A 70630-nucleotide genomic window follows, 5' to 3' on the forward strand; every position below is an offset into this window, starting at 1 on the left:
GTTTATTTTTAGGCTTTCCTATTATTATATAAAAAATTATATATTATATAATCAAAAACCTGATCAAGTAATAGTTGCACAAAAAAATATATTATTGTGAACATATTCTATCGGTTCGAGATGAAGAAAGGTACGTGTGCGTGTATTACCTGTACTATGGAGGGATTGCAAGAAACGGATTTTTTAAATCCGGATATTAATGTTTTCGTTGCACAAAAACCCGAATATGTTATTTAACTATGTGTGCGATCTTATTGAATAAAAAATCTTTGTAATAAAAGTTTAATCAACATTTATAGAACTTATAGGCAACAATTTTCAAATATAATTAGTCAAACTTAAAGCAGTAAGTCTTAAACTATATAGTCTTCATCTTAAAAGGAACATAGCCATAGATAAAAAATAATAACATAGCATTATTTTTTTATTTAAAATTCACAATTCACTAACAATTTACGATAAAATTGAATAGAACAAAAAACAAGGTAAAATATGTTGTTATCTAGTTACTTAATTATCACATGAATAATAAGTCAAATTATATATACTTAAAATGTGTATTTGTTTTTCAATACAGTTTTGAAATTCACATTTTACACAGTTTGCACATTTTACACAATTATTACATATAATTGAAATGAAATCACTTTTATAAGTCAAATTTGTAATGCAATATTTGCAATATGATAAGTGCAATAAAATTTTAAAGTATCGTCAAAATTTTTTTTGCGCATTAGTGTGATGGAGTAATGTTAAAACAATCGAAAACTATCAATAACTAATCAAGAATTGTTATCATCAAAAAAATCAAAGAATTGCCATAATCAAAGAATAATTATTGATAGCAATAATGATGATTGTTGTCTCCAACTTACAAGAAAAGAAAAAAAATCGAAAAAGCCGGATTCCGATACTGAGATCCGGATTATATAAAATTTCGAAAATACGGATTGTCTTCTTCGGATTTCGAGGTATCCGGACTGCAATCCCTAAAACTACAAAGGTAATATAATCTAGTACTCAATTCGTACTTTTGAAATGCACCCTATTGAATGTATGAGACATTGCCGAGAGGCCTTAATTTGTGTTACTTTTGACTAAATACAAATATAAATAAATACAAAACACACATAAACAGGTAGGTAGTAATATTTCCAGTAAATGTTCGAAATATATAATTACTACTTGGAACAAAAAAATATTATATAAAAAATTGCCCTAATAAGTTGTTCCTTTTATTTAATGTAAAGCTCGGAGATACTATTGTTTCTTTTCTATGAATGAGTTACCATTGTGTGAACCTATTTCCAATAAGCCGGCGGGATAAAGGAGATTATGATATTGCCCTGACCTTTTTACCTGATTTAACCACTTTCTGAAACAATAGGCCTCGTGTTATTTTCCTCTATTGGATCAGGATACAATAGAGAACGTCAACACGCCATAATAATTCAACATTTTATTTATGTACACAACAATCTTAATATAATAACTTCTTTTTTACATTAAACCGTAACTAAAAGAAAAAATAAAAAAAACTTATTAAAAATTACAAACTATTCAACAAAAGGATAAGAATTAAAATCAGATAATTGTATATCTACATATATTCACAAAAATGCCAGTCCCTGTAGTACGTTAATACCTTCTAGAATATAAACTCATACATTTCCAAATTGAAACCAGTGCTTTTCCGAATTCTGTATTCGCTTGGTTTTCTGAATATCCCGAGTGAAGTTGTAGATGCTTTTCATATTATTTATTAATATTTTTTTACATCTCTCAAGTAAGTAGGTCCTTATTACCCCCAAATGAGGCTTGTAAGTGACCAATTAGCGCTCTAGGGTAATAATGTAGCTAGAAAACCCTAGGGCAGTAAGTAATTAAAAAAAAAACACTTCAATCTTTCAAAAAGTATATCTTACCATCATACTGGCATTGACATCATGCATTCAGCCCAATGACCAAAGAGATCGCTTCGCTATTCAGCCTTGTCTTCGTATAAATATAATAGTTATCAATTTTATATAGGTACCTATCGAACGGCGAAGCTCAATTTCGTTCTTGAAAAAAAAAAAGTTTTTTACTTGGTTCTTTTTAATGAAATAAGGCGGGAATAGAAAACTTTTACTTTAAACATTGTTTAGTTTTGTGTTTTTTTTATAATTACGTTTTTTTCTACTTACTTACTTGCAATCGAGATGTACCTGAAGCAGAGTAGTTAGCACGGGTGTAAGCCTCAATTGCACCCTCGAACTATATATATATTTAAATATCTCGGTTGCAATGGATGCATTTTACAGCCCTTGGCTACTAATCTACTATTAGTTTAATACAGTGACAAAACATATTATGTGTTAATAGGGCGTATTACTACACATTTATCCCGCCAGAGTACAGCTCTGTATGTTAGGTATACACAAAAGCTTTGCCGTCTTTTGCTATGTCGATTAAAACGTTAATTTTAGAGAACTTTATTAATTAAAGGATTAATAAAGTACTCTAAAATTAACGTAAATGAAAGCATTATATAAGCATTCGTTTGTGAAAATATACAACAATGTAACAAATTCGGGTGCCGAAATATTGGGAAAAATCGTTTTCCATAAGATCAAAAACTTGAACACAGTTGACCAAATAATGCAGAACAACCTAAAATAGTGTTATTATTTTCAGGACAGGAACTAACCGCCCTTCAGTTTTCTCATGGTCTACTGCACTCTTAAAAGTGTACTCAAAGGCGACAAAGAGCTCCTAAACATGAAGCTAAAAATCAAATATGTCGTCGTTATAGGTATATGAAGTTAAACCTATAGACGGTATTTTGTGTTTATATATTTTTGATTTGAAGAGTTTTTGGGTGGAAGTGGTTAATTGATTATGTTGAAGAAGTGGTGGTCGAAAATAATATACATATCCCAATCCCACAAATAGTGCAATGTGATATCAATAGTGTTCAAAGATTATAATATAGGTATTGTGTTTATTATCCTTCCTTTTTCCTTTAAACTCGCATCACGAATGCGTAGAAGGTATTTTTGGTCGTATATTTGCAACAATATTGAAAATTGGCGGTTTTTGCCTCCATTGGCAATGTTTGTGTAGGTACCTTAGTTGTACTAGGAGCGCCATCTGCGCTGAGCTTTGCGTATATGCCCTATTAACCTGGACGTTGGCAAAATCATCGTTATGGCGAACGATAACGTGGCATTAACAAAGAAAAAGATTTGTAATTGTAATGAATAAACTTAAAAACTATTGCGCAGATTTTGATGAAATTTGACAAAGAAATATACGAATCTTTTGAATTTTTTACTACACTTTTTACACCCGAGCGAAACCGGTGCGGGCCGCTAGTTAGAAATACTTTGCAACATTGAACCATATAAAATATTAATAAAATATAAAATCGACTTAAGACACCGGGCCTCAGGTGCTTTTGTCTATTGTCATTTTATTTATTAAAATAATTGAAAGTTTATTATATAAAATAATTAAGTTGGGGCTAGATTAATATGGTATTGATACCGATTTTCTATACTTTCATTATGATATGGTAATTTTGAGTTTCATTACCTAACGATCACAAAAATTGTGATTGTAAGTGTTTCCTATTTGAACGCTTGAGCAATTATTATTTAATCAATGTTTTGGGCCTATATAAATATGGTTTATTTTTAGGCTTTCCTTTTTTATATAAAAATATATAAAATAATAAAATCAATGATCAAGTTATAGTTGCACAAAAAATATATTATTGTGAACATACTCGTATGTAGGTACATATTCTATACCTAAAACTACAAAGGTAATAATCTAGTGCTCAGTCTGTAGTTTGGTTTTTTTATTAAACTACACAACAATCTTAATAAATGAGGACCGCAGTGGTCAAGTGCATGCCTCTGAATCAAGAGGTCCCGTGTTCGATCCCCAGTCGGGTCATGATGGATAATGATCTTTTTCTGATTGACCCGGGTATTGGACGTTTATCTATATATGTATTGTATGTTATAAAATATAGTATCGTTGAGTTAGTACCCCGTAACACAAGTCTAGAACTTACTTTGGGGCTAGATTAATCTTTGTGATTTGTCCTAATATATTTATTTATTTTATTACTTATCTGTACCCATTGAATATATGAGACATTACTGCCTTATTTTGTGTCACTTTTGGCTAAATACGAAACTAAATATATATACATGTTCCAAACATATAATAACAACTTGGTACAAAAAATTGCCCTAATAAGTATATTGTTCCTTTTATTTCATGCTCGGAGATACTATTGTTTCTTTTCTATGAATGAATTACCATTATGTGAACCTATTTCCAATAAGCCGGTGGGATAAAGGAGATTATGATATTGCCCTGAACTTTTTACCTGATTTTACCACTTTCTGAAACAATAGGCCTCGTGGTATTTTCTTCTATTGTATCAGGACAGAATATAAAGTCGTGCATTTCAAATTTGAAATCAGTGCTTTTCCGAATTCCGTTGCGGGTAGTCGCTTGGTTTTCTGAATATCACGAATTAATTATTACTTGTGCGTGTGTTTAAGTGTTACTTAAATATTCTCTTATTTTTATCATTTTGGACTCGTTTTAATAATTTTTATTTCGAATTTACGTTTTTTTTTCTAAATCTATTTGTGCTGTGTGTGAATTATAATTCCACACATTTCGACTAAAAGTGCTTGAAGAGATCAATCTATATCTTACCGGTGAGTACTAAGTAACCTTATAGCATTTATTTCAACTATAGCTCTTTCACCAATAATTTTAACGAAAAGCTAACTTTAACAGGTTATCCTTGTAATTTTAATGCTATCTTTTTTAGACAGGTGTATGTGTATTATAAGGATAGGGTGATTTAGTGAACAGAAGGCCTAAGAAACATGCAAACACGTAGCAAGTTACTAACGTCCACATATCGTGTATGCATCGTATAAAAAAACAAACTACGTTAACGCAATGGCGTTTGGCGTGCTACGTGTGTATGTGTATGTTTCATAGTAGCCCCCCAGATTTATATCTGATTTGAACAATTTATTTATATAAATTATTCAACATTTCACAAAAATATAAAGAATTGATTCTGTGCAGAAATTCTGCTTTAAGTAATTTCATTTGACCGGTTTTATCCACGAGACTGTCAATTCTTAGTTTGTCTTATTTGTCAGAAAATATGATCTCCACTTGTAAACTGGCTGGGCGCGCCACCACCGCTCGGGAGATGGACGCTGCGTTGGCACTTCTCCAGCTGCACGACCAAGCCCCACACAGGGCTCAAGGTAGGTCCATTTTATTAATCTACCCTATAATATCAGGTAATTTTATACGATATGAATGTAATAGATAGCGTGATAATGCTGGTTAGGTGTGGTTTCTGCCCGAGAAAAGGATCACTTATATACTCGTACATATATGGTATGTCACAGCCAAATCTGTATTCGAATACTTTTCGTGTTTTCGTAGCATGTACTTTTTAATAGTATTTTTTTTAGAGAGACAGGGTTTTACACAGAAATGAGGTAGCAAGAATGCTCAAAATATCAAACATTTTTTTAGAATTGCCGCTAATTGAGAACGGTATGGACATGGATGACACAGCCACGGTAGCATTGTATTTGATACGAATGTTCGAGCCAGCCAACGTCGAAAGCACCGCTGCCGTGAGCCAGCCCGGTCCTGTCGCGAGTTCCGTAAGTAATTTTTAAATTTAATCAGAAAATATCTAAGATAACGTATATTTGTAATTATTAGGTATTCTGTTTTTCTCTATTAGGTAGATTCCTGAAATGAACTTTTTAATTAATTTAAATTATTTTATTTTTGCAGACACCGAAAGTTAAGAAGACAATTTTAAAAAACAGAAACGCGAACTCTGTGGCTAATGATAATCTGGTAAGATGTTATATGCTTGTTATATATTCTTATATATTATTTGGAAAGCTAAGACTCACAAGCTAAAACAGTATAACAATAAGAAACATTAAACCACTTATATCAAAAAATTAATATGATTCACAGAAGCAAGAATCCAAGTCGAATGATATTGTTTTGACAAATGCTTTTGTATATTTTAGGTACCAATAGGATTGGGACATGCCAAAGTCCCATCCCAATTACTGAACAGCATTCGTTGGACTCCAAAAACATATACGAGCGCCACACGAAAGCTATTGATGGCAGTGTTTCCACGAAGGTAAATGATAGAGTAATAATTACAGCTGTAATAAAAAATGAAAATAGGCTTTGTAAAGTTCTGAAAATAATTTGAACCGTTGTGCTTTAAATGCGTTTTTTTTTCATAGCGTGCTGGCAACCCATTCTTTGACGGGTAAGGCTTCTCCAGCCTTCCAGTACAAGCCAGCTAAGGAGAAACTAAATGCACAGCTTGTGGATGACATTGTGCATACCGTGGTGTCGAAATGTGGCGTTGCGGCAAATCTTGTGCGGTTAGTTTGTATTGTAGAAACGAAAAAATATATTTTTTATTGATCTTTATTTCTTATGGTTTTTATTTTACTTTGTTTTATATTTTTCCAGCACTAGCATCACAACAAAATGTGCAGATGAGAGCAAAATGCTTCGCTCTCGTCTAAAGAAGCAGACTAACAGTCGAAAAAATCTCGAGAATAGGGCACCGCGATCTACGTCAGAATCTAATTAAACTGGAGTCCACAACTGAAGAACGTCGTCGCGCCGCGGAAATGTGGTAAGAAACAGTAAAATAATTATTTAAGTATGTTAAGTGGAGATATTGAATAACGAATATTTTCATTGTCAATTATTATTATTCCCAAAACACTCAATAATAGTAGAACTAAAAAAATACTGCATTTGCATTTTTTTAGTATGGAGGTCCTAGGTTAAAAAGTTATTTATTCGGAACCGGCAAATGAATGTCCTATGAGAGAGAGACTGACACAACTCAAGTACCAAACATTAAAATATACAGCAATAGAGTCTAATTATTAAGAATGCTCTTAATCTTTTTTTTAGAACCGCGAAGTGATAAGTTAGATATGGAAATCGATGAAACAGCCACGATAGGATTATATTTGCTACGAATAATTGAGCTAGGCACCGCTACCGTGAGCCAACCCGTTAGAAACAAGACACTTCGATACGAAATTTGAAATTTAATCAGAACTAAAATAACGTATATTTGTAATTTTAGGTATTATATTAATCTCTATTAGATTCCTAAAATGAGTAATATTTTAATTAATTTATATTATTATATTTTTACAGAAACCGAAAGTCAGAAAGACAATGTTAAAAAGTAGAAACGTGAACATTATGGATAATGATAATCTGGTAAGATTATTATGCTTGTTATATGTTCTTTTATATTATTTGGAAAGCTAAGACTAACAAGCTAAACAGTATAACAATAAGAAACATTAAACCACTTATATCAGATGAATATGATTCATAAGTATTCAAGTCGAATAATATTGTTTTGACAAATACGATTGCATATTTTAGGTACCAATAGGATTGGGACATGCAAAGGTTCCATTTCGCTTCCTGAAGAGTATTCGTTGGACTTCAGAAAGACACAAGAAGCCACAAGAAAGCTGTTGATGACAGTGTTTTCATGAAGTTAAATAATAACACCTTTAAGTTTTGTTACAAGAAGAAACTAATAATGCCCAGTTCGTTGAAGACGTTGTGCACGCCGTGGTGTCGAAATGTGGCGTTGCGGCAAATCTTGCCCGGTAAGTTTATTATTTTTAAATATTTATATTTTATTAGGTATGAACAATAGGCATTTATTTGTTATATTTATACTTTTATTTTTACAGTACTATTTTCACAAACAAAACGTGCAGATGAGAGCAAAATGCATCGCACACGACAAAATAAAAAGATCAAACGAAAAATTCGCGAGAATAGAGGCCTCTTCCGACGACAGAAACTGACACAACTATAGTGTACCTTACATCCTGAAGAACCAAAATTCGCGTCGCGGAAATTTGGTGAGAAACAGTAGTAGACAGTAAAATATTTAAGTATTAATTTATGCATAGATATCAAATAACACAATTTTCATTGTTAATTATTATTGTGTGATAGGTATTCCGAAACACTTTGGAATAATGAAATTTAAAAAATGCTTACTACCTTTTTATTTTATTTATATTTAAATTATATAAGTCCTAGGTTAAAAGTGGCGGCAGTGAAGATCGGTTGAGGACTTGAGGTTGAGCCAGTAGGCAGATTTCCCACACGAGCTAATGCATTGGTAAGTAGCTAAATTTTCTTTAAATTTTGTACTATGTATATAGTAATAATTACAATACAAAACAAAAATTTTAATGTAATTAGACAAACCTAAATTTTGGAAAATACAAATCTAGTTGAGACAATCACTCATTCTATTCGTCAACCTAATAATGCCGGAGGCGTACCCGAGGCGTTGACTTATTCGATCGGAACCAATTGTATCTGAAGATGAATCTGATTCACAATAATCTAAGTCGAATAATATTGTTTTGACAAATGCGATTGTATATTCTAGGTACCAACGAGATGGGGATATGCCAAGGTCTCGGTTACTCAAGAGCATCCGTTGGACTAATGTTGGACACCAGAAACATACACTAGCGCCACAAGAAAGCTGATGGCAGTGTTTTCATAAAGGTAAATAATGGTACATTTAAGTTTGAAAAAGGTTCAGAGAAAAATATAAAAAAAGCAGTTTTTATTACAGCATTGTAGGTTTAGATAAAGTTCTAAAAATAATTTGAAGCGTTGTTGCAACATATTCATTGACGGGAAAGCCTGCTCCAGCGTTCCCGTCCAGGAGAGCTAAGAAGAAGCTAAATGCCCGGTTTGTTGAAGACATTGTGCTCACAGTGGTATCGAAATGTTGCGTTGCGGCAAATCGGTTAGTTTATTTTATGGAAACTATTACTCGTTTAAAAATTAAGTATTTATTTAATGGAGATATCATATAACAATTATTTTCATTGTCAATTATTATTTTGTAATATTCCGAAACAATTAACAATAATCGAATTCAAAAAAATCCTTATATTTGCATTTTTATTTATTTTCCATAGGTTAAAATGTTATTTATTTGGAACCGGCAAATGAAGACCTATTAAAGAAAAACTGATAATTAATTAAGTTTAGTTTATTAGTGATAGGAGGCATTTTGATATTGGGTAATAAAACATTTTCATTATCAGGGCAATCTTCTAAAAATATCACATTTCTGCTCTTAGTAACCTTCTTTGTATGTGGGTCCAATAATCTATACCCTTTGGTGTTTTCACAATATCCAAGAAAAATCATTTCAGTTGATTTAGGATCCCACTTCAATCTCTTCTCTTTCGGCACATGTACCATGGCTTTACAGCCAAAAATTCTTACATGAGAAATGTTTGGTTTGTTACCTGTCAATTTCTCCAGTGGTGTCATGTAGTTAAGAGCTCTAGTTGGAGATCGGTTAATAATGTGAGCAGCTGACTCTACTGCTTCTGCCCAATACCTCTTTGATAATCCAGCGTCCAACAGCATACACCTGGCTTTTTCTACAAGGGTGCGGTTCATTCGCTCCGCTAACCCATTCTGCTCCGGAGTGTATGGAGCTGTTGTTTGATGCCTGATACCATGACCTGTCAAAAAATCATACAATTGCTTATTTATATATTCTAACCCATTATCAGTCCTTAAAATTTTTATTTTTTTATCAAATTGGTTTTCCATCTCCTTTTTATATATTTCAAACACTTGTTTAATATTTGTTTTATTTTTCAAAAAATATACATTAACTTTTCTTGAATAATCATCCACAAAAGTGATGAAATACCTGGCTCCACCCATAGATATAGTCTCCATGGGGCCACAGAGATCTGAATGAATCAATTCTAATGGAGCACAAGCCCTCATACCAGTATTATTAAATGGAAATCTTGTTTGTTTCCCTTTCAAACATGTAACACAATTGTTTCCTACATCTTCAGATTTATTAATTAATTTTACACCTTCAGTGCATAGTGGTAACTTCTTTACATCATTATAATTAAGATGGGCCATTCTCCTATGCCATGTGCTCATGCTATAACTATCTGAAGTTGAAATAAATGCATTGGCCTTAAATGTGTTCAATTTGTACATGTTATTAGTCAGTCTCGCCGTTGCTACTAATTGCTTTTTATCATTAAATATTTCACAGCCAGTTTTATTAAATGTAACTTGACAGCCATTTTTTGACAACTGACTAACTGATAACAAGTTAGCACTTAAATGTGGAACATATAAAATATCTCTCACCTGTATATGGTTCACTTTACCATCTTTAGCCAAAAAATCCAAATTTACATTACCAATTTTCTGCACAGAGACATGTGTATTGTTAGCTACCATTATTTGATCTATCGGAGGTGCCCTGACATCATACAAGCCTTCAGAACTGTTGGTCATATGTAGCGATGCTCCTGAGTCCACATACCATTCCACATTGTTTATTTTACCTTCAGAGGCCGAAAAAACTGCAGTAAAACCTTTATCACTATTATTCTTCTTTGTTTTACAGAATTTACTTAAATGGCCATACTTATTACAGCTGTAGCAACGGGGACCACGGGACTTATTATTTTTATAACTGTTTTCTGTTGTATTTTTGTTATGCTTTGTGTAAAGAACTGAGACATCACTATTTTTATCTTTCACTTCTTGTAATAATTTTGTTTTGATAGAATCTGTGCTTATCTTTACACCAGAGCTTTCTAGTCCCATGATCATTGGTCTGTATTGTTCCGGCAGACCAGCTAACATTAAAGTGCCCAACCACTCGTCGTCTACGTTAAAACCAATATTCCTCAATTTGTGGGCGGTGGTCACAATTTTATTAACGTATTCTTCGACATTGGCGCAACTTTCCAAGGTTGTGTTCACTAAGTCACGGAGTAAACCAACTCTTCTTGTCAAACCCGAGTCATCAAACGCTTTTTGTAGATTAAGCCACACCTCTCTGGAAGTTTTTGCGTCTTGGACATGTATATAGTTTATCGGGTCCACGAGCAATATTATTTTCGACTTCGCTTTCCGGTCGCGCTTCAGATCTACAGGTTTTTCTTCGGTGGGTTCTATGCACTCCCACAAGTCTTCATGCTCTAAATATGTCTGAACTGCGAATTTCCATGTGCTATAGTTATCACGTCCCATCAATTTATCAATTTGGATGTTGGACATAGCCATTTCGGTGCAATGATATGCAATTTTCTATGTCCACCTAAAAATCAAGAAAATCACTTCGCGGAACTAAACTTTTACGGAAAAAATTACCTAAATCCCTAAAATATGGGATTATGGCCCATAACCTAAAGAAAAACTGATAATTAATTAAGTTTAGTTTATTAGATTATCACTTTACAGATACCATTAGACCTACCTAGCAGTAATAATCAAGATGTTTCCAGTCCTGCTGTTACAGAGCAACAAGAGACTTCAGATGAGAGCTTCAACTCCACAAGGGATACAACTGAGGATCTGGATGATACCTATGTACCTAGTTCTGACTATACACTCACCGATTCGCCCGATTGTTATATAAATCTTAGACCTCGAGGACAAAAGTCAGGTCAAGTTAAGGAAGATACAGAAGGGATGGAATATGCGTGTATGGCGATGGTTCAGGACCCATTGACGCTTGAAGAGGCTTTGTCTGGACTGGAATCTCAGCAATGGCAGAAAGCTATGGATTTAGAATTTATGTCACTTAAGAAAAATAATACTTGGGTTTTATGTGATTTGCCACCTCAAAAAAAACCTATATCTTGTAAGTGGGTTTTTAAAAGGAAAAGGAATGAAAAAGGTGAAATAGTAAATTATAAGGCAAGGCTTGTTATCAAAGGATGTGCACAAAGGAAAGGTTTTGATTATAATGAGGTATATTCGCCAGTTATCAGATATTCATCTTTGAGATACTTACTTTCACTTGGAGTTAAGTATAATCTGGATATAGACCAGATGGATGCTGTGTCAGCGTTCCTGCAGGGTGATATAGAGGAAGAAATTTATATGTTACAACCTCCAGGTTTTGAAGAAAATAAATCCCAAGTATGTTTATTAAAGAAATCACTTTACGGTTTAAAACAAGCGAGTAGGCAGTGGAATAAGAAGTTGGACACTGCACTCAAAGAGATTGGTCTATCACAGTCACTTGTTGATCCATGTATTTACTTTAGAATAAAGAGTGAAGCTGATATAACATTTTTAGCCGTTTATGTAGACGATTTGATATTATTAACAAGTTCAAAAGATACTAAGAAATTTATAAAAGATAATTTGAAGTCAAAATTTGAAATGAAGGACTTAGGTGAATTGAAATATTGTTTGGGTTGGCATGTATCAAGAGATAGACAAAATGGAATTTTAAATATCAACCAGAAGAAATATATTCAAGAAGTGTTGGATAAATTTGGAATGTCAGATTGTAATGGTGTCAGTACACCAATAGATCCGAAAACACAGTTTAGTAAGAATGATACAGAAGAATCTATAAGCAATGTATATCCATATCAGGAGTTGGTTGGATGTTTATTATATTTATCTCAGGGTACAAGACCCGATATATGTTATGTTGTTAATGTTCTCAGTAGATTTAATTCGAAGCCACAGATGCAGCATTGGAATGCCCTCAAGAGAGTTTTAAGATATTTAAAAGTAACAATAAATTTTACATTGAATTATATGAGGGACAGTAAAGAAGAAGCTTTAAAAGGTTATTGTGATGCAGATTGGGGCAGTAACGAGAGTGACCGAAGATCATGTACTGGCTATGTATTTATTCATCAGGGTGGTGCAATTTCGTGGAACTCACGCCGACAGCAAACAGTTGCACTATCCACAACGGAAGCAGAGTATATGTCTCTCTCAAGTTGTACTCAAGAGGCAATGTGGCTTAAGCAAATGCAAGAAGAGTTTTGGCCACAGCTGGCTTCTCTACCTGTCAAGCTTTTCTGTGACAATCAAAGTGCAATCAAACTCACAGAATCTATTAGTTTCAGGCACCGCAGTAAACATATTGACATCCGTCATCACTTCGTTAGAGACAAGGTGCAGTCTGGGAGGATCGTCATTCAGTATGTGAGCACTGGTGACATGGTAGCTGATGTGTTGACAAAGGGTACACCACAGCCTAAGCTACAACACTGCAGTCTGAAGATGGGTCTCCGTGCGTCTATGGGAGGATGTTGAAATATAGAACGCACCCTATTCTGACAATAGATAAACGTCAAGTCGTGTATTTTTTTCCCGCCTTCTGCGTCTCCCTTCCCGCGCTGCTCTGTCTGTAATGTGCTGGTTATATTATCACTAATAAACTAAACTTAATTAATTATCAGTTTTTCTTTACCTATGACTGTGAGAGATAGGTACTCTGGGTTTTACACTACTCAAGTACCAAACATGCTCAGTACGATTGGAAGTGGATGACACAGCCGCACGACATGACGTATATTTTTCCAATAGGTATTACCTATATTTTTCTGTATTGTATCCTAAAATGAATAACGTTTATTAATTTAAATTTATTATACTGTTACAGAAACCGGAAGTCAGAAAGTCAGTTTTAAAAAGCAGAAACTTAAACACTATCTATAATGATAATATGCTAAGATGTTATAGGTATGCTTGTTCTATTTTCGTTTATATTATTTGGAAAACTATAGACTAACAAGCTAAAACAATATGCAATAAGAATCATTAAACCACAGAAGATAAATCTGATTCACAATAATCTAAATCGAATAATATTGTTTTGACAAATGGGATTGTATATTTTGGTACCAATAGGATTGGGACATGCCAAATTTCCGTCTCTGTTACTGAAAAGCATTCGTTGGACTCTAGAAACATATCTATATATTATATATATATTAAGCTGAGATATCAAATAACGATTATTTTCAATGTGAATTATTATTTTGTAATATTCCGAAACACCAATAATCGTACTCAAAAAATACTTAGGAATTACATACCTACATACTTACTAAATTTGCATTTTATTTATTCTTTTGAGTCAGTCTTAGGACAATAAAAGTTAATAAAAGCTAAGGCATAAGAACATTACATAATTGTCACAGGTTGGTTCCGCTGGTGGGAGTGAAGACCAGTGAGGACTTGAGGTTGAGGCAGCAGGCTGATTTCCCATACGAGCTAATTAATGCATTGTTAAGTACCTAGCTAAATATTCTTTAGATCTTGTACTAAGTATTTTTAATATCTGTATAGTAGTAATTATAATAAAAAACAAAAGTTCAAATGTAATTAGGCAGTAGGTCTGCCTAATTACATTTGAACTTTTGTTTATTTTTTTTTAAATTGATTTTAAATTCCTAGATATAAATCTAGTTAAGGCTACCACTAATTCTGCAACAGAAGATGCTAATCAGAATGAAAAAGTATATTTTCTATATAGTTTAGCTGAACTAGTATGACTCTTCTTCAGGTGTTCCAGATCTTAGATTTTTATACATCTACAGAAAATGCTCATCAGACTGACCAACTTTTGTTAAGGCGCTTTTGTCATATCTGTTATAGTGTAGCTGGTGGCTGTTGGAGTTCATCATCAGGTGTTCCATATCCTCGATTTTTATACGTCATCAGAAAATGCTCATCAGACTGACCAACTTTTGTTAAGGCGCTTTTGTCATATCTGTTATAGTATAGCTGGTGGCTGTTGGAGTTCATCATCAGGTGTACGTCATCAGAAAATGCTCATCAGGGCGAACAATTTTTGTTAAGGTGACTTTTCTATATTTCCTACAGTTTAGTTGGTCTTTATAGGTACTGCTCGAGCTGTTCCAGTTTCCAAAACAAATTATATCCTATATGTTGACCAGGCTTTATAGCTTTACAACAAAAAAGTTTCATTCAAATCCGTCCAGTAGATCCAGAGATTAGCGTGTGCAAACAAACAGACACACTTTTTTTTAATTCTTATTCTATTACTGATTCTCTATCGATCTCAATTTTTTTATTTAAATATCTTCAATGTACAGAAATACTTTTTTTACTGTTTTATTATATGTATTGATGTATTTCATTTCGAGTGTTAACGATAGAATAATTACCTACTCCTTACTTCCTCAGACTATAAATACGATAATACTAATTCAATTCGAGCATTTTTAAATCGACCATTTTTTCTTGTTTTCAGATAAGATCGAGTTTATTGTGCATTCGTTTCGAAGCGAACAACCAGAAAGAAAACTGTCCTTGAAAAATTAACTTAGGGAAAAGTGCCCGTTATTAAAATCAAATGAATAAATGCTTTTTAATGTATTTTTTTAAATTCAATGCAATATATATATTAACCCTGTTTTCTATATATTTTCCTTTCATCAGCACTTGATCACAATCATAATATGTTTCAGTATACCTTTTGACCATGTACTTTATTGTGTAGGTACTTACATGTTATATTACTGATAAAAAATTATACATAAATTTATATTTAAAAAATGGCAAGCCCTTCTGGCATAATAGGGACCAACACTGTTTGAATGAGTTTCTTTCGGCATTTCTTCTCAGCCGTGGTCGTTCCGAAATGCTAGTAGTTTGTAGCTTTGGTAAACATCATTTAATTTAGAATATGACGTGAAAAAATGCCTGTGAAGGCCTAATTTCTGAATAAATGATTTGATTTTGATTTTGATTTTGATTATTTCACAAAAAAGTTGAAGCTTACTAAGCATGTTTTATCACTATCTATCACCTATGTCTAGTTGACAGAAAGAGAAAGCTTTAACTTTTTACCCCGTCATTCACGTGCCTCGACGTAACTAAAGCACCAATACACCTAGGTGCTTGAACTCCAACACTAGGGCGGCTGCCTCATCCGTTGCGTTGTGCCAGATATTACCAAAATTGGGTACTTATTCAAACTCAAATATCTTTATTGCAGTAACTGTAGTACAAGATAAGATGGCACATACAATACAATAGTTACAGTTTAACCAATGCCCAATGGCGGGACATAGTGTACCTACATTTTCACAATATCATGTCAACTTGTGTTATCTATGTTCACAAAATAAATGAATTTAAATTGAATATAAATAAATAAAATACTTCTTCATACAAGTAATAGAAGCCAAAATTATGATTTTTGACATTTTTGTCTGTCTGTCGTTCGCTTTTCACACAAAAACAACTCGACCGATTTACTTGATATTTGGTATAACATCTTAGATATACTTTAATCCGATAAAAGGTCAGGCTCGCGTAGGATAATTACAAAACGAACTACTGAATCGATTTACTCGAAATTTTGTATGAAGGTATCACACATACGGACTTACATCTTAGATACATTTTATCCCGGTAAATGTTCAGGTTCCTGTATGATAATTACAATACAAACTACTGTATCGATTTATTTGATTTCATACCGGACTTAGGTATCTTAGATACATTTCATCCTGGTAAGTTGTCAGGTTCCCATAATCAAAAAACAAACTACTGGATCGAATTTAATAAAATTGGGTACAAATTAACACTATCCCAGAAATCTATAAAAGTCCCAAAAAGATTTAGTAAGTTTTTTAGGGTTTTAACCTTCGAATCGCACGCAAACGAAGTTGCGGGCTTATTTCTTACTTCCCTCGAGGACTGTTTTCCGCAGTTAGGCCTCTTGTCTGGGCCCTTTCTGCGTGCGGGGTCTGAGCCGCTGATCATTCCAGCCAGCCCAGCTCCTTCAGGAAGCGATGGTGTACGAAGTTGCGGGCACATCTAGTCGCACTGTAGGTAGGCCAAAATGACCACCAACATTGCTATTCAATTGCTATTCTTGGTATGTGCATATACCAAGAATAGCAATGTTTTAAACTTTTCTGTTGCTTAGTGCTGAAAAGTAACAAAGCAACTAAATAAAGAGAGAACTACTTACAAGTAATATAATTAACCTACATAACACCAGTTTCTTGCCCAGAAACATTTTTTTTAAATAATAGAAATTCACTACCTAACGATCAAAGAAATTGTGATTACAATTTCCTATTCGAACGCTTGAAAAATATTTGGGCCTATATAAATAGGGTTTATTTTTAGGCTTTCTTATTATTATATAAAAAATTATATATTATATAATCAAAAACCTGATCAAGTAATAGTTGCACAAAAAAATATATTATTGTGAACATATTCTATCGGTTCGAGATGAAGAAAGGTACGTGTGCGTGTATTACCTGTACTATGGAGGGATTGCAAGACACGGATTTTTTAAATCCGGATATTAATGTTTTCGTTGCACAAAAACCCGAATATGTTATTTAACTATGTGTGCGATCTTATTGAATAAAAAATCTTTGTTATAAAAGTTTAATCAACATTCATAGAACTTATAGGCAACAATTTTCAAATATAATTAGTCAAACTTAAAGCAGTAAGTCTTAAACTATATAGTCTTCATCTTAAAAGGAACATAGCCATAGATAAAAAAAAAATAACATAGCATTATTTTTTTATTTAAAATTCACAATTCACTAACAATTTACGATAAAATTGAATAGAACAAAAAACAAGGTAAAATATGTTGTTATCTAGTTACTTAATTATCACATGAATAATAATTCAAATTATATATACTTAAAATGTGTATTTGTTTTTCAATACAGTTTTGAAATTCACATTTTACACAGTTTGCACATTTTAGACAATTATTACATATAATTGAAATGAAATCACTTTTATAAGTCAAATTTGTAATGCAATATTTGCAATATGATAAGTGCAATAAAATTTTAAAGTATAGTCAAAATTTTTTTTGCGCATTAGTGTGATGGAGTAATGTTAAAACAATCGAAAACTATCAATAACTAATCAAGAATTGTTATCATCAAAAAAATCAAAGAATTGCCATAATCAAAGAATAATTATTGATAGCAATAATGATGATTGTTGTCTCCAACTTACAAGAAAAGAAAAAAATCGAAAAAGCCGGATTCCGATACTGAGATCCGGATTATATAAAATTTCGAAAATACGGATTGTTCAGTCTTCTTCGGATTTCGAGGTATCCGGACTGCAATCCCTAAAACTACAAAGGTAATATAATCTAGTACTCAATTCGTACTTTTGAAATGCACCCTATTGAATGTATGAGACATTGCCGAGAGGCCTTAATTTGTGTTACTTTTGACTAAATACAAATATAAATAAATACGAAACACACATAAACAGGTAGGTAGTAATATTTCCAGTAAATGTTCGAAATATATAATTACTACTTGGAACAAAAAAATATTATATAAAAAATTGCCCTAATAAGTTGTTCCTTTTATTTAATGTAAAGCTCGGAGATACTATTGTTTCTTTTCTATGAATGAGTTACCATTGTGTGAACCTATTTCCAATAAGCCGGCGGGATAAAGGAGATTATGATATTGCCCTGACCTTTTTACCTGATTTAACCACTTTCTGAAACAATAGGCCTCGTGTTATTTTCCTCTATTGGATCAGGATACAATAGAGAACGTCAACACGCCATAATAATTCAACATTTTATTTATGTACACAACAATCTTAATATAATAACTTCTTTTTTACATTAAACCGTAACTAAAAGAAAAAATAAAAAAAACTTATTAAAAATTACAAACTATTCAACAAAAGGATAAGAATTAAAATCAGATAACTGTATATCTACATATATTCACAAAAATGCCAGTCCCTGTAGTACGTTAATACCTTCTAGAATATAAACTCATACATTTTCAAATTGAAACCAGTGCTTTTCCGAATTCTGTATTCGCTTGGTTTTCTGAATATCCCGAGTGAAGTTGTAGATGCTTTTCATATTATTTATTAATATTTTTTTACATCTCTCAAGTAAGTAGGTCCTTATTACCCCCAAATGAGGCTTGTAAGTGACCAATTAGCGCTCTAGGGTAATAATGTAGCTAGAAAACCCTAGGGCAGTAAGTAATTAAAAAAAAAACACTTCAATCTTTCAAAAAGTATATCTTACCATCATACTGGCATTGACATCATGCATTCAGCCCAATGACCAAAGAGATCGCTTCGCTATTCAGCCTTGTCTTCGTATAAATATAATAGTTATCAATTTTATATAGGTACCTATCGAACGGCGAAGCTCAATTTCGTTCTTGAAAAAAAAAAAGTTTTTTACTTGGTTCTTTTTAATGAAATAAGGCGGGAATAGAAAACTTTTACTTTAAACATTGTTTAGTTTTGTGTTTTTTTTATAATTACGTTTTTTTCTACTTACTTACTTGCAATCGAGATGTACCTGAAGCAGAGTAGTTAGCACGGGTGTAAGCCTCAATTGCACCCTCGAACTATATATATATTTAAATATCTCGGTTGCAATGGATGCATTTTACAGCCCTTGGCTACTAATCTACTATTAGTTTAATACAGTGACAAAACATATTATGTGTTAATAGGGCGTATTACTACACATTTATCCCGCCAGAGTACAGCTCTGTATGTTAGGTATACACAAAAGCTTTGCCGTCTTTTGCTATGTCGATTAAAACGTTAATTTTAGAGAACTTTATTAATTAAAGGATTAATAAAGTACTCTAAAATTAACGTAAATGAAAGCATTATATAAGCATTCGTTTGTGAAAATATACAACAATGTAACAAATTCGGGTGCCGAAATATTGGGAAAAATCGTTTTCCATAAGATAAAAAACTTGAACACAGTTGACCAAATAATGCAGAACAACCTAAAATAGTGTTATTATTTTCAGGACAGGAACTAACCGCCCTTCAGTTTTCTCATGGTCTACTGCACTCTTAAAAGTGTACTCAAAGGCGACAAAGAGCTCCTAAACATGAAGCTAAAAATCAAATATGTCGTCGTTATAGGTATATGAAGTTAAACCTATAGACGGTATTTTGTGTTTATATATTTTTGATTTGAAGAGTTTTTGGGTGGAAGTGGTTAATTGATTATGTTGAAGAAGTGGTGGTCGAAAATAATATACATATCCCAATCCCACAAATAGTGCAATGTGATATCAATAGTGTTCAAAGATTATAATATAGGTATTGTGTTTATTATCCTTCCTTTTTCCTTTAAACTCGCATCACGAATGCGTAGAAGGTATTTTTGGTCGTATATTTGCAACAATATTGAAAATTGGCGGTTTTTGCCTCCATTGGCAATGTTTGTGTAGGTACCTTAGTTGTACTAGGAGCGCCATCTGCGCTGAGCTTTGCGTATATGCCCTATTAACCTGGACGTTGGCAAAATCATCGTTATGGCGAACGATAACGTGGCATTAACAAAGAAAAAGATTTGTAATTGTAATGAATAAACTTAAAAACTATTGCGCAGATTTTGATGAAATTTGACAAAGAAATATACGAATCTTTTGAATTTTTTACTACACTTTTTACACCCGAGCGAAACCGGTGCGGGCCGCTAGTTAGAAATACTTTGCAACATTGAACCATATAAAATATTAATAAAATATAAAATCGACTTAAGACACCGGGCCTCAGGTGCTTTTGTCTATTGTCATTTTATTTATTAAAATAATTGAAAGTTTATTATATAAAATAATTAAGTTGGGGCTAGATTAATATGGTATTGATACCGATTTTCTATACTTTCATTATGATATGGTAATTTTGAGTTTCATTACCTAACGATCACAAAAATTGTGATTGTAAGTGTTTCCTATTTGAACGCTTGAGCAATTATTATTTAATCAATGTTTTGGGCCTATATAAATATGGTTTATTTTTAGGCTTTCCTTTTTTATATAAAAATATATAAAATAATAAAATCAATGATCAAGTTATAGTTGCACAAAAAATATATTATTGTGAACATACTCGTATGTAGGTACATATTCTATACCTAAAACTACAAAGGTAATAATCTAGTGCTCAGTCTGTAGTTTGGTTTTTTTATTAAACTACACAACAATCTTAATAAATGAGGACCGCAGTGGTCAAGTGCATGCCTCTGAATCAAGAGGTCCCGTGTTCGATCCCCAGTCGGGTCATGATGGATAATGATCTTTTTCTGATTGACCCGGGTATTGGACGTTTATCTATATATGTATTGTATGTTATAAAATATAGTATCGTTGAGTTAGTACCCCGTAACACAAGTCTAGAACTTACTTTGGGGCTAGATTAATCTTTGTGATTTGTCCTAATATATTTATTTATTTTATTACTTATCTGTACCCATTGAATATATGAGACATTACTGCCTTATTTTGTGTCACTTTTGGCTAAATACGAAACTAAATATATATACATGTTCCAAACATATAATAACAACTTGGTACAAAAAATTGCCCTAATAAGTATATTGTTCCTTTTATTTCATGCTCGGAGATACTATTGTTTCTTTTCTATGAATGAATTACCATTATGTGAACCTATTTCCAATAAGCCGGTGGGATAAAGGAGATTATGATATTGCCCTGAACTTTTTACCTGATTTTACCACTTTCTGAAACAATAGGCCTCGTGGTATTTTCTTCTATTGTATCAGGACAGAATATAAAGTCGTGCATTTCAAATTTGAAATCAGTGCTTTTCCGAATTCCGTTGCGGGTAGTCGCTTGGTTTTCTGAATATCACGAATTAATTATTACTTGTGCGTGTGTTTAAGTGTTACTTAAATATTCTCTTATTTTTATCATTTTGGACTCGTTTTAATAATTTTTATTTCGAATTTACGTTTTTTTTTCTAAATCTATTTGTGCTGTGTGTGAATTATAATTCCACACATTTCGACTAAAAGTGCTTGAACAGATCAATCTATATCTTACCGGTGAGTACTAAGTAACCTTATACCATTTATTTCAACTATAGCTCTTTCACCAATAATTTTAACGAAAAGCTAACTTTAACAGGTTATCCTTGTAATTTTAATGCTATCTTTTTTAGACAGGTGTATGTGTATTATAAGGATAGGGTGATTTAGTGAACAGAAGGCCTAAGAAACATGCAAACACGTAGCAAGTTACTAACGTCCACATATCGTGTATGCATCGTATAAAAAAACAAACTACGTTAACGCAATGGCGTTTGGCGTGCTACGTGTGTATGTGTATGTTTCATAGTAGCCCCCCAGATTTATATCTGATTTGAACAATTTATTTATATAAATTATTCAACATTTCACAAAAATATAAAGAATTGATTCTGTGCAGAAATTCTGCTTTAAGTAATTTCATTTGACCGGTTTTATCCACGAGACTGTCAATTCTTAGTTTGTCTTATTTGTCAGAAAATATGATCTCCACTTGTAAACTGGCTGGGCGCGCCACCACCGCTCGGGAGATGGACGCTGCGTTGGCACTTCTCCAGCTGCACGACCAAGCCCCACACAGGGCTCAAGGTAGGTCCATTTTATTAATCTACCCTATAATATCAGGTAATTTTATACGATATGAATGTAATAGATAGCGTGATAATGCTGGTTAGGTGTGGTTTCTGCCCGAGAAAAGGATCACTTATATACTCGTACATATATGGTATGTCACAGCCAAATCTGTATTCGAATACTTTTCGTGTTTTCGTAGCATGTACTTTTTAATAGTATTTTTTTTAGAGAGACAGGGTTTTACACAGAAATGAGGTAGCAAGAATGCTCAAAATATCAAACATTTTTTTAGAATTGCCGCTAATTGAGAACGGTATGGACATGGATGACACAGCCACGGTAGCATTGTATTTGCTAAGAATGTTCGAGCCAGCCAACGTCGAAAGCACCGCTGCCGTGAGCCAGCCCGGTCCTGTCGCGAGTTCCGTAAGTAATTTTTAAATTTAATCAGAAAATATCTAAGATAACGTATATTTGTAATTATTAGGTATTCTGTTTTTCTCTATTAGGTAGATTCCTGAAATGAACTTTTTAATTAATTTAAATTATTTTATTTTTGCAGACACCGAAAGTTAAGAAGACAATTTTAAAAAACAGAAACGCGAACTCTGTGGCTAATGATAATCTGGTAAGATGTTATATGCTTGTTATATATTCTTATATATTATTTGGAAAGCTAAGACTCACAAGCTAAAACAGTATAACAATAAGAAACATTAAACCACTTATATCAAAAAATTAATATGATTCACAGAAGCAAGAATCCAAGTCGAATGATATTGTTTTGACAAATGCTTTTGTATATTTTAGGTACCAATAGGATTGGGACATGCCAAAGTCCCATCCCAATTACTGAACAGCATTCGTTGGACTCCAAAAACATATACGAGCGCCACACGAAAGCTATTGATGGCAGTGTTTCCACGAAGGTAAATGATAGAGTAATAATTACAGCTGTAATAAAAAATGAAAATAGGCTTTGTAAAGTTCTGAAAATAATTTGAACCGTTGTGCTTTAAATGCGTTTTTTTTTCATAGCGTGCTGGCAACCCATTCTTTGACGGGTAAGGCTTCTCCAGCCTTCCAGTACAAGCCAGCTAAGGAGAAACTAAATGCACAGCTTGTGGATGACATTGTGCATACCGTGGTGTCGAAATGTGGCGTTGCGGCAAATCTTGTGCGGTTAGTTTGTATTGTAGAAACGAAAAAATATATTTTTTATTGATCTTTATTTCTTATGGTTTTTATTTTACTTTGTTTTATATTTTTCCAGCACTAGCATCACAACAAAATGTGCAGATGAGAGCAAAATGCTTCGCTCTCGTCTAAAGAAGCAGACTAACAGTCGAAAAAATCTCGAGAATAGGGCACCGCGATCTACGTCAGAATCTAATTAAACTGGAGTCCACAACTGAAGAACGTCGTCGCGCCGCGGAAATGTGGTAAGAAACAGTAAAATAATTATTTAAGTATGTTAAGTGGAGATATTGAATAACGAATATTTTCATTGTCAATTATTATTATTCCCAAAACACTCAATAATAGTAGAACTAAAAAAATACTGCATTTGCATTTTTTTAGTATGGAGGTCCTAGGTTAAAAAGTTATTTATTCGGAACCGGCAAATGAATGTCCTATGAGAGAGAGACTGACACAACCAAACATTAAAATATACAGCAATAGAGTCTAATTATTAAGAATGCTCTTAATCTTTTTTTTTAGAACCGCGAAGTGATAAGTTAGATATGGAAATCGATGAAACAGCCACGATAGGATTATATTTGCTACGAATGATTGAGCTAGGCACCGCTACCGTGAGCCAACCCGTTAGAAACAAGACACTTCGATACAAAATTTGAAATTTAATCAGAACTAAAATAACGTATATTTGTAATTTTAGGTATTATATTAATCTCTATTAGATTCCTAAAATGAGTAATATTTTAATTAATTTATATTATTATATTTTTACAGAAACCGAAAGTCAGAAAGACAATGTTAAAAAGTAGAAACGTGAACATTATGGATAATGATAATCTGGTAAGATTATTATATGCTTGTTATATGTTCTTTTATATTATTTGGAAAGCTAAGACTAACAAGCTAAACAGTATAACAATAAGAAACATTAAACCACTTATATCAGATGAATATGATTCATAAGTATTCAAGTCGAATAATATTGTTTTGACAAATACGATTGCATATTTTAGGTACCAATAGGATTGGGACATGCAAAGGTTCCATTTCGCTTCCTGAAGAGTATTCGTTGGACTTCAGAAAGACACAAGAAGCCACAAGAAAGCTGTTGATGACAGTGTTTTCATGAAGTTAAATAATAGTACCTTTAAGTTTTGTTACAAGAAGAAACTAATAATGCCCAGTTCGTTGAAGACGTTGTGCACGCCGTGGTGTCGAAATGTGGCGTTGCGGCAAATCTTGCCCGGTAAGTTTATTATTTTTAAATATTTATATTTTATTAGGTATGAACAATAGGCATTTATTTGTTATGTTTATACTTTTATTTTTACAGTACTATTTTCACAAACAAAACGTGCAGATGAGAGCAAAATGCATCGCACACGACAAAATAAAAAGATCAAACGAAAAATTCGCGAGAATAGAGGCCTCTTCCGACGACAGAAACTGACAAAACTATAGTGTACCTTACATCCTGAACAACCAAAATTCGCGTCGCGGAAATTTGGTGAGAAACAGTAGTAGACAGTAAAATATTTAAGTATTAATTTATGCATAGATATCAAATAACACAATTTTCATTGTTAATTATTATTGTGTGATAGGTATTCCGAAACACTTTGGAATAATGAAATTTAAAAAATGCTTACTACCTTTTTATTTTATTTATATTTAAATTATATAAGTCCTAGGTTAAAAGTGGCGGCAGTGAAGATCGGTTGAGGACTTGAGGTTGAGCCAGTAGGCAGATTTCCCACACGAGCTAATGCATTGGTAAGTAGCTAAATTTTCTTTAAATTTTGTACTATGTATATAGTAATAATTACAATACAAAACAAAAATTTTAATGTAATTAGACAAACCTAAATTTTGGAAAATACAAATCTAGTTGAGACAATCACTCATTCTATTCGTCAACCTAATAATGCCGGAGGCGTACCCGAGGCGTTGACTTATTCGATCGGAACCAATTGTATCTGAAGATGAATCTGATTCACAATAATCTAAGTCGAATAATATTGTTTTGACAAATGCGATTGTATATTCTAGGTACCAACGAGATGGGGATATGCCAAGGTCTCGGTTACTCAAGAGCATCCGTTGGACTAATGTTGGACACCAGAAACATACACTAGCGCCACAAGAAAGCTGATGGCAGTGTTTTCATAAAGGTAAATAATGGTACATTTAAGTTTGAAAAAGGTTCAGAGAAAAATATAATAAAGCAGTTTTTATTACAGCATTGTAGGTTTAGATAAAGTTCTAAAAATAATTTGAAGCGTTGTTGCAACATATTCATTGACGGGAAAGCCTGCTCCAGCGTTCCCGTCCAGGAGAGCTAAGAAGAAGCTAAATGCCCGGTTTGTTGAAGACATTGTGCTCACCGTGGTATCGAAATGTTGCGTTGCGGCAAATCGGTTAGTTTATTTTATGGAAACTATTACTCGTTTAAAAATTAAGTATTTATTTAATGGAGATATCATATAACAATTATTTTCATTGTCAATTATTATTTTGTAATATTCCGAAAAAATTAACAATAATCGAATTCAAAAAATCCTTATATTTGCATTTTTATTTATTTTCCATAGGTTAAAATGTTATTTATTTGGAACCGGCAAATGAAGACCTATGACTGTGAGAGATAGGTACTCTGGGTTTTACACTACTCAAGTACCAAACATGCTCAGTACGATTGGAAGTGGATGACACAGCCGCACGACATGACGTATATTTTTCCAATAGGTATTACCTATATTTTTCTGTATTGTATCCTAAAATGAATAACGTTTATTAATTTAAATTTATTATACTGTTACAGAAACCGGAAGTCAGAAAGTCAGTTTTAAAAAGCAGAAACTTAAACACTATCTATAATGATAATATGCTAAGATGTTATAGGTATGCTTGTTCTATTTTCGTTTGTATTATTTGGAAAACTATAGACTAACAAGCTAAAACAATATGCAATAAGAATCATTAAACCACAGATGATAAATCTGATTCACAATAATCTAAATCGAATAATATTGTTTTGACAAATGGGATTGTATATTTTGGTATCAATAGGATTGGGACATGCCAAATTTCCGTCTCTGTTACTGAAAAGCATTCGTTGGACTCTAGAAACATATCTATATATTATATATATATTAAGCTGAGATATCAAATAACGATTATTTTCAATGTGAATTATTATTTTGTAATATTCCGAAACACCAATAATCGTACTCAAAAAATACTTAGGAATTACATACCTACATACTTACTAAATTTGCATTTTATTTATTCTTTTGAGTCAGTCTTAGGACAATAAAAGTTAATAAAAGCTAAGGCATAAGAACATTACATAATGTTCTTATATCTGTGGGTCCTAGGTTAAAAAGTTAATAAAGTTATTGTCACAGGTTGGTTCCGCTGGCGGGAGTGAAGACCAGTGAGGACTTGAGGTTGAGGCAGCAGGCTGATTTCCCATACGAGCTAATTAATGCAATGTTAAGTACCTAGCTAAATATTCTTTAGATCTTGTACTAAGTATTTTTAATATCTGTATAGTAGTAATTATAATAAAAAACAAAAGTTCAAATGTAATTAGGCAGTAGGTCTGCCTAATTACATTTGAACTTTTGTTTATTTTTTTTTTAAATTGATTTTAAATTCCTAGATATAAATCTAGTTAAGGCTACCACTAATTCTGCAACAGAAGATGCTAATCAGAATGAAAAAGTATATTTTCTATATAGTTTAACTGAACTAGTATGACTCTTCTTCAGGTGTTCCAGATCTTAGATTTTTATACATCAACAGAAAATGCTCATCAGACTGACCAACTTTTGTTAAGGCGCTTTTGTCATATCTGTTATAGTGTAGCTGGTGGCTGTTGGAGTTCATCATCAGGTGTTCCATATCCTCGATTTTTATACGTCATCAGAAAATGCTCATCAGACTGACCAACTTTTGTTAAGGCGCTTTTGTCATATCTGTTATAGTATAGTTGGTGGCTGTTGGAGTTCATCATCAGGTGTACGTCATCAGAAAATGCTCATCAGGGCGAACAATTTTTGTTAAGGTGACTTTTCTATATTTCCTACAGTTTAGTTGGTCTTTATAGGTACTGCTCGAGCTGTTCCAGTTTCCAAAACAAAATATACCCTATATGTTGACCAGGCTTTATAGCTTTACAACAAAAAAGTTTCATTCAAATCCGTCCAGTAGATCCAGAGATTAGCGTGTGCAAACAAACAGACACACTTTTTTTTAATTCTTATTCTATTACTGATTCTCTATCGATCTCAATTTTTTTATTTAAATATCTTCAATGTACAGAAATACTTTTTTTACTGTTTTATTATATGTATTGATGTATTTCATTTCGAGTGTTAACGATAGAATAATTACCTACTCCTTACTTCCTCAGACTATAAATACGATAATACTAATTCAATTCGAGCATTTTTAAATCGACCATTTTTTCTTGTTTTCAGATAAGATCGAGTTTATTGTGCATTCGTTTCGAAGCGAACAACCAGAAAGAAAACTGTCCTTGAAAAATTAACTTAGGGAAAAGTGCCTGTTATTAAAATCAAATGAATAAATGCTTTTTAATGTATTTTTTTAAATTCAATGCAATATATATATTAACCCTGTTTTCTATATATTTTCCTTTCATCAGCACTTGATCACAATCATAATATGTTTCAGTATACCTTTTAACCATGTACTTTATTGTGTAGGTACTTACATGTTATATTACTGATAAAAAATTATACATAAATTTATATTTAAAAAATGGCAAGCCCTTCTGGCATAATAGGGACCAACACTGTTTGAATGAGTTTCTTTCGGCATTTCTTCTCAGCAGTGGTCGTTCCGAAATGCTAGTAGTTTGTAGCTTTGGTAAACATCATTTAATTTAGAATATGACGTGAAAAAATGCCTGTGAAGGCCTAATTTCTGAATAAATGATTTGATTTTGATTTTGATTTTGATTATTTCACAAAAAAGTTGAAGCTTACTAAGCATGTTTTATCACTATCTATCACCTATGTCTAGTTGACAGAAAGAGAAAGCTTTAACTTTTTACCCCGTCATTCACGTGCCTCGACGTAACTAAAGCACCAATACACCTAGGTGCTTGAACTCCAACACTAGGGCGGCTGCCTCATCCGTTGCGTTGTGCCAGATATTACCAAAATTGGGTACTTATTCAAACTCAAATATCTTTATTGCAGTAACTGTAGTACAAGATAAGATGGCACATACAATACAATAGTTACAGTTTAACCAATGCCCAATGGCGGGACATAGTGTACCTACATTTTCACAATATCATGTCAACTTGTGTTATCTATGTTCACAAAATAAATGAATTTAAATTGAATATAAATAAATAAAATACTTCTTCATACAAGTAATAGAAGCCAAAATTATGATTTTTGACATTTTTGTCTGTCTGTCGTTCGCTTTTCACACAAAAACAACTCGACCGATTTACTTGATATTTGGTATAACATCTTAGATATACTTTAATCCGATAAAAGGTCAGGCTCGCGTAGGATAATTACAAAACGAACTACTGAATCGATTTACTCGAAATTTTGTATGAAGGTATCACACATACGGACTTACATCTTAGATACATTTTATCCCGGTAAATGTTCAGGTTCCTGTATGATAATTACAATACAAACTACTGTATCGATTTATTTGATTTCATACCGGACTTAGGTATCTTAGATACATTTCATCCTGGTAAGTTGTCAGGTTCCCATAATCAAAAAACAAACTACTGGATCGAATTTAATAAAATTGGGTACAAATTAACACTATCCCAGAAATCTATAAAAGTCCCAAAAATGATTTATTAAGATTATTAGGGTTTTAACCTTCGAATCGCACGCAAACGAAGTTGCGGGCTTATTTCTTACTTCCCTCGAGGACTGTTTTCCGCAGTTAGGCCTCTTGTCTGGGCCCTTTCTGCGTGCGGGGTCTGAGCCGCTGATCATTCCAGCCAGCCCAGCTCCTTCAGGAAGCGACGGTGTACGAAGTTGCGGGCACATCTAGTCGCACTGTAGGTAGGCCAAAATGACCACCAACATTGCTATTCAATTGCTATTCTTGGTATGTGCATATACCAAGAATAGCAATGTTTTAAACTTTTCTGTTGCTTAGTGCTGAAAAGTAACAAAGCAACTAAATAAAGAGAGAACTACTTACAAGTAATATAATTAACCTACATAACACCAGTTTCTTGCCCAGAAACATTTTTTTAAAATAATAGAAATTCACTACCTAACGATCAAAGAAATTGTGATTACAATTTCCTATTCGAACGCTTGAAAAATATTTGGGCCTATATAAATAGGGTTTATTTTTAGGCTTTCCTATTATTATATAAAAAATTATATATTATATAATCAAAAACCTGATCAAGTAATAGTTGCACAAAAAAATATATTATTGTGAACATATTCTATCGGTTCGAGATGAAGAAAGGTACGTGTGCGTGTATTACCTGTACTATGGAGGGATTGCAAGAAACGGATTTTTTAAATCCGGATATTAATGTTTTCGTTGCACAAAAACCCGAATATGTTATTTAACTATGTGTGCGATCTTATTGAATAAAAAATCTTTGTAATAAAAGTTTAATCAACATTTATAGAACTTATAGGCAACAATTTTCAAATATAATTAGTCAAACTTAAAGCAGTAAGTCTTAAACTATATAGTCTTCATCTTAAAAGGAACATAGCCATAGATAAAAAATAATAACATAGCATTATTTTTTTATTTAAAATTCACAATTCACTAACAATTTACGATAAAATTGAATAGAACAAAAAACAAGGTAAAATATGTTGTTATCTAGTTACTTAATTATCACATGAATAATAAGTCAAATTATATATACTTAAAATGTGTATTTGTTTTTCAATACAGTTTTGAAATTCACATTTTACACAGTTTGCACATTTTACACAATTATTACATATAATTGAAATGAAATCACTTTTATAAGTCAAATTTGTAATGCAATATTTGCAATATGATAAGTGCAATAAAATTTTAAAGTATCGTCAAAATTTTTTTTGCGCATTAGTGTGATGGAGTAATGTTAAAACAATCGAAAACTATCAATAACTAATCAAGAATTGTTATCATCAAAAAAATCAAAGAATTGCCATAATCAAAGAATAATTATTGATAGCAATAATGATGATTGTTGTCTCCAACTTACAAGAAAAGAAAAAAAATCGAAAAAGCCGGATTCCGATACTGAGATCCGGATTATATAAAATTTCGAAAATACGGATTGTCTTCTTCGGATTTCGAGGTATCCGGACTGCAATCCCTAAAACTACAAAGGTAATATAATCTAGTACTCAATTCGTACTTTTGAAATGCACCCTATTGAATGTATGAGACATTGCCGAGAGGCCTTAATTTGTGTTACTTTTGACTAAATACAAATATAAATAAATACAAAACACACATAAACAGGTAGGTAGTAATATTTCCAGTAAATGTTCGAAATATATAATTACTACTTGGAACAAAAAAATATTATATAAAAAATTGCCCTAATAAGTTGTTCCTTTTATTTAATGTAAAGCTCGGAGATACTATTGTTTCTTTTCTATGAATGAGTTACCATTGTGTGAACCTATTTCCAATAAGCCGGCGGGATAAAGGAGATTATGATATTGCCCTGACCTTTTTACCTGATTTAACCACTTTCTGAAACAATAGGCCTCGTGTTATTTTCCTCTATTGGATCAGGATACAATAGAGAACGTCAACACGCCATAATAATTCAACATTTTATTTATGTACACAACAATCTTAATATAATAACTTCTTTTTTACATTAAACCGTAACTAAAAGAAAAAATAAAAAAAACTTATTAAAAATTACAAACTATTCAACAAAAGGATAAGAATTAAAATCAGATAATTGTATATCTACATATATTCACAAAAATGCCAGTCCCTGTAGTACGTTAATACCTTCTAGAATATAAACTCATACATTTCCAAATTGAAACCAGTGCTTTTCCGAATTCTGTATTCGCTTGGTTTTCTGAATATCCCGAGTGAAGTTGTAGATGCTTTTCATATTATTTATTAATATTTTTTTACATCTCTCAAGTAAGTAGGTCCTTATTACCCCCAAATGAGGCTTGTAAGTGACCAATTAGCGCTCTAGGGTAATAATGTAGCTAGAAAACCCTAGGGCAGTAAGTAATTAAAAAAAAAACACTTCAATCTTTCAAAAAGTATATCTTACCATCATACTGGCATTGACATCATGCATTCAGCCCAATGACCAAAGAGATCGCTTCGCTATTCAGCCTTGTCTTCGTATAAATATAATAGTTATCAATTTTATATAGGTACCTATCGAACGGCGAAGCTCAATTTCGTTCTTGAAAAAAAAAAAGTTTTTTACTTGGTTCTTTTTAATGAAATAAGGCGGGAATAGAAAACTTTTACTTTAAACATTGTTTAGTTTTGTGTTTTTTTTATAATTACGTTTTTTTCTACTTACTTACTTGCAATCGAGATGTACCTGAAGCAGAGTAGTTAGCACGGGTGTAAGCCTCAATTGCACCCTCGAACTATATATATATTTAAATATCTCGGTTGCAATGGATGCATTTTACAGCCCTTGGCTACTAATCTACTATTAGTTTAATACAGTGACAAAACATATTATGTGTTAATAGGGCGTATTACTACACATTTATCCCGCCAGAGTACAGCTCTGTATGTTAGGTATACACAAAAGCTTTGCCGTCTTTTGCTATGTCGATTAAAACGTTAATTTTAGAGAACTTTATTAATTAAAGGATTAATAAAGTACTCTAAAATTAACGTAAATGAAAGCATTATATAAGCATTCGTTTGTGAAAATATACAACAATGTAACAAATTCGGGTGCCGAAATATTGGGAAAAATCGTTTTCCATAAGATCAAAAACTTGAACACAGTTGACCAAATAATGCAGAACAACCTAAAATAGTGTTATTATTTTCAGGACAGGAACTAACCGCCCTTCAGTTTTCTCATGGTCTACTGCACTCTTAAAAGTGTACTCAAAGGCGACAAAGAGCTCCTAAACATGAAGCTAAAAATCAAATATGTCGTCGTTATAGGTATATGAAGTTAAACCTATAGACGGTATTTTGTGTTTATATATTTTTGATTTGAAGAGTTTTTGGGTGGAAGTGGTTAATTGATTATGTTGAAGAAGTGGTGGTCGAAAATAATATACATATCCCAATCCCACAAATAGTGCAATGTGATATCAATAGTGTTCAAAGATTATAATATAGGTATTGTGTTTATTATCCTTCCTTTTTCCTTTAAACTCGCATCACGAATGCGTAGAAGGTATTTTTGGTCGTATATTTGCAACAATATTGAAAATTGGCGGTTTTTGCCTCCATTGGCAATGTTTGTGTAGGTACCTTAGTTGTACTAGGAGCGCCATCTGCGCTGAGCTTTGCGTATATGCCCTATTAACCTGGACGTTGGCAAAATCATCGTTATGGCGAACGATAACGTGGCATTAACAAAGAAAAAGATTTGTAATTGTAATGAATAAACTTAAAAACTATTGCGCAGATTTTGATGAAATTTGACAAAGAAATATACGAATCTTTTGAATTTTTTACTACACTTTTTACACCCGAGCGAAACCGGTGCGGGCCGCTAGTTAGAAATACTTTGCAACATTGAACCATATAAAATATTAATAAAATATAAAATCGACTTAAGACACCGGGCCTCAGGTGCTTTTGTCTATTGTCATTTTATTTATTAAAATAATTGAAAGTTTATTATATAAAATAATTAAGTTGGGGCTAGATTAATATGGTATTGATACCGATTTTCTATACTTTCATTATGATATGGTAATTTTGAGTTTCATTACCTAACGATCACAAAAATTGTGATTGTAAGTGTTTCCTATTTGAACGCTTGAGCAATTATTATTTAATCAATGTTTTGGGCCTATATAAATATGGTTTATTTTTAGGCTTTCCTTTTTTATATAAAAATATATAAAATAATAAAATCAATGATCAAGTTATAGTTGCACAAAAAATATATTATTGTGAACATACTCGTATGTAGGTACATATTCTATACCTAAAACTACAAAGGTAATAATCTAGTGCTCAGTCTGTAGTTTGGTTTTTTTATTAAACTACACAACAATCTTAATAAATGAGGACCGCAGTGGTCAAGTGCATGCCTCTGAATCAAGAGGTCCCGTGTTCGATCCCCAGTCGGGTCATGATGGATAATGATCTTTTTCTGATTGACCCGGGTATTGGACGTTTATCTATATATGTATTGTATGTTATAAAATATAGTATCGTTGAGTTAGTACCCCGTAACACAAGTCTAGAACTTACTTTGGGGCTAGATTAATCTTTGTGATTTGTCCTAATATATTTATTTATTTTATTACTTATCTGTACCCATTGAATATATGAGACATTACTGCCTTATTTTGTGTCACTTTTGGCTAAATACGAAACTAAATATATATACATGTTCCAAACATATAATAACAACTTGGTACAAAAAATTGCCCTAATAAGTATATTGTTCCTTTTATTTCATGCTCGGAGATACTATTGTTTCTTTTCTATGAATGAATTACCATTATGTGAACCTATTTCCAATAAGCCGGTGGGATAAAGGAGATTATGATATTGCCCTGAACTTTTTACCTGATTTTACCACTTTCTGAAACAATAGGCCTCGTGGTATTTTCTTCTATTGTATCAGGACAGAATATAAAGTCGTGCATTTCAAATTTGAAATCAGTGCTTTTCCGAATTCCGTTGCGGGTAGTCGCTTGGTTTTCTGAATATCACGAATTAATTATTACTTGTGCGTGTGTTTAAGTGTTACTTAAATATTCTCTTATTTTTATCATTTTGGACTCGTTTTAATAATTTTTATTTCGAATTTACGTTTTTTTTTCTAAATCTATTTGTGCTGTGTGTGAATTATAATTCCACACATTTCGACTAAAAGTGCTTGAAGAGATCAATCTATATCTTACCGGTGAGTACTAAGTAACCTTATAGCATTTATTTCAACTATAGCTCTTTCACCAATAATTTTAACGAAAAGCTAACTTTAACAGGTTATCCTTGTAATTTTAATGCTATCTTTTTTAGACAGGTGTATGTGTATTATAAGGATAGGGTGATTTAGTGAACAGAAGGCCTAAGAAACATGCAAACACGTAGCAAGTTACTAACGTCCACATATCGTGTATGCATCGTATAAAAAAACAAACTACGTTAACGCAATGGCGTTTGGCGTGCTACGTGTGTATGTGTATGTTTCATAGTAGCCCCCCAGATTTATATCTGATTTGAACAATTTATTTATATAAATTATTCAACATTTCACAAAAATATAAAGAATTGATTCTGTGCAGAAATTCTGCTTTAAGTAATTTCATTTGACCGGTTTTATCCACGAGACTGTCAATTCTTAGTTTGTCTTATTTGTCAGAAAATATGATCTCCACTTGTAAACTGGCTGGGCGCGCCACCACCGCTCGGGAGATGGACGCTGCGTTGGCACTTCTCCAGCTGCACGACCAAGCCCCACACAGGGCTCAAGGTAGGTCCATTTTATTAATCTACCCTATAATATCAGGTAATTTTATACGATATGAATGTAATAGATAGCGTGATAATGCTGGTTAGGTGTGGTTTCTGCCCGAGAAAAGGATCACTTATATACTCGTACATATATGGTATGTCACAGCCAAATCTGTATTCGAATACTTTTCGTGTTTTCGTAGCATGTACTTTTTAATAGTATTTTTTTTAGAGAGACAGGGTTTTACACAGAAATGAGGTAGCAAGAATGCTCAAAATATCAAACATTTTTTTAGAATTGCCGCTAATTGAGAACGGTATGGACATGGATGACACAGCCACGGTAGCATTGTATTTGATACGAATGTTCGAGCCAGCCAACGTCGAAAGCACCGCTGCCGTGAGCCAGCCCGGTCCTGTCGCGAGTTCCGTAAGTAATTTTTAAATTTAATCAGAAAATATCTAAGATAACGTATATTTGTAATTATTAGGTATTCTGTTTTTCTCTATTAGGTAGATTCCTGAAATGAACTTTTTAATTAATTTAAATTATTTTATTTTTGCAGACACCGAAAGTTAAGAAGACAATTTTAAAAAACAGAAACGCGAACTCTGTGGCTAATGATAATCTGGTAAGATGTTATATGCTTGTTATATATTCTTATATATTATTTGGAAAGCTAAGACTCACAAGCTAAAACAGTATAACAATAAGAAACATTAAACCACTTATATCAAAAAATTAATATGATTCACAGAAGCAAGAATCCAAGTCGAATGATATTGTTTTGACAAATGCTTTTGTATATTTTAGGTACCAATAGGATTGGGACATGCCAAAGTCCCATCCCAATTACTGAACAGCATTCGTTGGACTCCAAAAACATATACGAGCGCCACACGAAAGCTATTGATGGCAGTGTTTCCACGAAGGTAAATGATAGAGTAATAATTACAGCTGTAATAAAAAATGAAAATAGGCTTTGTAAAGTTCTGAAAATAATTTGAACCGTTGTGCTTTAAATGCGTTTTTTTTTCATAGCGTGCTGGCAACCCATTCTTTGACGGGTAAGGCTTCTCCAGCCTTCCAGTACAAGCCAGCTAAGGAGAAACTAAATGCACAGCTTGTGGATGACATTGTGCATACCGTGGTGTCGAAATGTGGCGTTGCGGCAAATCTTGTGCGGTTAGTTTGTATTGTAGAAACGAAAAAATATATTTTTTATTGATCTTTATTTCTTATGGTTTTTATTTTACTTTGTTTTATATTTTTCCAGCACTAGCATCACAACAAAATGTGCAGATGAGAGCAAAATGCTTCGCTCTCGTCTAAAGAAGCAGACTAACAGTCGAAAAAATCTCGAGAATAGGGCACCGCGATCTACGTCAGAATCTAATTAAACTGGAGTCCACAACTGAAGAACGTCGTCGCGCCGCGGAAATGTGGTAAGAAACAGTAAAATAATTATTTAAGTATGTTAAGTGGAGATATTGAATAACGAATATTTTCATTGTCAATTATTATTATTCCCAAAACACTCAATAATAGTAGAACTAAAAAAATACTGCATTTGCATTTTTTTAGTATGGAGGTCCTAGGTTAAAAAGTTATTTATTCGGAACCGGCAAATGAATGTCCTATGAGAGAGAGACTGACACAACTCAAGTACCAAACATTAAAATATACAGCAATAGAGTCTAATTATTAAGAATGCTCTTAATCTTTTTTTTAGAACCGCGAAGTGATAAGTTAGATATGGAAATCGATGAAACAGCCACGATAGGATTATATTTGCTACGAATAATTGAGCTAGGCACCGCTACCGTGAGCCAACCCGTTAGAAACAAGACACTTCGATACGAAATTTGAAATTTAATCAGAACTAAAATAACGTATATTTGTAATTTTAGGTATTATATTAATCTCTATTAGATTCCTAAAATGAGTAATATTTTAATTAATTTATATTATTATATTTTTACAGAAACCGAAAGTCAGAAAGACAATGTTAAAAAGTAGAAACGTGAACATTATGGATAATGATAATCTGGTAAGATTATTATGCTTGTTATATGTTCTTTTATATTATTTGGAAAGCTAAGACTAACAAGCTAAACAGTATAACAATAAGAAACATTAAACCACTTATATCAGATGAATATGATTCATAAGTATTCAAGTCGAATAATATTGTTTTGACAAATACGATTGCATATTTTAGGTACCAATAGGATTGGGACATGCAAAGGTTCCATTTCGCTTCCTGAAGAGTATTCGTTGGACTTCAGAAAGACACAAGAAGCCACAAGAAAGCTGTTGATGACAGTGTTTTCATGAAGTTAAATAATAACACCTTTAAGTTTTGTTACAAGAAGAAACTAATAATGCCCAGTTCGTTGAAGACGTTGTGCACGCCGTGGTGTCGAAATGTGGCGTTGCGGCAAATCTTGCCCGGTAAGTTTATTATTTTTAAATATTTATATTTTATTAGGTATGAACAATAGGCATTTATTTGTTATATTTATACTTTTATTTTTACAGTACTATTTTCACAAACAAAACGTGCAGATGAGAGCAAAATGCATCGCACACGACAAAATAAAAAGATCAAACGAAAAATTCGCGAGAATAGAGGCCTCTTCCGACGACAGAAACTGACACAACTATAGTGTACCTTACATCCTGAAGAACCAAAATTCGCGTCGCGGAAATTTGGTGAGAAACAGTAGTAGACAGTAAAATATTTAAGTATTAATTTATGCATAGATATCAAATAACACAATTTTCATTGTTAATTATTATTGTGTGATAGGTATTCCGAAACACTTTGGAATAATGAAATTTAAAAAATGCTTACTACCTTTTTATTTTATTTATATTTAAATTATATAAGTCCTAGGTTAAAAGTGGCGGCAGTGAAGATCGGTTGAGGACTTGAGGTTGAGCCAGTAGGCAGATTTCCCACACGAGCTAATGCATTGGTAAGTAGCTAAATTTTCTTTAAATTTTGTACTATGTATATAGTAATAATTACAATACAAAACAAAAATTTTAATGTAATTAGACAAACCTAAATTTTGGAAAATACAAATCTAGTTGAGACAATCACTCATTCTATTCGTCAACCTAATAATGCCGGAGGCGTACCCGAGGCGTTGACTTATTCGATCGGAACCAATTGTATCTGAAGATGAATCTGATTCACAATAATCTAAGTCGAATAATATTGTTTTGACAAATGCGATTGTATATTCTAGGTACCAACGAGATGGGGATATGCCAAGGTCTCGGTTACTCAAGAGCATCCGTTGGACTAATGTTGGACACCAGAAACATACACTAGCGCCACAAGAAAGCTGATGGCAGTGTTTTCATAAAGGTAAATAATGGTACATTTAAGTTTGAAAAAGGTTCAGAGAAAAATATAAAAAAAGCAGTTTTTATTACAGCATTGTAGGTTTAGATAAAGTTCTAAAAATAATTTGAAGCGTTGTTGCAACATATTCATTGACGGGAAAGCCTGCTCCAGCGTTCCCGTCCAGGAGAGCTAAGAAGAAGCTAAATGCCCGGTTTGTTGAAGACATTGTGCTCACAGTGGTATCGAAATGTTGCGTTGCGGCAAATCGGTTAGTTTATTTTATGGAAACTATTACTCGTTTAAAAATTAAGTATTTATTTAATGGAGATATCATATAACAATTATTTTCATTGTCAATTATTATTTTGTAATATTCCGAAACAATTAACAATAATCGAATTCAAAAAAATCCTTATATTTGCATTTTTATTTATTTTCCATAGGTTAAAATGTTATTTATTTGGAACCGGCAAATGAAGACCTATTAAAGAAAAACTGATAATTAATTAAGTTTAGTTTATTAGTGATAGGAGGCATTTTGATATTGGGTAATAAAACATTTTCATTATCAGGGCAATCTTCTAAAAATATCACATTTCTGCTCTTAGTAACCTTCTTTGTATGTGGGTCCAATAATCTATACCCTTTGGTGTTTTCACAATATCCAAGAAAAATCATTTCAGTTGATTTAGGATCCCACTTCAATCTCTTCTCTTTCGGCACATGTACCATGGCTTTACAGCCAAAAATTCTTACATGAGAAATGTTTGGTTTGTTACCTGTCAATTTCTCCAGTGGTGTCATGTAGTTAAGAGCTCTAGTTGGAGATCGGTTAATAATGTGAGCAGCTGACTCTACTGCTTCTGCCCAATACCTCTTTGATAATCCAGCGTCCAACAGCATACACCTGGCTTTTTCTACAAGGGTGCGGTTCATTCGCTCCGCTAACCCATTCTGCTCCGGAGTGTATGGAGCTGTTGTTTGATGCCTGATACCATGACCTGTCAAAAAATCATACAATTGCTTATTTATATATTCTAACCCATTATCAGTCCTTAAAATTTTTATTTTTTTATCAAATTGGTTTTCCATCTCCTTTTTATATATTTCAAACACTTGTTTAATATTTGTTTTATTTTTCAAAAAATATACATTAACTTTTCTTGAATAATCATCCACAAAAGTGATGAAATACCTGGCTCCACCCATAGATATAGTCTCCATGGGGCCACAGAGATCTGAATGAATCAATTCTAATGGAGCACAAGCCCTCATACCAGTATTATTAAATGGAAATCTTGTTTGTTTCCCTTTCAAACATGTAACACAATTGTTTCCTACATCTTCAGATTTATTAATTAATTTTACACCTTCAGTGCATAGTGGTAACTTCTTTACATCATTATAATTAAGATGGGCCATTCTCCTATGCCATGTGCTCATGCTATAACTATCTGAAGTTGAAATAAATGCATTGGCCTTAAATGTGTTCAATTTGTACATGTTATTAGTCAGTCTCGCCGTTGCTACTAATTGCTTTTTATCATTAAATATTTCACAGCCAGTTTTATTAAATGTAACTTGACAGCCATTTTTTGACAACTGACTAACTGATAACAAGTTAGCACTTAAATGTGGAACATATAAAATATCTCTCACCTGTATATGGTTCACTTTACCATCTTTAGCCAAAAAATCCAAATTTACATTACCAATTTTCTGCACAGAGACATGTGTATTGTTAGCTACCATTATTTGATCTATCGGAGGTGCCCTGACATCATACAAGCCTTCAGAACTGTTGGTCATATGTAGCGATGCTCCTGAGTCCACATACCATTCCACATTGTTTATTTTACCTTCAGAGGCCGAAAAAACTGCAGTAAAACCTTTATCACTATTATTCTTCTTTGTTTTACAGAATTTACTTAAATGGCCATACTTATTACAGCTGTAGCAACGGGGACCACGGGACTTATTATTTTTATAACTGTTTTCTGTTGTATTTTTGTTATGCTTTGTGTAAAGAACTGAGACATCACTATTTTTATCTTTCACTTCTTGTAATAATTTTGTTTTGATAGAATCTGTGCTTATCTTTACACCAGAGCTTTCTAGTCCCATGATCATTGGTCTGTATTGTTCCGGCAGACCAGCTAACATTAAAGTGCCCAACCACTCGTCGTCTACGTTAAAACCAATATTCCTCAATTTGTGGGCGGTGGTCACAATTTTATTAACGTATTCTTCGACATTGGCGCAACTTTCCAAGGTTGTGTTCACTAAGTCACGGAGTAAACCAACTCTTCTTGTCAAACCCGAGTCATCAAACGCTTTTTGTAGATTAAGCCACACCTCTCTGGAAGTTTTTGCGTCTTGGACATGTATATAGTTTATCGGGTCCACGAGCAATATTATTTTCGACTTCGCTTTCCGGTCGCGCTTCAGATCTACAGGTTTTTCTTCGGTGGGTTCTATGCACTCCCACAAGTCTTCATGCTCTAAATATGTCTGAACTGCGAATTTCCATGTGCTATAGTTATCACGTCCCATCAATTTATCAATTTGGATGTTGGACATAGCCATTTCGGTGCAATGATATGCAATTTTCTATGTCCACCTAAAAATCAAGAAAATCACTTCGCGGAACTAAACTTTTACGGAAAAAATTACCTAAATCCCTAAAATATGGGATTATGGCCCATAACCTAAAGAAAAACTGATAATTAATTAAGTTTAGTTTATTAGATTATCACTTTACAGATACCATTAGACCTACCTAGCAGTAATAATCAAGATGTTTCCAGTCCTGCTGTTACAGAGCAACAAGAGACTTCAGATGAGAGCTTCAACTCCACAAGGGATACAACTGAGGATCTGGATGATACCTATGTACCTAGTTCTGACTATACACTCACCGATTCGCCCGATTGTTATATAAATCTTAGACCTCGAGGACAAAAGTCAGGTCAAGTTAAGGAAGATACAGAAGGGATGGAATATGCGTGTATGGCGATGGTTCAGGACCCATTGACGCTTGAAGAGGCTTTGTCTGGACTGGAATCTCAGCAATGGCAGAAAGCTATGGATTTAGAATTTATGTCACTTAAGAAAAATAATACTTGGGTTTTATGTGATTTGCCACCTCAAAAAAAACCTATATCTTGTAAGTGGGTTTTTAAAAGGAAAAGGAATGAAAAAGGTGAAATAGTAAATTATAAGGCAAGGCTTGTTATCAAAGGATGTGCACAAAGGAAAGGTTTTGATTATAATGAGGTATATTCGCCAGTTATCAGATATTCATCTTTGAGATACTTACTTTCACTTGGAGTTAAGTATAATCTGGATATAGACCAGATGGATGCTGTGTCAGCGTTCCTGCAGGGTGATATAGAGGAAGAAATTTATATGTTACAACCTCCAGGTTTTGAAGAAAATAAATCCCAAGTATGTTTATTAAAGAAATCACTTTACGGTTTAAAACAAGCGAGTAGGCAGTGGAATAAGAAGTTGGACACTGCACTCAAAGAGATTGGTCTATCACAGTCACTTGTTGATCCATGTATTTACTTTAGAATAAAGAGTGAAGCTGATATAACATTTTTAGCCGTTTATGTAGACGATTTGATATTATTAACAAGTTCAAAAGATACTAAGAAATTTATAAAAGATAATTTGAAGTCAAAATTTGAAATGAAGGACTTAGGTGAATTGAAATATTGTTTGGGTTGGCATGTATCAAGAGATAGACAAAATGGAATTTTAAATATCAACCAGAAGAAATATATTCAAGAAGTGTTGGATAAATTTGGAATGTCAGATTGTAATGGTGTCAGTACACCAATAGATCCGAAAACACAGTTTAGTAAGAATGATACAGAAGAATCTATAAGCAATGTATATCCATATCAGGAGTTGGTTGGATGTTTATTATATTTATCTCAGGGTACAAGACCCGATATATGTTATGTTGTTAATGTTCTCAGTAGATTTAATTCGAAGCCACAGATGCAGCATTGGAATGCCCTCAAGAGAGTTTTAAGATATTTAAAAGTAACAATAAATTTTACATTGAATTATATGAGGGACAGTAAAGAAGAAGCTTTAAAAGGTTATTGTGATGCAGATTGGGGCAGTAACGAGAGTGACCGAAGATCATGTACTGGCTATGTATTTATTCATCAGGGTGGTGCAATTTCGTGGAACTCACGCCGACAGCAAACAGTTGCACTATCCACAACGGAAGCAGAGTATATGTCTCTCTCAAGTTGTACTCAAGAGGCAATGTGGCTTAAGCAAATGCAAGAAGAGTTTTGGCCACAGCTGGCTTCTCTACCTGTCAAGCTTTTCTGTGACAATCAAAGTGCAATCAAACTCACAGAATCTATTAGTTTCAGGCACCGCAGTAAACATATTGACATCCGTCATCACTTCGTTAGAGACAAGGTGCAGTCTGGGAGGATCGTCATTCAGTATGTGAGCACTGGTGACATGGTAGCTGATGTGTTGACAAAGGGTACACCACAGCCTAAGCTACAACACTGCAGTCTGAAGATGGGTCTCCGTGCGTCTATGGGAGGATGTTGAAATATAGAACGCACCCTATTCTGACAATAGATAAACGTCAAGTCGTGTATTTTTTTCCCGCCTTCTGCGTCTCCCTTCCCGCGCTGCTCTGTCTGTAATGTGCTGGTTATATTATCACTAATAAACTAAACTTAATTAATTATCAGTTTTTCTTTACCTATGACTGTGAGAGATAGGTACTCTGGGTTTTACACTACTCAAGTACCAAACATGCTCAGTACGATTGGAAGTGGATGACACAGCCGCACGACATGACGTATATTTTTCCAATAGGTATTACCTATATTTTTCTGTATTGTATCCTAAAATGAATAACGTTTATTAATTTAAATTTATTATACTGTTACAGAAACCGGAAGTCAGAAAGTCAGTTTTAAAAAGCAGAAACTTAAACACTATCTATAATGATAATATGCTAAGATGTTATAGGTATGCTTGTTCTATTTTCGTTTATATTATTTGGAAAACTATAGACTAACAAGCTAAAACAATATGCAATAAGAATCATTAAACCACAGAAGATAAATCTGATTCACAATAATCTAAATCGAATAATATTGTTTTGACAAATGGGATTGTATATTTTGGTACCAATAGGATTGGGACATGCCAAATTTCCGTCTCTGTTACTGAAAAGCATTCGTTGGACTCTAGAAACATATCTATATATTATATATATATTAAGCTGAGATATCAAATAACGATTATTTTCAATGTGAATTATTATTTTGTAATATTCCGAAACACCAATAATCGTACTCAAAAAATACTTAGGAATTACATACCTACATACTTACTAAATTTGCATTTTATTTATTCTTTTGAGTCAGTCTTAGGACAATAAAAGTTAATAAAAGCTAAGGCATAAGAACATTACATAATTGTCACAGGTTGGTTCCGCTGGTGGGAGTGAAGACCAGTGAGGACTTGAGGTTGAGGCAGCAGGCTGATTTCCCATACGAGCTAATTAATGCATTGTTAAGTACCTAGCTAAATATTCTTTAGATCTTGTACTAAGTATTTTTAATATCTGTATAGTAGTAATTATAATAAAAAACAAAAGTTCAAATGTAATTAGGCAGTAGGTCTGCCTAATTACATTTGAACTTTTGTTTATTTTTTTTTAAATTGATTTTAAATTCCTAGATATAAATCTAGTTAAGGCTACCACTAATTCTGCAACAGAAGATGCTAATCAGAATGAAAAAGTATATTTTCTATATAGTTTAGCTGAACTAGTATGACTCTTCTTCAGGTGTTCCAGATCTTAGATTTTTATACATCTACAGAAAATGCTCATCAGACTGACCAACTTTTGTTAAGGCGCTTTTGTCATATCTGTTATAGTGTAGCTGGTGGCTGTTGGAGTTCATCATCAGGTGTTCCATATCCTCGATTTTTATACGTCATCAGAAAATGCTCATCAGACTGACCAACTTTTGTTAAGGCGCTTTTGTCATATCTGTTATAGTATAGCTGGTGGCTGTTGGAGTTCATCATCAGGTGTACGTCATCAGAAAATGCTCATCAGGGCGAACAATTTTTGTTAAGGTGACTTTTCTATATTTCCTACAGTTTAGTTGGTCTTTATAGGTACTGCTCGAGCTGTTCCAGTTTCCAAAACAAATTATATCCTATATGTTGACCAGGCTTTATAGCTTTACAACAAAAAAGTTTCATTCAAATCCGTCCAGTAGATCCAGAGATTAGCGTGTGCAAACAAACAGACACACTTTTTTTTAATTCTTATTCTATTACTGATTCTCTATCGATCTCAATTTTTTTATTTAAATATCTTCAATGTACAGAAATACTTTTTTTACTGTTTTATTATATGTATTGATGTATTTCATTTCGAGTGTTAACGATAGAATAATTACCTACTCCTTACTTCCTCAGACTATAAATACGATAATACTAATTCAATTCGAGCATTTTTAAATCGACCATTTTTTCTTGTTTTCAGATAAGATCGAGTTTATTGTGCATTCGTTTCGAAGCGAACAACCAGAAAGAAAACTGTCCTTGAAAAATTAACTTAGGGAAAAGTGCCCGTTATTAAAATCAAATGAATAAATGCTTTTTAATGTATTTTTTTAAATTCAATGCAATATATATATTAACCCTGTTTTCTATATATTTTCCTTTCATCAGCACTTGATCACAATCATAATATGTTTCAGTATACCTTTTGACCATGTACTTTATTGTGTAGGTACTTACATGTTATATTACTGATAAAAAATTATACATAAATTTATATTTAAAAAATGGCAAGCCCTTCTGGCATAATAGGGACCAACACTGTTTGAATGAGTTTCTTTCGGCATTTCTTCTCAGCCGTGGTCGTTCCGAAATGCTAGTAGTTTGTAGCTTTGGTAAACATCATTTAATTTAGAATATGACGTGAAAAAATGCCTGTGAAGGCCTAATTTCTGAATAAATGATTTGATTTTGATTTTGATTTTGATTATTTCACAAAAAAGTTGAAGCTTACTAAGCATGTTTTATCACTATCTATCACCTATGTCTAGTTGACAGAAAGAGAAAGCTTTAACTTTTTACCCCGTCATTCACGTGCCTCGACGTAACTAAAGCACCAATACACCTAGGTGCTTGAACTCCAACACTAGGGCGGCTGCCTCATCCGTTGCGTTGTGCCAGATATTACCAAAATTGGGTACTTATTCAAACTCAAATATCTTTATTGCAGTAACTGTAGTACAAGATAAGATGGCACATACAATACAATAGTTACAGTTTAACCAATGCCCAATGGCGGGACATAGTGTACCTACATTTTCACAATATCATGTCAACTTGTGTTATCTATGTTCACAAAATAAATGAATTTAAATTGAATATAAATAAATAAAATACTTCTTCATACAAGTAATAGAAGCCAAAATTATGATTTTTGACATTTTTGTCTGTCTGTCGTTCGCTTTTCACACAAAAACAACTCGACCGATTTACTTGATATTTGGTATAACATCTTAGATATACTTTAATCCGATAAAAGGTCAGGCTCGCGTAGGATAATTACAAAACGAACTACTGAATCGATTTACTCGAAATTTTGTATGAAGGTATCACACATACGGACTTACATCTTAGATACATTTTATCCCGGTAAATGTTCAGGTTCCTGTATGATAATTACAATACAAACTACTGTATCGATTTATTTGATTTCATACCGGACTTAGGTATCTTAGATACATTTCATCCTGGTAAGTTGTCAGGTTCCCATAATCAAAAAACAAACTACTGGATCGAATTTAATAAAATTGGGTACAAATTAACACTATCCCAGAAATCTATAAAAGTCCCAAAAAGATTTAGTAAGTTTTTTAGGGTTTTAACCTTCGAATCGCACGCAAACGAAGTTGCGGGCTTATTTCTTACTTCCCTCGAGGACTGTTTTCCGCAGTTAGGCCTCTTGTCTGGGCCCTTTCTGCGTGCGGGGTCTGAGCCGCTGATCATTCCAGCCAGCCCAGCTCCTTCAGGAAGCGATGGTGTACGAAGTTGCGGGCACATCTAGTCGCACTGTAGGTAGGCCAAAATGACCACCAACATTGCTATTCAATTGCTATTCTTGGTATGTGCATATACCAAGAATAGCAATGTTTTAAACTTTTCTGTTGCTTAGTGCTGAAAAGTAACAAAGCAACTAAATAAAGAGAGAACTACTTACAAGTAATATAATTAACCTACATAACACCAGTTTCTTGCCCAGAAACATTTTTTTTAAATAATAGAAATTCACTACCTAACGATCAAAGAAATTGTGATTACAATTTCCTATTCGAACGCTTGAAAAATATTTGGGCCTATATAAATAGGGTTTATTTTTAGGCTTTCTTATTATTATATAAAAAATTATATATTATATAATCAAAAACCTGATCAAGTAATAGTTGCACAAAAAAATATATTATTGTGAACATATTCTATCGGTTCGAGATGAAGAAAGGTACGTGTGCGTGTATTACCTGTACTATGGAGGGATTGCAAGACACGGATTTTTTAAATCCGGATATTAATGTTTTCGTTGCACAAAAACCCGAATATGTTATTTAACTATGTGTGCGATCTTATTGAATAAAAAATCTTTGTTATAAAAGTTTAATCAACATTCATAGAACTTATAGGCAACAATTTTCAAATATAATTAGTCAAACTTAAAGCAGTAAGTCTTAAACTATATAGTCTTCATCTTAAAAGGAACATAGCCATAGATAAAAAAAAAATAACATAGCATTATTTTTTTATTTAAAATTCACAATTCACTAACAATTTACGATAAAATTGAATAGAACAAAAAACAAGGTAAAATATGTTGTTATCTAGTTACTTAATTATCACATGAATAATAATTCAAATTATATATACTTAAAATGTGTATTTGTTTTTCAATACAGTTTTGAAATTCACATTTTACACAGTTTGCACATTTTAGACAATTATTACATATAATTGAAATGAAATCACTTTTATAAGTCAAATTTGTAATGCAATATTTGCAATATGATAAGTGCAATAAAATTTTAAAGTATAGTCAAAATTTTTTTTGCGCATTAGTGTGATGGAGTAATGTTAAAACAATCGAAAACTATCAATAACTAATCAAGAATTGTTATCATCAAAAAAATCAAAGAATTGCCATAATCAAAGAATAATTATTGATAGCAATAATGATGATTGTTGTCTCCAACTTACAAGAAAAGAAAAAAATCGAAAAAGCCGGATTCCGATACTGAGATCCGGATTATATAAAATTTCGAAAATACGGATTGTTCAGTCTTCTTCGGATTTCGAGGTATCCGGACTGCAATCCCTAAAACTACAAAGGTAATATAATCTAGTACTCAATTCGTACTTTTGAAATGCACCCTATTGAATGTATGAGACATTGCCGAGAGGCCTTAATTTGTGTTACTTTTGACTAAATACAAATATAAATAAATACGAAACACACATAAACAGGTAGGTAGTAATATTTCCAGTAAATGTTCGAAATATATAATTACTACTTGGAACAAAAAAATATTATATAAAAAATTGCCCTAATAAGTTGTTCCTTTTATTTAATGTAAAGCTCGGAGATACTATTGTTTCTTTTCTATGAATGAGTTACCATTGTGTGAACCTATTTCCAATAAGCCGGCGGGATAAAGGAGATTATGATATTGCCCTGACCTTTTTACCTGATTTAACCACTTTCTGAAACAATAGGCCTCGTGTTATTTTCCTCTATTGGATCAGGATACAATAGAGAACGTCAACACGCCATAATAATTCAACATTTTATTTATGTACACAACAATCTTAATATAATAACTTCTTTTTTACATTAAACCGTAACTAAAAGAAAAAATAAAAAAAACTTATTAAAAATTACAAACTATTCAACAAAAGGATAAGAATTAAAATCAGATAACTGTATATCTACATATATTCACAAAAATGCCAGTCCCTGTAGTACGTTAATACCTTCTAGAATATAAACTCATACATTTTCAAATTGAAACCAGTGCTTTTCCGAATTCTGTATTCGCTTGGTTTTCTGAATATCCCGAGTGAAGTTGTAGATGCTTTTCATATTATTTATTAATATTTTTTTACATCTCTCAAGTAAGTAGGTCCTTATTACCCCCAAATGAGGCTTGTAAGTGACCAATTAGCGCTCTAGGGTAATAATGTAGCTAGAAAACCCTAGGGCAGTAAGTAATTAAAAAAAAAACACTTCAATCTTTCAAAAAGTATATCTTACCATCATACTGGCATTGACATCATGCATTCAGCCCAATGACCAAAGAGATCGCTTCGCTATTCAGCCTTGTCTTCGTATAAATATAATAGTTATCAATTTTATATAGGTACCTATCGAACGGCGAAGCTCAATTTCGTTCTTGAAAAAAAAAAAGTTTTTTACTTGGTTCTTTTTAATGAAATAAGGCGGGAATAGAAAACTTTTACTTTAAACATTGTTTAGTTTTGTGTTTTTTTTATAATTACGTTTTTTTCTACTTACTTACTTGCAATCGAGATGTACCTGAAGCAGAGTAGTTAGCACGGGTGTAAGCCTCAATTGCACCCTCGAACTATATATATATTTAAATATCTCGGTTGCAATGGATGCATTTTACAGCCCTTGGCTACTAATCTACTATTAGTTTAATACAGTGACAAAACATATTATGTGTTAATAGGGCGTATTACTACACATTTATCCCGCCAGAGTACAGCTCTGTATGTTAGGTATACACAAAAGCTTTGCCGTCTTTTGCTATGTCGATTAAAACGTTAATTTTAGAGAACTTTATTAATTAAAGGATTAATAAAGTACTCTAAAATTAACGTAAATGAAAGCATTATATAAGCATTCGTTTGTGAAAATATACAACAATGTAACAAATTCGGGTGCCGAAATATTGGGAAAAATCGTTTTCCATAAGATAAAAAACTTGAACACAGTTGACCAAATAATGCAGAACAACCTAAAATAGTGTTATTATTTTCAGGACAGGAACTAACCGCCCTTCAGTTTTCTCATGGTCTACTGCACTCTTAAAAGTGTACTCAAAGGCGACAAAGAGCTCCTAAACATGAAGCTAAAAATCAAATATGTCGTCGTTATAGGTATATGAAGTTAAACCTATAGACGGTATTTTGTGTTTATATATTTTTGATTTGAAGAGTTTTTGGGTGGAAGTGGTTAATTGATTATGTTGAAGAAGTGGTGGTCGAAAATAATATACATATCCCAATCCCACAAATAGTGCAATGTGATATCAATAGTGTTCAAAGATTATAATATAGGTATTGTGTTTATTATCCTTCCTTTTTCCTTTAAACTCGCATCACGAATGCGTAGAAGGTATTTTTGGTCGTATATTTGCAACAATATTGAAAATTGGCGGTTTTTGCCTCCATTGGCAATGTTTGTGTAGGTACCTTAGTTGTACTAGGAGCGCCATCTGCGCTGAGCTTTGCGTATATGCCCTATTAACCTGGACGTTGGCAAAATCATCGTTATGGCGAACGATAACGTGGCATTAACAAAGAAAAAGATTTGTAATTGTAATGAATAAACTTAAAAACTATTGCGCAGATTTTGATGAAATTTGACAAAGAAATATACGAATCTTTTGAATTTTTTACTACACTTTTTACACCCGAGCGAAACCGGTGCGGGCCGCTAGTTAGAAATACTTTGCAACATTGAACCATATAAAATATTAATAAAATATAAAATCGACTTAAGACACCGGGCCTCAGGTGCTTTTGTCTATTGTCATTTTATTTATTAAAATAATTGAAAGTTTATTATATAAAATAATTAAGTTGGGGCTAGATTAATATGGTATTGATACCGATTTTCTATACTTTCATTATGATATGGTAATTTTGAGTTTCATTACCTAACGATCACAAAAATTGTGATTGTAAGTGTTTCCTATTTGAACGCTTGAGCAATTATTATTTAATCAATGTTTTGGGCCTATATAAATATGGTTTATTTTTAGGCTTTCCTTTTTTATATAAAAATATATAAAATAATAAAATCAATGATCAAGTTATAGTTGCACAAAAAATATATTATTGTGAACATACTCGTATGTAGGTACATATTCTATACCTAAAACTACAAAGGTAATAATCTAGTGCTCAGTCTGTAGTTTGGTTTTTTTATTAAACTACACAACAATCTTAATAAATGAGGACCGCAGTGGTCAAGTGCATGCCTCTGAATCAAGAGGTCCCGTGTTCGATCCCCAGTCGGGTCATGATGGATAATGATCTTTTTCTGATTGACCCGGGTATTGGACGTTTATCTATATATGTATTGTATGTTATAAAATATAGTATCGTTGAGTTAGTACCCCGTAACACAAGTCTAGAACTTACTTTGGGGCTAGATTAATCTTTGTGATTTGTCCTAATATATTTATTTATTTTATTACTTATCTGTACCCATTGAATATATGAGACATTACTGCCTTATTTTGTGTCACTTTTGGCTAAATACGAAACTAAATATATATACATGTTCCAAACATATAATAACAACTTGGTACAAAAAATTGCCCTAATAAGTATATTGTTCCTTTTATTTCATGCTCGGAGATACTATTGTTTCTTTTCTATGAATGAATTACCATTATGTGAACCTATTTCCAATAAGCCGGTGGGATAAAGGAGATTATGATATTGCCCTGAACTTTTTACCTGATTTTACCACTTTCTGAAACAATAGGCCTCGTGGTATTTTCTTCTATTGTATCAGGACAGAATATAAAGTCGTGCATTTCAAATTTGAAATCAGTGCTTTTCCGAATTCCGTTGCGGGTAGTCGCTTGGTTTTCTGAATATCACGAATTAATTATTACTTGTGCGTGTGTTTAAGTGTTACTTAAATATTCTCTTATTTTTATCATTTTGGACTCGTTTTAATAATTTTTATTTCGAATTTACGTTTTTTTTTCTAAATCTATTTGTGCTGTGTGTGAATTATAATTCCACACATTTCGACTAAAAGTGCTTGAACAGATCAATCTATATCTTACCGGTGAGTACTAAGTAACCTTATACCATTTATTTCAACTATAGCTCTTTCACCAATAATTTTAACGAAAAGCTAACTTTAACAGGTTATCCTTGTAATTTTAATGCTATCTTTTTTAGACAGGTGTATGTGTATTATAAGGATAGGGTGATTTAGTGAACAGAAGGCCTAAGAAACATGCAAACACGTAGCAAGTTACTAACGTCCACATATCGTGTATGCATCGTATAAAAAAACAAACTACGTTAACGCAATGGCGTTTGGCGTGCTACGTGTGTATGTGTATGTTTCATAGTAGCCCCCCAGATTTATATCTGATTTGAACAATTTATTTATATAAATTATTCAACATTTCACAAAAATATAAAGAATTGATTCTGTGCAGAAATTCTGCTTTAAGTAATTTCATTTGACCGGTTTTATCCACGAGACTGTCAATTCTTAGTTTGTCTTATTTGTCAGAAAATATGATCTCCACTTGTAAACTGGCTGGGCGCGCCACCACCGCTCGGGAGATGGACGCTGCGTTGGCACTTCTCCAGCTGCACGACCAAGCCCCACACAGGGCTCAAGGTAGGTCCATTTTATTAATCTACCCTATAATATCAGGTAATTTTATACGATATGAATGTAATAGATAGCGTGATAATGCTGGTTAGGTGTGGTTTCTGCCCGAGAAAAGGATCACTTATATACTCGTACATATATGGTATGTCACAGCCAAATCTGTATTCGAATACTTTTCGTGTTTTCGTAGCATGTACTTTTTAATAGTATTTTTTTTAGAGAGACAGGGTTTTACACAGAAATGAGGTAGCAAGAATGCTCAAAATATCAAACATTTTTTTAGAATTGCCGCTAATTGAGAACGGTATGGACATGGATGACACAGCCACGGTAGCATTGTATTTGCTAAGAATGTTCGAGCCAGCCAACGTCGAAAGCACCGCTGCCGTGAGCCAGCCCGGTCCTGTCGCGAGTTCCGTAAGTAATTTTTAAATTTAATCAGAAAATATCTAAGATAACGTATATTTGTAATTATTAGGTATTCTGTTTTTCTCTATTAGGTAGATTCCTGAAATGAACTTTTTAATTAATTTAAATTATTTTATTTTTGCAGACACCGAAAGTTAAGAAGACAATTTTAAAAAACAGAAACGCGAACTCTGTGGCTAATGATAATCTGGTAAGATGTTATATGCTTGTTATATATTCTTATATATTATTTGGAAAGCTAAGACTCACAAGCTAAAACAGTATAACAATAAGAAACATTAAACCACTTATATCAAAAAATTAATATGATTCACAGAAGCAAGAATCCAAGTCGAATGATATTGTTTTGACAAATGCTTTTGTATATTTTAGGTACCAATAGGATTGGGACATGCCAAAGTCCCATCCCAATTACTGAACAGCATTCGTTGGACTCCAAAAACATATACGAGCGCCACACGAAAGCTATTGATGGCAGTGTTTCCACGAAGGTAAATGATAGAGTAATAATTACAGCTGTAATAAAAAATGAAAATAGGCTTTGTAAAGTTCTGAAAATAATTTGAACCGTTGTGCTTTAAATGCGTTTTTTTTTCATAGCGTGCTGGCAACCCATTCTTTGACGGGTAAGGCTTCTCCAGCCTTCCAGTACAAGCCAGCTAAGGAGAAACTAAATGCACAGCTTGTGGATGACATTGTGCATACCGTGGTGTCGAAATGTGGCGTTGCGGCAAATCTTGTGCGGTTAGTTTGTATTGTAGAAACGAAAAAATATATTTTTTATTGATCTTTATTTCTTATGGTTTTTATTTTACTTTGTTTTATATTTTTCCAGCACTAGCATCACAACAAAATGTGCAGATGAGAGCAAAATGCTTCGCTCTCGTCTAAAGAAGCAGACTAACAGTCGAAAAAATCTCGAGAATAGGGCACCGCGATCTACGTCAGAATCTAATTAAACTGGAGTCCACAACTGAAGAACGTCGTCGCGCCGCGGAAATGTGGTAAGAAACAGTAAAATAATTATTTAAGTATGTTAAGTGGAGATATTGAATAACGAATATTTTCATTGTCAATTATTATTATTCCCAAAACACTCAATAATAGTAGAACTAAAAAAATACTGCATTTGCATTTTTTTAGTATGGAGGTCCTAGGTTAAAAAGTTATTTATTCGGAACCGGCAAATGAATGTCCTATGAGAGAGAGACTGACACAACTCAAGTACCAAACATTAAAATATACAGCAATAGAGTCTAATTATTAAGAATGCTCTTAATCTTTTTTTTAGAACCGCGAAGTGATAAGTTAGATATGGAAATCGATGAAACAGCCACGATAGGATTATATTTGCTACGAATAATTGAGCTAGGCACCGCTACCGTGAGCCAACCCGTTAGAAACAAGACACTTCGATACGAAATTTGAAATTTAATCAGAACTAAAATAACGTATATTTGTAATTTTAGGTATTATATTAATCTCTATTAGATTCCTAAAATGAGTAATATTTTAATTAATTTATATTATTATATTTTTACAGAAACCGAAAGTCAGAAAGACAATGTTAAAAAGTAGAAACGTGAACATTATGGATAATGATAATCTGGTAAGATTATTATGCTTGTTATATGTTCTTTTATATTATTTGGAAAGCTAAGACTAACAAGCTAAACAGTATAACAATAAGAAACATTAAACCACTTATATCAGATGAATATGATTCATAAGTATTCAAGTCGAATAATATTGTTTTGACAAATACGATTGCATATTTTAGGTACCAATAGGATTGGGACATGCAAAGGTTCCATTTCGCTTCCTGAAGAGTATTCGTTGGACTTCAGAAAGACACAAGAAGCCACAAGAAAGCTGTTGATGACAGTGTTTTCATGAAGTTAAATAATAATACCTTTAAGTTTTGTTACAAGAAGAAACTAATAATGCCCAGTTCGTTGAAGACGTTGTGCACGCCGTGGTGTCGAAATGTGGCGTTGCGGCAAATCTTGCCCGGTAAGTTTATTATTTTTAAATATTTATATTTTATTAGGTATGAACAATAGGCATTTATTTGTTATATTTATACTTTTATTTTTACAGTACTATTTTCACAAACAAAACGTGCAGATGAGAGCAAAATGCATCGCACACGACAAAATAAAAAGATCAAACGAAAAATTCGCGAGAATAGAGGCCTCTTCCGACGACAGAAACTGACACAACTATAGTGTACCTTACATCCTGAAGAACCAAAATTCGCGTCGCGGAAATTTGGTGAGAAACAGTAGTAGACAGTAAAATATTTAAGTATTAATTTATGCATAGATATCAAATAACACAATTTTCATTGTTAATTATTATTGTGTGATAGGTATTCCGAAACACTTTGGAATAATGAAATTTAAAAAATGCTTACTACCTTTTTATTTTATTTATATTTAAATTATATAAGTCCTAGGTTAAAAGTGGCGGCAGTGAAGATCGGTTGAGGACTTGAGGTTGAGCCAGTAGGCAGATTTCCCACACGAGCTAATGCATTGGTAAGTAGCTAAATTTTCTTTAAATTTTGTACTATGTATATAGTAATAATTACAATACAAAACAAAAATTTTAATGTAATTAGACAAACCTAAATTTTGGAAAATACAAATCTAGTTGAGACAATCACTCATTCTATTCGTCAACCTAATAATGCCGGAGGCGTACCCGAGGCGTTGACTTATTCGATCGGAACCAATTGTATCTGAAGATGAATCTGATTCACAATAATCTAAGTCGAATAATATTGTTTTGACAAATGCGATTGTATATTCTAGGTACCAACGAGATGGGGATATGCCAAGGTCTCGGTTACTCAAGAGCATCCGTTGGACTAATGTTGGACACCAGAAACATACACTAGCGCCACAAGAAAGCTGATGGCAGTGTTTTCATAAAGGTAAATAATGGTACATTTAAGTTTGAAAAAGGTTCAGAGAAAAATATAAAAAAAGCAGTTTTTATTACAGCATTGTAGGTTTAGATAAAGTTCTAAAAATAATTTGAAGCGTTGTTGCAACATATTCATTGACGGGAAAGCCTGCTCCAGCGTTCCCGTCCAGGAGAGCTAAGAAGAAGCTAAATGCCCGGTTTGTTGAAGACATTGTGCTCACAGTGGTATCGAAATGTTGCGTTGCGGCAAATCGGTTAGTTTATTTTATGGAAACTATTACTCGTTTAAAAATTAAGTATTTATTTAATGGAGATATCATATAACAATTATTTTCATTGTCAATTATTATTTTGTAATATTCCGAAACAATTAACAATAATCGAATTCAAAAAAATCCTTATATTTGCATTTTTATTTATTTTCCATAGGTTAAAATGTTATTTATTTGGAACCGGCAAATGAAGACCTATGACTGTGAGAGATAGGTACTCTGGGTTTTACACTACTCAAGTACCAAACATGCTCAGTACGATTGGAAGTGGATGACACAGCCGCACGACATGACGTATATTTTTCCAATAGGTATTACCTATATTTTTCTGTATTGTATCCTAAAATGAATAACGTTTATTAATTTAAATTTATTATACTGTTACAGAAACCGGAAGTCAGAAAGTCAGTTTTAAAAAGCAGAAACTTAAACACTATCTATAATGATAATATGCTAAGATGTTATAGGTATGCTTGTTCTATTTTCGTTTATATTATTTGGAAAACTATAGACTAACAAGCTAAAACAATATGCAATAAGAATCATTAAACCACAGAAGATAAATCTGATTCACAATAATCTAAATCGAATAATATTGTTTTGACAAATGGGATTGTATATTTTGGTACCAATAGGATTGGGACATGCCAAATTTCCGTCTCTGTTACTGAAAAGCATTCGTTGGACTCTAGAAACATATCTATATATTATATATATATTAAGCTGAGATATCAAATAACGATTATTTTCAATGTGAATTATTATTTTGTAATATTCCGAAACACCAATAATCGTACTCAAAAAATACTTAGGAATTACATACCTACATACTTACTAAATTTGCATTTTATTTATTCTTTTGAGTCAGTCTTAGGACAATAAAAGTTAATAAAAGCTAAGGCATAAGAACATTACATAATGTTCTTATATCTGTGGGTCCTAGGTTAAAAAGTTAATAAAGTTATTGTCACAGGTTGGTTCCGCTGGCGGGAGTGAAGACCAGTGAGGACTTGAGGTTGAGGCAGCAGGCTGATTTCCCATACGAGCTAATTAATGCAATGTTAAGTACCTAGCTAAATATTCTTTAGATCTTGTACTAAGTATTTTTAATATCTGTATAGTAGTAATTATAATAAAAAACAAAAGTTCAAATGTAATTAGGCAGTAGGTCTGCCTAATTACATTTGAACTTTTGTTTATTTTTTTTTTAAATTGATTTTAAATTCCTAGATATAAATCTAGTTAAGGCTACCACTAATTCTGCAACAGAAGATGCTAATCAGAATGAAAAAGTATATTTTCTATATAGTTTAACTGAACTAGTATGACTCTTCTTCAGGTGTTCCAGATCTTAGATTTTTATACATCAACAGAAAATGCTCATCAGACTGACCAACTTTTGTTAAGGCGCTTTTGTCATATCTGTTATAGTGTAGCTGGTGGCTGTTGGAGTTCATCATCAGGTGTTCCATATCCTCGATTTTTATACGTCATCAGAAAATGCTCATCAGACTGACCAACTTTTGTTAAGGCGCTTTTGTCATATCTGTTATAGTATAGTTGGTGGCTGTTGGAGTTCATCATCAGGTGTACGTCATCAGAAAATGCTCATCAGGGCGAACAATTTTTGTTAAGGTGACTTTTCTATATTTCCTACAGTTTAGTTGGTCTTTATAGGTACTGCTCGAGCTGTTCCAGTTTCCAAAACAAAATATACCCTATATGTTGACCAGGCTTTATAGCTTTACAACAAAAAAGTTTCATTCAAATCCGTCCAGTAGATCCAGAGATTAGCGTGTGCAAACAAACAGACACACTTTTTTTTAATTCTTATTCTATTACTGATTCTCTATCGATCTCAATTTTTTTATTTAAATATCTTCAATGTACAGAAATACTTTTTTTACTGTTTTATTATATGTATTGATGTATTTCATTTCGAGTGTTAACGATAGAATAATTACCTACTCCTTACTTCCTCAGACTATAAATACGATAATACTAATTCAATTCGAGCATTTTTAAATCGACCATTTTTTCTTGTTTTCAGATAAGATCGAGTTTATTGTGCATTCGTTTCGAAGCGAACAACCAGAAAGAAAACTGTCCTTGAAAAATTAACTTAGGGAAAAGTGCCTGTTATTAAAATCAAATGAATAAATGCTTTTTAATGTATTTTTTTAAATTCAATGCAATATATATATTAACCCTGTTTTCTATATATTTTCCTTTCATCAGCACTTGATCACAATCATAATATGTTTCAGTATACCTTTTAACCATGTACTTTATTGTGTAGGTACTTACATGTTATATTACTGATAAAAAATTATACATAAATTTATATTTAAAAAATGGCAAGCCCTTCTGGCATAATAGGGACCAACACTGTTTGAATGAGTTTCTTTCGGCATTTCTTCTCAGCAGTGGTCGTTCCGAAATGCTAGTAGTTTGTAGCTTTGGTAAACATCATTTAATTTAGAATATGACGTGAAAAAATGCCTGTGAAGGCCTAATTTCTGAATAAATGATTTGATTTTGATTTTGATTTTGATTATTTCACAAAAAAGTTGAAGCTTACTAAGCATGTTTTATCACTATCTATCACCTATGTCTAGTTGACAGAAAGAGAAAGCTTTAACTTTTTACCCCGTCATTCACGTGCCTCGACGTAACTAAAGCACCAATACACCTAGGTGCTTGAACTCCAACACTAGGGCGGCTGCCTCATCCGTTGCGTTGTGCCAGATATTACCAAAATTGGGTACTTATTCAAACTCAAATATCTTTATTGCAGTAACTGTAGTACAAGATAAGATGGCACATACAATACAATAGTTACAGTTTAACCAATGCCCAATGGCGGGACATAGTGTACCTACATTTTCACAATATCATGTCAACTTGTGTTATCTATGTTCACAAAATAAATGAATTTAAATTGAATATAAATAAATAAAATACTTCTTCATACAAGTAATAGAAGCCAAAATTATGATTTTTGACATTTTTGTCTGTCTGTCGTTCGCTTTTCACACAAAAACAACTCGACCGATTTACTTGATATTTGGTATAACATCTTAGATATACTTTAATCCGATAAAAGGTCAGGCTCGCGTAGGATAATTACAAAACGAACTACTGAATCGATTTACTCGAAATTTTGTATGAAGGTATCACACATACGGACTTACATCTTAGATACATTTTATCCCGGTAAATGTTCAGGTTCCTGTATGATAATTACAATACAAACTACTGTATCGATTTATTTGATTTCATACCGGACTTAGGTATCTTAGATACATTTCATCCTGGTAAGTTGTCAGGTTCCCATAATCAAAAAACAAACTACTGGATCGAATTTAATAAAATTGGGTACAAATTAACACTATCCCAGAAATCTATAAAAGTCCCAAAAATGATTTATTAAGATTATTAGGGTTTTAACCTTCGAATCGCACGCAAACGAAGTTGCGGGCTTATTTCTTACTTCCCTCGAGGACTGTTTTCCGCAGTTAGGCCTCTTGTCTGGGCCCTTTCTGCGTGCGGGGTCTGAGCCGCTGATCATTCCAGCCAGCCCAGCTCCTTCAGGAAGCGACGGTGTACGAAGTTGCGGGCACATCTAGTCGCACTGTAGGTAGGCCAAAATGACCACCAACATTGCTATTCAATTGCTATTCTTGGTATGTGCATATACCAAGAATAGCAATGTTTTAAACTTTTCTGTTGCTTAGTGCTGAAAAGTAACAAAGCAACTAAATAAAGAGAGAACTACTTACAAGTAATATAATTAACCTACATAACACCAGTTTCTTGCCCAGAAACATTTTTTTTAAATAATAGAAATTCACTACCTAACGATCAAAGAAATTGTGATTACAATTTCCTATTCGAACGCTTGAAAAATATTTGGGCCTATATAAATAGGGTTTATTTTTAGGCTTTCCTATTATTATATAAAAAATTATATATTATATAATCAAAAACCTGATCAAGTAATAGTTGCACAAAAAAATATATTATTGTGAACATATTCTATCGGTTCGAGATGAAGAAAGGTACGTGTGCGTGTATTACCTGTACTATGGAGGGATTGCAAGAAACGGATTTTTTAAATCCGGATATTAATGTTTTCGTTGCACAAAAACCCGAATATGTTATTTAACTATGTGTGCGATCTTATTGAATAAAAAATCTTTGTAATAAAAGTTTAATCAACATTTATAGAACTTATAGGCAACAATTTTCAAATATAATTAGACAAACTTAAAGCAGTAAGTCTTAAACTATATAGTCTTCATCTTAAAAGGAACATAGCCATAGATAAAAAATAATAACATAGCATTATTTTTTTATTTAAAATTCACAATTCACTAACAATTTACGATAAAATTGAATAGAACAAAAAACAAGGTAAAATATGTTGTTATCTAGTTACTTAATTATCACATGAATAATAAGTCAAATTATATATACTTAAAATGTGTATTTGTTTTTCAATACAGTTTTGAAATTCACATTTTACACAGTTTGCACATTTTACACAATTATTACATATAATTGAAATGAAATCACTTTTATAAGTCAAATTTGTAATGCAATATTTGCAATATGATAAGTGCAATAAAATTTTAAAGTATCGTCAAAATTTTTTTTGCGCATTAGTGTGATGGAGTAATGTTAAAACAATCGAAAACTATCAATAACTAATCAAGAATTGTTATCATCAAAAAAATCAAAGAATTGCCATAATCAAAGAATAATTATTGATAGCAATAATGATGATTGTTGTCTCCAACTTACAAGAAAAGAAAAAAAATCGAAAAAGCCGGATTCCGATACTGAGATCCGGATTATATAAAATTTCGAAAATACGGATTGTCTTCTTCGGATTTCGAGGTATCCGGACTGCAATCCCTAAAACTACAAAGGTAATATAATCTAGTACTCAATTCGTACTTTTGAAATGCACCCTATTGAATGTATGAGACATTGCCGAGAGGCCTTAATTTGTGTTACTTTTGACTAAATACAAATATAAATAAATACAAAACACACATAAACAGGTAGGTAGTAATATTTCCAGTAAATGTTCGAAATATATAATTACTACTTGGAACAAAAAAATATTATATAAAAAATTGCCCTAATAAGTTGTTCCTTTTATTTAATGTAAAGCTCGGAGATACTATTGTTTCTTTTCTATGAATGAGTTACCATTGTGTGAACCTATTTCCAATAAGCCGGCGGGATAAAGGAGATTATGATATTGCCCTGACCTTTTTACCTGATTTAACCACTTTCTGAAACAATAGGCCTCGTGTTATTTTCCTCTATTGGATCAGGATACAATAGAGAACGTCAACACGCCATAATAATTCAACATTTTATTTATGTACACAACAATCTTAATATAATAACTTCTTTTTTACATTAAACCGTAACTAAAAGAAAAAATAAAAAAACTTATTAAAAATTACAAACTATTCAACAAAAGGATAAGAATTAAAATCAGATAACTGTATATCTACATATATTCACAAAAATGCCAGTCCCTGTAGTACGTTAATACCTTCTAGAATATAAACTCATACATTTCCAAATTGAAACCAGTGCTTTTCCGAATTCTGTATTCGCTTGGTTTTCTGAATATCCCGAGTGAAGTTGTAGATGCTTTTCATATTATTTATTAATATTTTTTTACATCTCTCAAGTAAGTAGGTCCTTATTACCCCCAAATGAGGCTTGTAAGTGACCAATTAGCGCTCTAGGGTAATAATGTAGCTAGAAAACCCTAGGGCAGTAAGTAATTAAAAAAAAAACACTTCAATCTTTCAAAAAGTATATCTTACCATCATACTGGCATTGACATCATGCATTCAGCCCAATGACCAAAGAGATCGCTTCGCTATTCAGCCTTGTCTTCGTATAAATATAATAGTTATCAATTTTATATAGGTACCTATCGAACGGCGAAGCTCAATTTCGTTCTTGAAAAAAAAAAAGTTTTTTACTTGGTTCTTTTTAATGAAATAAGGCGGGAATAGAAAACTTTTACTTTAAACATTGTTTAGTTTTGTGTTTTTTTTATAATTACGTTTTTTTCTACTTACTTACTTGCAATCGAGATGTACCTGAAGCAGAGTAGTTAGCACGGGTGTAAGCCTCAATTGCACCCTCGAACTATATATATATTTAAATATCTCGGTTGCAATGGATGCATTTTACAGCCCTTGGCTACTAATCTACTATTAGTTTAATACAGTGACAAAACATATTATGTGTTAATAGGGCGTATTACTACACATTTATCCCGCCAGAGTACAGCTCTGTATGTTAGGTATACACAAAAGCTTTGCCGTCTTTTGCTATGTCGATTAAAACGTTAATTTTAGAGAACTTTATTAATTAAAGGATTAATAAAGTACTCTAAAATTAACGTAAATGAAAGCATTATATAAGCATTCGTTTGTGAAAATATACAACAATGTAACAAATTCGGGTGCCGAAATATTGGGAAAAATCGTTTTCCATAAGATAAAAAACTTGAACACAGTTGACCAAATAATGCAGAACAACCTAAAATAGTGTTATTATTTTCAGGACAGGAACTAACCGCCCTTCAGTTTTCTCATGGTCTACTGCACTCTTAAAAGTGTACTCAAAGGCGACAAAGAGCTCCTAAACATGAAGCTAAAAATCAAATATGTCGTCGTTATAGGTATATGAAGTTAAACCTATAGACGGTATTTTGTGTTTATATATTTTTGATTTGAAGAGTTTTTGGGTGGAAGTGGTTAATTGATTATGTTGAAGAAGTGGTGGTCGAAAATAATATACATATCCCAATCCCACAAATAGTGCAATGTGATATCAATAGTGTTCAAAGATTATAATATAGGTATTGTGTTTATTATCCTTCCTTTTTCCTTTAAACTCGCATCACGAATGCGTAGAAGGTATTTTTGGTCGTATATTTGCAACAATATTGAAAATTGGCGGTTTTTGCCTCCATTGGCAATGTTTGTGTAGGTACCTTAGTTGTACTAGGAGCGCCATCTGCGCTGAGCTTTGCGTATATGCCCTATTAACCTGGACGTTGGCAAAATCATCGTTATGGCGAACGATAACGTGGCATTAACAAAGAAAAAGATTTGTAATTGTAATGAATAAACTTAAAAACTATTGCGCAGATTTTGATGAAATTTGACAAAGAAATATACGAATCTTTTGAATTTTTTACTACACTTTTTACACCCGAGCGAAACCGGTGCGGGCCGCTAGTTAGAAATACTTTGCAACATTGAACCATATAAAATATTAATAAAATATAAAATCGACTTAAGACACCGGGCCTCAGGTGCTTTTGTCTATTGTCATTTTATTTATTAAAATAATTGAAAGTTTATTATATAAAATAATTAAGTTGGGGCTAGATTAATATGGTATTGATACCGATTTTCTATACTTTCATTATGATATGGTAATTTTGAGTTTCATTACCTAACGATCACAAAAATTGTGATTGTAAGTGTTTCCTATTTGAACGCTTGAGCAATTATTATTTAATCAATGTTTTGGGCCTATATAAATATGGTTTATTTTTAGGCTTTCCTTTTTTATATAAAAATATATAAAATAATAAAATCAATGATCAAGTTATAGTTGCACAAAAAATATATTATTGTGAACATACTCGTATGTAGGTACATATTCTATACCTAAAACTACAAAGGTAATAATCTAGTGCTCAGTCTGTAGTTTGGTTTTTTTATTAAACTACACAACAATCTTAATAAATGAGGACCGCAGTGGTCAAGTGCATGCCTCTGAATCAAGAGGTCCCGTGTTCGATCCCCAGTCGGGTCATGATGGATAATGATCTTTTTCTGATTGACCCGGGTATTGGACGTTTATCTATATATGTATTGTATGTTATAAAATATAGTATCGTTGAGTTAGTACCCCGTAACACAAGTCTAGAACTTACTTTGGGGCTAGATTAATCTTTGTGATTTGTCCTAATATATTTATTTATTTTATTACTTATCTGTACCCATTGAATATATGAGACATTACTGCCTTATTTTGTGTCACTTTTGGCTAAATACGAAACTAAATATATATACATGTTCCAAACATATAATAACAACTTGGTACAAAAAATTGCCCTAATAAGTATATTGTTCCTTTTATTTCATGCTCGGAGATACTATTGTTTCTTTTCTATGAATGAATTACCATTATGTGAACCTATTTCCAATAAGCCGGTGGGATAAAGGAGATTATGATATTGCCCTGAACTTTTTACCTGATTTTACCACTTTCTGAAACAATAGGCCTCGTGGTATTTTCTTCTATTGTATCAGGACAGAATATAAAGTCGTGCATTTCAAATTTGAAATCAGTGCTTTTCCGAATTCCGTTGCGGGTAGTCGCTTGGTTTTCTGAATATCACGAATTAATTATTACTTGTGCGTGTGTTTAAGTGTTACTTAAATATTCTCTTATTTTTATCATTTTGGACTCGTTTTAATAATTTTTATTTCGAATTTACGTTTTTTTTTCTAAATCTATTTGTGCTGTGTGTGAATTATAATTCCACACATTTCGACTAAAAGTGCTTGAACAGATCAATCTATATCTTACCGGTGAGTACTAAGTAACCTTATACCATTTATTTCAACTATAGCTCTTTCACCAATAATTTTAACGAAAAGCTAACTTTAACAGGTTATCCTTGTAATTTTAATGCTATCTTTTTTAGACAGGTGTATGTGTATTATAAGGATAGGGTGATTTAGTGAACAGAAGGCCTAAGAAACACATATCGTGTATGCATCGTATAAAAAAACAAACTACGTTAACGCAATGGCGTTTGGCGTGCTACGTGTGTATGTTTCATAGTAGCCCCCCAGATTTATATCTGATTTGAACAATTTATTTATATAAATTATTCAACATTTCACAAAAATATAAAGAATTGATTCTGTGCAGAAATTCTGCTTTAAGTAATTTCATTTGACCGGTTTTATCCACGAGACTGTCAATTCTTAGTTTGTCTTATTTGTCAGAAAATATGATCTCCACTTGTAAACTGGCTGGGCGCGCCACCACCGCTCGGGAGATGGACGCTGCGTTGGCACTTCTCCAGCTGCACGACCAAGCCCCACACAGGGATCAAGGTAGGTCCATTTTATTAATCTACCCTATAATATCAGGTAATTTTATACGATATGAACGTGAACGTGATATTTTGTACATGTGTGTTGTGTGCTAATGTTGGTTAGGTGTGGTTTCTGCCCGAGAAAAGGATCACTTATATACTCGTACATATATGGTATGTCGTACGAGATACCTGCAGTTTACGAAATAGACCTTGACAACTAGATGGTGAAGTCACGCAACTGGCTGAAAATCACAGCCAAATCTGTATTCAAATACTTTTCGTGTTTTCGTAGCATGTACTTTTTAATAGTATTTTTTTAGAGAGAGAGTTTCATGGTTTTACAAAGCAATGAGGTAGCAAGAATGCTCAAAATATCAAACATTTTTTTAGAATTGCCGCTAATTGAGAACGGTATGGACATGGATGACACAGCCACGGTAGCATTGTATTTGATACGAATGTTCAAGCCAGCCAACGTCGAAAGCTCCGCTGCCGTGAGCCAGCCCGGTCCTGTCGCGAGTTCCGTAAGTATTTTATATTTAATCAGAAAATATCTAAGATAACGTATATTTGTAATTATTAGGTATTCTGTTTTTCTCTATTAGGTAGATTCCTGAAATGAACTTTTTAATTAATTTAAATTATTTTATTTTTGCAGACACCGAAAGTTAAGAAGACAATTTTAAAAAACAGAAACGTGAACTGTGTGGCTAACGATAATCTGGTAAGATGTTATATGCTTGTTATATATTCTTATATATTATTTGGAAAGCTAAGACTGACAAGCTAAACCAGTATAACAATAAGAAACATTAAACCACTTATATCGAAAAATTAATATGATTCACAGAAGCAAGAATCCAAGTCGAATGATATTGTTTTGACAAATGCTTTTGTATATTTTAGGTACCAATAGGATTGGGACATGCCAAAGTTCCATCCCAATTACTGAACAGCATTCGTTGGACTCCAAAAACATATACGAGCGCCACACGAAAGCTATTGATGGCAGTGTTTCCACGAAGGTAAATGATAGAATAAGTTAGAATAAGATTTGCATTTTTTATTACAGCTTTGTAGGCTTTGTAAAGTTCTGAAAATAATTTTAACCGTTGTGCTTTAAATGCGTTTTTTTTTCATAGCGTGCTGGCAACCCATTCTTTGACGGGTAAGGCTTCTCCAGCCTTCCAGTACAAGCCAGCTAAGGAGAAACTAAATGCACAGCTTGTGGATGACATTGTGCATACCGTGGTGTCGAAATGTGGCGTTGCGGCAAATCTTGTGCGGTTAGTTTGTATTGTAGAAACGAAAAAATATATTTTTTATTGATCGATACGAACAATACGCCTTTATTTCTTATGGTTTTTATTTTACTTTGTTTTATATTTTTCCAGCACTAGCATCACAACAAAATGTGCAGATGAGAGCAAAATGCATCGCTCTCGTCTAAAGAAGCAGACTAACAGTCGAAAAAATCTCGAGAATAGGGCACTGCGATCTACGTCAGAATCTAATTAAACTGGAGTCCACAACTGAAGAACGTCGTCGCGCCGCGGAAATGTGGTAAGAAACAGTAAAATAATTATTTAAGTATGTTAAGTGGAGATATTGAATAACGAATATTTTCATTGTCAATTATTATTATTCCCAAAACGCTCAATAATAGTAGAACTAAAAAAATACTGCATTTGCATTTTTTTAGTATGGAGGTCCTAGGTTAAAAAGTTATTTATTCGGAACCGGCAAATGAATGTCCTATGAGAGAGAGACTGACACAACTCAAGTACCAAACATTAAAATATACAGCAATAGAGTCTAATTATTAAGAATGCTCTTAATCTTTTTTTTAGAACCGATAGATAGTTAGATATGGAAATCGATGAAACAGCCACTATAGGATTATATTTGCTACGAATGATTGAACTAGGCACCGCTACCGTGAGCCAACCCGTTAGAAACAAGACACTTCGATACGAAATTTGAAATTTAATCAGAACTAAAATAACGTATATTTGTAATTTTAGGTATTATATTTTTCTCTATTAGATTCCTAAAATGAGTAATATTTTAATTAATTTATATTATTATATTTTTACAGAAACCGAAAGTCAGAAAGACAATGTTAAAAAGTAGAAACGTGAACATTATGGATAATGATAATCTAGTAAGATTATTATATGCTTGTTATATGTTCTTTTATATTATTTGGAAAACTAAGACTAAGCTAAAACAGTGTAACAATAAGAAACATTAAACCACTTATATCAGATGAATATGATTCATAAGTATCCAAGTCGAATAATATTGTTTTGACAAATACGATTGTATATTTTAGGTACCAATAGGATTGGGACATGCAAAGGTTCCATTTCGCTTCCTGAAGAGTATTCGTTGGACTTCAGAAAGACACAAGAAGCCACAAGAAAGCTGTTGATGGCAGTGTTTTCATGAAGTTAAATAATAGTACCTTTAAGTTTGGTTACAAGAAGAAACTAATAATGCCCAGTACGAACTGAAGACGTTGTGCACGCCGTGGTGTCGAAATGTGGCGTTGCGGCAAATCTTGCCCGGTAAGTTTATTATTTTTAAATATTTATATTTTATTAGGTTTTAACAATAGGCATTTATTTGTTATGTTTATACTTTTAAAAACGTGCAGATGAGAGCAAAATGCATCGCACACGACAAAATAAAAAGATCTAACGAAAAATTCGCGAGAATAGAGGCCTCTTCCGACGACAGAAACTGACAAAACTATAGTGTACCTTACATCCTGAAGAACCAAAATTCGCGTCGCGGAAATTTGGTGAGAAACAGTAGTAGACAGTAAAATATTTAAGTATTAATTTATGTGTGTTTTCATATCAGTGTTTTCATAAAGGTAAATAATGGTACATTTAAGTTTGAAAAAGGTTTAGAGAAAAATATAAAAAAGCAGTTTATTACAGCATTGTAGGTTTAGATAAAGTTCTAAAAATAATTTGAAGCGTTGTTGCAACATATTCATTGACGGGAAAGCCTGCTCCAGCGTTCCCGTCCAGGAGAGCTAAGAAGAAGCTAAATGCCCGGTTTTTTGAAGACATTGTGCTCACCGTGGTATCGAAATGTTGCGTTGCGGCAAATCGGTTAGTTTATTTTATGGAAACTATTACTCGTTTAAAAATTAAGTATTTATTTAATGGAGATATCATATAACAATTATTTTCATTGTGAATTATTATTTTGTAATAGTCCGAAACAATTAACAATAATCGAATTAAAAAAAATCCTTACTACATTTGCATTTTATTTATTTTCCATAGGTTAAAATGTTATTTATTTGGAACCGGCAAATGAAGACCTGTGACTGTGAGAGATAGGTACTCTGGGTTTTACACTACTCAAGTACCAAACATGCTCAGTACGATATGGAAGTGGATGACACAGCCGCACGACATGACGTATATTTTTCCAATAGGTATTACCTATATTTTTCTGTATTGTATCCTAAAATGAATAACATTTATTAATTTAAATTTATTATACTGTTACAGAAACCGGAAGTCAGAAAGTCAGTTTTAAAAAGCAGAAACTTAAACACTATCTATAATGATAATATGCTAAGATGTTATAGGTATGCTTGTTCTATTTTCGTTTATATTATTTGGAAAACTATAGACTTACAAGCTAAAACAATATACACTAAGAATCATTAAACCACAGAAGATAACTCTGATTCATAATAATCTAAATCGAATAATATTGTTTTGACAAATGTGATTGTATATTTAGGTACCAATAGGATTGGGACATGCCAAATTTCCGTCTCTGTTACTGAAAAGCATTCGTTGGACTCTAGAAACATATCTATATATTATATATATATATATTAAGCTGAGATATCAAATAACGATTATTTTCAATGTGAATTATTATTTTGTAATATTCCGAAACACCAATAATCGTACTCAAAAAATACTTAGGAATTATATACCTACATACTTACTAAATTTGCATTTTATTTATTATTTTGAGTCTGTCTTAGGACAATAAAAGTTAATAAAAGCTAAGGCATAAGAACATTACATAATGTTCTTATATATGTGGGTCCTAGGTTAAAAAGTTAATAAAGTTATTGTCACAGGTTGGTTCCGCTGGCGGGAGTGAAGACCAGTGAGGACTTGAGGTTGAGGCAGCAGGCTGATTTCCCATACGAGCTAATTAATGCATTGTTAAGTACCTAGCTAAATATTCTTTACATCTTGTACTAAGTATTTTTAATATCTGTATAGTAGTAATTATAATAAAAAACAAAAGTTCAAATGTAATTAGGCAGTAGGTCTGCCTAATTACATTTGAACTTTTGTTTATTTTTTTTTTTTAATTGATTTTAAATTCCTAGATATAAATCTAGTTAAGGCTACCACTAATTCTGCAACAGAAGATGCTAATCAGAATGAAAAAGTATATTTTCTATATAGTTTAGCTGAACTAGTATGACTCTTCTTCAGGTGTTCCAGTTCTTAGATTTTTATACATCAACAGAAAATGCTCATCAGACTGACCAACTTTTGTTAAGGCGCTTTTGTCATATCTGTTATAGTGTAGCTGGTGGCTGTTGGAGTTCATCATCAGGTGTTCCATATCCTCGATTTTTATACGTCATCAGAAAATGCTCATCAGACTGACCAACTTTTGTTAAGGCGCTTTTGTCATATCTGTTATAGTGTAGCTGGTGGCTGTTGGAGTTCATCATCAGGTGTTCCATATCCTCGATTTTTATACGTCATCAGAAAATGCTCATCAGGGCGAACAATTTTTGTTAAGGTGACTTTTCTATATTTCCTACAGTTTAGTTGGTCTTTATGTCTTTATAGGTACTGCTCGAGCTGTTCCAGTTTCCAAAACAAATTATACCCTATATGTTGACCAGGCTTTATAGCTTTACAACAAAAAAGTTTCATTCAAATCCGTCCAGTAGATCCAGAGATTAGCGTGTGCAAACAAACAGACACACTTTTTTTAATTCTTATTCTATTACTGATTCTCTATCGATCTCAATTTTTTTATTTAAATATCTTCAATGTACAGAAACACTTTTTTTACTGTTTTATTATATGTATTGATGTATTTCATTTCGAGTGTTAACGATAGAATAATTACCTACTCCTTACTTCCTCAGACTATAAATACGATAATACTAATTCAATTCGAGCATTTTTAAATCGACCATTTTTTCTTGTTTTCAGATAAGATCGAGTTTATTGTGCATTCGTTTCGAAGCGAACAACCAGAAAGAAAACTGTCCTTGAAAAATTCACTTAGGGAAAAGTGCCTGTTATTAAAATCAAATGAATAAATGCTTTTTAATGTATTTTTTTAAATTCAATGCAATGTATATATTAACCCTGTTTTCTATATATCTTTCTTTCATCAGCACTTGATCACAATCATATGTTTCAGTATACCTTTTAACCATGTACTTTATTGTGTAGGTACTTACATGTTATATTACTGATAAAAAATTATACATAAATTTATATTTAAAAAATGGTAAGCCCTTCTGGCATA

The 70630-nt window shown here is 32.6% G+C and overlaps 5 protein-coding genes and 4 long non-coding RNA genes across 42 annotated transcripts; all 9 read left to right on the forward strand.

Moving 5' to 3' along the window:
• Window positions 1–4471: 4471 nt before the first annotated feature.
• LOC128675315 (protein insensitive-like) lies at window positions 4472–7625 on the forward strand. The gene is made up of 9 exons (XM_053754634.2): window positions 4472–4724; window positions 5184–5294; window positions 5572–5705; window positions 5842–5907; window positions 6090–6208; window positions 6318–6461; window positions 6553–6721; window positions 7261–7326; window positions 7498–7625. The coding sequence occupies exons 2-7, from the start codon at window positions 5189–5191 to the stop codon at window positions 6674–6676; spliced, it is 693 nt and encodes a 230-aa protein (XP_053610609.1). The 5' UTR covers window positions 4472–4724; window positions 5184–5188; the 3' UTR covers window positions 6677–6721; window positions 7261–7326; window positions 7498–7625.
• A 4-nt stretch (window positions 7626–7629) lies between these two features.
• On the forward strand, window positions 7630–9117 carry LOC128675316 (uncharacterized). Of its 6 annotated transcripts, none has more exons than XR_010370070.1 (6): window positions 7630–7730; window positions 7818–7991; window positions 8170–8257; window positions 8534–8655; window positions 8714–8902; window positions 9078–9117. It is a non-coding gene; the product is annotated as an uncharacterized LOC128675316 (long non-coding RNA). The 6 variants fall into 6 exon arrangements; XR_010370069.1 differs by having other exon boundaries at window positions 8726–8902; XR_010370068.1 differs by having other exon boundaries at window positions 8534–8902.
• Window positions 9118–13447: 4330 nt separating this feature from the next.
• On the forward strand, window positions 13448–15652 carry LOC128675324 (uncharacterized). The gene is made up of 4 exons (XR_008405264.1): window positions 13448–13494; window positions 13571–13650; window positions 14112–14772; window positions 15188–15652. It is a non-coding gene; the product is annotated as an uncharacterized LOC128675324 (long non-coding RNA).
• Window positions 15653–21543: 5891 nt separating this feature from the next.
• LOC128675608 (protein insensitive-like) lies at window positions 21544–28498 on the forward strand. Of its 12 annotated transcripts, XM_064436413.1 has the most exons (15): window positions 21544–21796; window positions 22256–22366; window positions 22644–22777; window positions 22914–22979; window positions 23162–23280; window positions 23390–23533; window positions 23625–23793; window positions 24326–24391; window positions 24565–24797; window positions 24885–25058; window positions 25237–25324; window positions 25601–25722; window positions 26373–26452; window positions 26959–27620; window positions 28036–28498. In XM_064436413.1, the coding sequence occupies exons 2-7, from the start codon at window positions 22261–22263 to the stop codon at window positions 23746–23748; spliced, it is 693 nt and encodes a 230-aa protein (XP_064292483.1). In that variant the 5' UTR covers window positions 21544–21796; window positions 22256–22260; the 3' UTR covers window positions 23749–23793; window positions 24326–24391; window positions 24565–24797; window positions 24885–25058; window positions 25237–25324; window positions 25601–25722; window positions 26373–26452; window positions 26959–27620; window positions 28036–28498. The 12 variants fall into 12 exon arrangements, with proteins under 12 accessions (XP_064292483.1, XP_064292484.1, XP_064292489.1 ...); XM_064436414.1 differs by lacking the exon at window positions 21544–21796 and having other exon boundaries at window positions 22086–22366; window positions 25243–25324; XM_064436419.1 differs by lacking the exon at window positions 21544–21796 and having other exon boundaries at window positions 22086–22366; window positions 24912–25058.
• A 5889-nt stretch (window positions 28499–34387) lies between these two features.
• On the forward strand, window positions 34388–37541 carry LOC128675317 (protein insensitive-like). The gene is made up of 9 exons (XM_053754635.2): window positions 34388–34640; window positions 35100–35210; window positions 35488–35621; window positions 35758–35823; window positions 36006–36124; window positions 36234–36377; window positions 36469–36637; window positions 37177–37242; window positions 37414–37541. The coding sequence occupies exons 2-7, from the start codon at window positions 35105–35107 to the stop codon at window positions 36590–36592; spliced, it is 693 nt and encodes a 230-aa protein (XP_053610610.1). The 5' UTR covers window positions 34388–34640; window positions 35100–35104; the 3' UTR covers window positions 36593–36637; window positions 37177–37242; window positions 37414–37541.
• Window positions 37542–37545: 4 nt separating this feature from the next.
• Window positions 37546–39033, forward strand: LOC128675318 (uncharacterized). Of its 5 annotated transcripts, XR_010370072.1 has the most exons (6): window positions 37546–37646; window positions 37734–37907; window positions 38086–38173; window positions 38450–38571; window positions 38642–38818; window positions 38994–39033. It is a non-coding gene; the product is annotated as an uncharacterized LOC128675318 (long non-coding RNA). The 5 variants fall into 5 exon arrangements; XR_010370071.1 differs by having other exon boundaries at window positions 38450–38818; XR_008405260.2 differs by having other exon boundaries at window positions 38092–38173; window positions 38450–38818.
• Window positions 39034–43363: 4330 nt separating this feature from the next.
• Window positions 43364–45568, forward strand: LOC128675325 (uncharacterized). The gene is made up of 4 exons (XR_008405265.1): window positions 43364–43410; window positions 43487–43566; window positions 44028–44688; window positions 45104–45568. It is a non-coding gene; the product is annotated as an uncharacterized LOC128675325 (long non-coding RNA).
• Window positions 45569–51459: 5891 nt separating this feature from the next.
• Window positions 51460–70499, forward strand: LOC128675579 (protein insensitive-like). Of its 14 annotated transcripts, none has more exons than XM_064436387.1 (15): window positions 51460–51712; window positions 52172–52282; window positions 52560–52693; window positions 52830–52895; window positions 53078–53196; window positions 53306–53449; window positions 53541–53709; window positions 54249–54314; window positions 54486–54718; window positions 67740–67886; window positions 68029–68205; window positions 68383–68537; window positions 68614–68693; window positions 69204–69886; window positions 70309–70499. In XM_064436387.1, exons 2-7 carry the CDS (start codon window positions 52177–52179, stop codon window positions 53662–53664), a joined length of 693 nt encoding a protein of 230 aa, XP_064292457.1. In that variant the 5' UTR covers window positions 51460–51712; window positions 52172–52176; the 3' UTR covers window positions 53665–53709; window positions 54249–54314; window positions 54486–54718; window positions 67740–67886; window positions 68029–68205; window positions 68383–68537; window positions 68614–68693; window positions 69204–69886; window positions 70309–70499. The 14 variants fall into 14 exon arrangements, with proteins under 14 accessions (XP_064292457.1, XP_064292459.1, XP_064292464.1 ...); XM_064436389.1 differs by lacking the exon at window positions 51460–51712 and having other exon boundaries at window positions 52002–52282; window positions 69204–69290; window positions 69663–69886; XM_064436394.1 differs by lacking the exons at window positions 51460–51712; window positions 67740–67886; window positions 68029–68205; ... (2 more) ...; window positions 69204–69886; window positions 70309–70499 and adding exons at window positions 54806–54979; window positions 55158–55245; window positions 55522–55643; ... (2 more) ...; window positions 56882–57543; window positions 57959–58421 and having other exon boundaries at window positions 52002–52282.
• Window positions 65296–67237, forward strand: LOC128675578 (protein insensitive-like). Its single transcript, XM_053755070.1, has 6 exons — window positions 65296–65604; window positions 65739–65804; window positions 65987–66105; window positions 66223–66366; window positions 66475–66643; window positions 67179–67237. Exons 1-5 carry the CDS (start codon window positions 65413–65415, stop codon window positions 66596–66598), a joined length of 645 nt encoding a protein of 214 aa, XP_053611045.1. The 5' UTR covers window positions 65296–65412; the 3' UTR covers window positions 66599–66643; window positions 67179–67237.
• Window positions 70500–70630: the final 131 nt, after the last annotated feature.

This window comes from Plodia interpunctella, chromosome 14 (genome assembly GCF_027563975.2).
Source record: "Plodia interpunctella isolate USDA-ARS_2022_Savannah chromosome 14, ilPloInte3.2, whole genome shotgun sequence".
Taxonomy (NCBI): domain Eukaryota; kingdom Metazoa; phylum Arthropoda; class Insecta; order Lepidoptera; family Pyralidae; genus Plodia; species Plodia interpunctella.

Bases quoted from the DNA above. Each gene is read 5' to 3' on its own strand.
- LOC128675578 (XM_053755070.1), top strand. From the start codon at position 65,413: ATGGTTTTACAAAGCAATGAGGTAGCAAGAATGCTCAAAATATCAAAC. The intron at 65,605-65,738 runs GTAAGTATTTTA...TTATTTTTGCAG, and splicing joins CCGGTCCTGTCGCGAGTTCC to ACACCGAAAGTTAAGAAGAC. The intron at 66,367-66,474 runs GTTAGTTTGTAT...ATATTTTTCCAG, and splicing joins GTTGCGGCAAATCTTGTGCG to CACTAGCATCACAACAAAAT.
- LOC128675579 (XM_064436387.1), top strand. From the start codon at position 52,177: ATGATCTCCACTTGTAAACTGGCTGGGCGCGCCACCACCGCTCGGGAG. The intron at 52,283-52,559 runs GTAGGTCCATTT...ACATTTTTTTAG, and splicing joins AGCCCCACACAGGGCTCAAG to AATTGCCGCTAATTGAGAAC. The intron at 52,896-53,077 runs GTAAGATGTTAT...TGTATATTTTAG, and splicing joins CTGTGGCTAATGATAATCTG to GTACCAATAGGATTGGGACA.
- LOC128675608 (XM_064436413.1), top strand. From the start codon at position 22,261: ATGATCTCCACTTGTAAACTGGCTGGGCGCGCCACCACCGCTCGGGAG. The intron at 22,367-22,643 runs GTAGGTCCATTT...ACATTTTTTTAG, and splicing joins AGCCCCACACAGGGCTCAAG to AATTGCCGCTAATTGAGAAC. The intron at 22,980-23,161 runs GTAAGATGTTAT...TGTATATTTTAG, and splicing joins CTGTGGCTAATGATAATCTG to GTACCAATAGGATTGGGACA.
- LOC128675317 (XM_053754635.2), top strand. From the start codon at position 35,105: ATGATCTCCACTTGTAAACTGGCTGGGCGCGCCACCACCGCTCGGGAG. The intron at 35,622-35,757 runs GTAAGTAATTTT...TTATTTTTGCAG, and splicing joins CCGGTCCTGTCGCGAGTTCC to ACACCGAAAGTTAAGAAGAC. The intron at 36,125-36,233 runs GTAAATGATAGA...TTTTTTTCATAG, and splicing joins ATGGCAGTGTTTCCACGAAG to CGTGCTGGCAACCCATTCTT.
- LOC128675315 (XM_053754634.2), top strand. From the start codon at position 5,189: ATGATCTCCACTTGTAAACTGGCTGGGCGCGCCACCACCGCTCGGGAG. The intron at 5,295-5,571 runs GTAGGTCCATTT...ACATTTTTTTAG, and splicing joins AGCCCCACACAGGGCTCAAG to AATTGCCGCTAATTGAGAAC. The intron at 6,209-6,317 runs GTAAATGATAGA...TTTTTTTCATAG, and splicing joins ATGGCAGTGTTTCCACGAAG to CGTGCTGGCAACCCATTCTT.